General features: G+C 37.8%; 4 protein-coding genes, 1 long non-coding RNA gene and 1 pseudogene across 5 annotated transcripts; 3 read left to right on the forward strand and 3 right to left on the reverse strand.

The window, feature by feature from the left end:
• The first annotated feature begins 8,182 nt into the window (after positions 1 to 8,182).
• Positions 8,183 to 10,805, forward strand: LOC140819287 (uncharacterized). The gene is made up of 5 exons (XM_073179294.1): positions 8,183 to 8,391; positions 8,528 to 8,798; positions 9,462 to 9,547; positions 9,634 to 9,857; positions 10,609 to 10,805. The coding sequence occupies exons 1-5, from the start codon at positions 8,183 to 8,185 to the stop codon at positions 10,656 to 10,658; spliced, it is 840 nt and encodes a 279-aa protein (XP_073035395.1). The 3' UTR covers positions 10,659 to 10,805.
• A 167-nt stretch (positions 10,806 to 10,972) lies between these two features.
• On the forward strand, positions 10,973 to 13,339 carry LOC140820073 (uncharacterized). Its single transcript, XM_073180384.1, has 3 exons — positions 10,973 to 11,104; positions 11,181 to 11,354; positions 12,803 to 13,339. Exons 1-3 carry the CDS (start codon positions 11,059 to 11,061, stop codon positions 13,117 to 13,119), a joined length of 537 nt encoding a protein of 178 aa, XP_073036485.1. The 5' UTR covers positions 10,973 to 11,058; the 3' UTR covers positions 13,120 to 13,339.
• Positions 13,340 to 14,899: 1,560 nt separating this feature from the next.
• On the forward strand, positions 14,900 to 15,658 carry LOC140819433 (PRA1 family protein F2-like). The gene has a single exon (XM_073179520.1). The coding sequence runs from the start codon at positions 14,975 to 14,977 to the stop codon at positions 15,542 to 15,544; it is 570 nt and encodes a 189-aa protein (XP_073035621.1). The 5' UTR covers positions 14,900 to 14,974; the 3' UTR covers positions 15,545 to 15,658.
• Positions 15,659 to 16,107: 449 nt separating this feature from the next.
• On the reverse strand, positions 16,108 to 37,581 carry LOC140819288 (inactive protein kinase SELMODRAFT_444075-like; annotated as a pseudogene).
• Positions 37,582 to 47,970: 10,389 nt separating this feature from the next.
• LOC140820178 (uncharacterized) lies at positions 47,971 to 49,179 on the reverse strand. The gene is made up of 2 exons (XR_012115367.1): positions 48,927 to 49,179; positions 47,971 to 48,440 (listed from the first exon to the last, which is right to left on the reverse strand). It is a non-coding gene; the product is annotated as an uncharacterized lncRNA (long non-coding RNA).
• Positions 49,180 to 63,059: 13,880 nt separating this feature from the next.
• Positions 63,060 to 64,467, reverse strand: LOC140819628 (protein BIG GRAIN 1-like B). Its single transcript, XM_073179797.1, has one exon. It carries the CDS (start codon positions 64,335 to 64,337, stop codon positions 63,213 to 63,215), a length of 1,125 nt encoding a protein of 374 aa, XP_073035898.1. The 5' UTR covers positions 64,338 to 64,467; the 3' UTR covers positions 63,060 to 63,212.
• Positions 64,468 to 72,089: the final 7,622 nt, after the last annotated feature.

Below are 72,089 nucleotides of genomic sequence, written 5' to 3' on the forward strand. Positions count from 1 at the left end.
TGGCATTCTCTAGATATAATACTTCTTGCATCTTCCTTCAACCTTCGACTGTAGCTCAATAAATGAGCATTAATGCAACAGTATTGTTGTTGCCGTCCTTTCCTGATTTATCGCACACTTTTATTAATGAGAAATTTGACATTTACCAAATTTGAAAGGAAAAGACCACTGACAATAAAAATTAACTAGCTCTATGCGTATACTTCTAAGGAGAACATATGATCTACTAATATTTTTTTTTGTAGTGCATGATCAGTCTACCAACTTTTCTGATAAAGTAGGTGAGATCCTTGTAAGTTGTGTGACTTGTATCTGAAGATAACTTTACTCGACCGTTTATTAATGTTCTTGGATAGAAGAAATGGTCGAGTAGTCCATGTTCCACAGATTGGTGCACATGAGCAGTCGAGTAGATCAAACATGCTATTGAATGAAGTGGTTGAATAACTTAGCATTACATGACCGATTAAATGGATTCTTCTAAAACGGTCGAGTAGTTATAATATAGAGCAAACTATATGTAATGCCCGAGATTTTATATCATGTTAATCTGAATTTATTGAGTATGAATTAATATGATTATAGTCGGGCCATTCCGAGATTAAATGGGACAAAATACATGAAAGAAATAGTGTAAGGGCCGAGAGATTGGCGCCCGGGTGGAAGTGTTTTACCGCCCGAGCGCCTATGTTCAAATACTAGGAACCCCAAACACCTCGCGCCCGGGCGGAAGTTTTTGACCGCCCGAGCGCGAGGGGATATAATGCGAGGGCCGTAAGTTCCGCGCCCGGGCGGAACTTTATGTCCGCCCGAGCGCGAGACGTGTTTGGCTAAGGAGAGGGCCACGTCGCTTAATGCATGCAAGGTATATATATATGTATATCATTGCTTCAGCAGCGGAAAAAGAAGAAAGAAACGAGAAACCGAAGCCAACCTTTTGGTTTTGATTTTTGAATTCGATTCGCGAGAAATCCGTCCGTCTGATTTGTAATCCGACTTCGGTACCGAGTTCCTAGCAACGTAGGCTACAACTGGACGTAAGTTTTACTACGTTTTGACATGTTTTAGAATTATGATATTGTCATAATTGAATGGAACTCATATATGTTGTTCTTGACATGTTAGACATCATAGAATCGAAGTCACATTAAGAAACGGACCGATTATGGAATTGTTATGAATTTTTAGGGTATATTGATTTATACCAGACAGATTTGAATTGTGATGGGATTACGGATTGTATTGGATATGTGTTATGGATTGTAACTGTGATATGAGGATATTGTATTGACGGGGATACTGGAATTGTACCGTTATGCCGTTGATTTTGAATTAAATCCAGATTGATCAGATTGTTATTGATTTGAAAGGTATACTGATATGAGATTATTGGTATTGTCATTGCCAGACAGACTGTGAACTCAGGACTTCGACTGAGCCAGAAACCGACGAAAGAAAGGTATAAGTCAATGTGGTATTGGGAGATCGACTTGAGTCGGATTAGACTTGAGTTTCCCTAAATCACATACTTTACTTTATTGCATTGATATTTGCATTTATTTGACTGATGTACTTGTTCTCTTGAATTATAGATAGCAGGTATCAGATGAGTTATCTTGTGACAGAAGTTCCTGATAGTGGTGGAATCGCCACGGGAACATTGCACGATGTCTCAAGATAATGATATTAGCGATAGAACTACAGTCCATGACGGATAGGTCAGGACGCCAGATGTTTGGTTATATCGAGTAATAGGAAATGGGAATTCTTCTATTACGGAATTCGATATAGGAACACCATATTTGGTTATATCGAGTAATAGGAACAGAGTTCCTTCTATTACGGAATTCGATATAGGAACACCACATTTGGAAACCGGGATCCCTAGACTAGGATTGAGTCTAGTCTGAGACGTGGAGTCACGTATATGTTTGACAGTTTATGATTGATTATGTTTCAGATGTTGATACATATTACTGTTACCTGATTACATGCTTTATATTTGTTTATATGATTGCATGTTTCGTTGATTTATACTGGGATTTATTCTCACCGGAGTTATCCGGCTGTTGTCTTGTCTGTATGTGTACATGACAACAGGTGGGGCAGGATCAGGGTCCAGGAGATGAGGAAAGATCGTGATTAGAGTGGAGGCTCCGGACTTGGATTAGAGATAGGGTTGGACACTTGACATTAGTTGTTAAACCTTAGTTTATTTTGAATGCATGCAGTACAGGACTTGTATTGTATTTTATACTGAGATGTATATGAGTTTGATTTCACTACGTTCCGCATTTTAAAAAAAAATTTAGACCCTGTTTTAATTGATTAATTAGTCCCAATTATGATTAAGAACATGATTAGCGTCCGGGTCCCCACACTATAGCTAGATCTAATACAATAATTTATTATTTATTATCACAAAAACTAAAGGATCTAACAATTTCTCTATTTTTTGTGATGATAGAACCTAAACCCTAGAGATAATACGTGATAAAAGAAAAAATGAATTTCATCAATGAAATTCATTGTTACAAAGAATAGGAAAACAGTAAAAACCTATTGCACCTACGTATAAAGAAATATCTAATCTACCTCCTAAACCAGGATCTTCCACCACCTCCGAATCCATTACCTCTCTTCTTAGCTGCTCCTCTTCTTCTAGCTTCGTCTATCCTCTGTATTGCATCTTCTAGCCTTCACTGTTCTTTTTACCCCTTTTTGTCATCACCTTTCTATAAATGATCTAGCAATTCTTACAGTCATGTCCCAAGAGTAGCCTGTAGACCGTCAATATGAGGCCCAAGTTTTTGTTTAGTTTGGGTTAACTGTCCAAACAAGGTGACTACGGCATCATTAGTGTGCTTCTCTGAACTTTTAAATTCGTCAATGCAACTTTTGATATCGGATTCGAGTTTTGATACATTTCTCATTATAGCTTGACGAAGATTAGAGATTCCGACGTAGGAGGCGAGCAGATGAGCATCAAAGTCAGCCATGAGCTTTCGAACCTTCTCAAGATGGAAGTTGACCTTAGCAATACAAAAACTCATCAATAATTTGTTTCTTAGTTCTAAGGGGAGCAGACGGGTTACCAATTACCAAACTATGTGGATAATTTCAAATGCACAAGTAATTCGGTACAAGATAATGTGAATTTTGTTGATCTTGTCGAAGTTCATAATCTTTCTCAATGATGACCCTTCTTCTCCACTTCTTGGATCACTCTCTTCGATCAGTTCCATGAGATCTAGATCTGGTCTGGTCGGATTGTTCTCTACGATCACCGGATCAATATGAACATCTTCATTGTGCTTCCTTAGCTCAATCTCTTGTCACTCTCATAGATAAGATTTATGTTTTCCAATTTTCGACTTAGCTCATTGACATTAACTTGTTCTTGAGCTTTACATACAGTCGATTCATAAAAAATAACATGAATAGTTTTTTCAACAGTTGGCGACTTGTTGTTAAAGATTCTGTAAGCTGTGATGATTGACGAGTAACCAATAGATTTTCTTTCATCAACTTTAGCATCGAAGGCAGTTAAGTTAGTTTTTCCATTGTTGTGAATGAAACACATGCATCCAAATATTTTGAAATAGGAAATATCCCGTTTCATGTTTGAAATGTCCACTACGTTTAAAATTTAAAATCCTTCTAATTTTTTTTAAACATAAAATTAAAAATTTGAAAAGCATAACTTAACATTTCCGCCATCCAAAATAATTTAACATTCGAAATCTCAAGTGCATAAAGATCCCTAACTCATTAATTAACCAAAAACTCTTCATCGACCTTTAACAAGATCAAACTAAACTCAAAATAAAACATGAAAATCTCTAATTAAATCATTAACAAAATCTATAAAACTTTAACTATCAACCTAATGCCGAAAATAATGTCCCTCGGGAGTGTACTGTCGGACTCGATCGACTCAAGCGTCAGCGTCTCCCTCAATTTCATCCTCACTTGCAACGTTCAAATCTAGTGAGTCTAATGACTTAGTACGTTTTAAAAATGAATAACAAATAATACATATACAAGCACATGCATTAAAATCATACTTTTATTCAAAATAAGCTTGCATAAATTTGTAAGGATAATTTAATTATAAATTGTCAAATCATAAAGCATTCCATCATTTATCGTTTTGGGTGAAGTTTGATATTTGAAACTGACTAGTTGTATCATGTGGTCGACTGATCAGTTTTAGCTCACCATTGCGCATGGGGACGGGCACTACCCATCGACGTAAAACAAAAATACGATCATTGGGCTTCATCTGGGGCCTTCTCTCGTAAACAAACTACCTTTGGGCCCTTCTCCCTCGCGATATTCCTAATAATCATATATCATTTTTTTTCGTCATAGTTAATTCACATCTTTCAAAATATTTTTCTTTTCTTTTTAACATAAAATATCGTGTCCTTTCCACATCCGAGAATAGCATTTTAACAGTAAAAATTGCACAGCTTTATCATAAATCATAAAATCTCATATTTTCATCATAAATTTTTTAAATATCATTTAGCATGTGTTATGATTCTTCGGGACACTGCCAACCCTTTTTGTACTACCTAGGTGTAAAATGATAGTTTTGCCCTTGAACTAAAAAATTATCGGACAAAAACTCACTTTTGCTGACTTGAGACTATCCCAAATAATTATTTAAATTTGACTTTCAATATTTTTATTTAACATAAACTCGGGTTTTTTGATTTAATTCCTTAATTACTAAACCGTGAAGCGTTTAATTTCCGAAATAATTCAAAACTGAATATTTTTTTTCCAAATTTTAAACATGAACTTTTCCTTCCTAAAACACCCCCGTGAGCCATGAGCCATTCTTGTGGACCCATAGTTCAAGCCCCTACCAATATAAACCCAAAAAGTCGAACCCTAAGCCTTACACAAAGCCACAGCCTTATTCCAGTCCCTTAAACAAGGCCTATTGGCAGTGTGTCCTTAGGAATCATAAAATTTTCAAACAAACGAAAAATCATCAAAACTTTGAAAATATTTGTTCTATCGTCAAAAAGTTCATGCTTAAATATTTTTCATGCAAAAATAATTAAAACAAGCATAATATGATTTGAATGGTATGTCAAAGAAGTTTAGAAGCGTGCCTTTGCGTTTTAGAATGCTCGAATATACAATCGTCGGCATGGGTTGCGAAGGGAGATGAACGGGCGATAAAGACTCTTTCCTCCTCAAATATTTCGAAAATATGGAGTGTGTTGTGTGTGTGTGTTTTCGGGTGAATGAGCTTAATGAAGACCCTATGTTTCTATTTTATAGATTTAAAATTTTTATGTTAATGGGCTTGGATTTTTGGCCTTTGAGTTTAGGAGCAATTGGGCCTAATAATCTTAGGTTAATTAGACCCAATAACACCTATTTAATTGGAAAATAAAATTTATAAAAATTAATTTTCAAAAATAATAATTTTGGTCTTTTAAAAGTCCCTCGTTTGCTCAAAACCGGCTACCTGAATAAAATCGTGCTTGTAAAATAATTTGGACTCTACTATTTTTACCAAAAAAATAATCATATTAATAAGCCTTGAAAATATTTAATAAAAAAAAATATTTTATCTTGGTCGTCTCTGATCTCTTTTCCCAAGCCTATTATCGAATATTCAGATAAAATCTTCAACTCTCATGAAATCATGCAATCTAATTATTTAATCATGCAATTAGACCTTCAAACATATAATATACCTCAAGTAAGCATTTAAAATCAATTAAATAAAAAATTAAGCAATTTAGCACATTTGCATGCATGTGGTTTACGTGAATGAATTTTCGGACATTAAAATGTCATTCCAGGTCTCATATGGATTTTTGTCATGTCTTTTACTAATCATAGATATATATTTTTTTTAATTTTAACAAGCTGTGTTGACAGCTTTTGCCCAAAGCCTTTGAGAAACGTTTGAATTAGCAATCATTGTTCTAATAGCCTCTTTTAGTGTACATTTCTTTCTCTCAGCAACACCATTCTGTTGAGGAGACTAGACAGCTGAGAACTCATCTTTGATTTCTTGATCATCTAGATAAGATCCAAGGTTTTTTTTTGGAAACTCGGGACATCTGTCACTTCTTATCTTATATATCATAGTAGATTTCTCATTTCGCAACTGTTTTAAAACTTTGATCAAATTTAAAGCATTTTGATCTTTGGATGATAGAAAGATTACCCAAGTGTATCGAAAGTATTCATTCACTATTACTAGAGCATACCTCATTCCCCCTGTGCTCTTTACCAGTATAGAACCAAATAGATCCATATGCAATAAATCCAAGCATTTGGTGGAAGAGTTACGCCATTTGCTTTTAAAAGTATATTTTACTTGCTTTCTCAACTGACATGCGGTGCAAACCTTATTTTTGATAAAAAAATAATTTAGGCAAACTTATCACCAACTCTTGTTTACTAATATTTGCAACAGATTTGAAATTAAGATGATTCAGCAGCTTGTGCCACAACCAATGCGTGCCACTATTCCGAGCAACAAAACATGTAGGGGAAATGAGTTGATTATCTTTCCAACTTATCCTATAGGTGTTTTGTTCTCTTAGTTCAGTTAGCATGATACCACAATTGCTAGATTTCATAGTGCAAGTGTATTGGTGAAATTAAATTGAGTAGCATTGTCACACAACTGACTTGTGTTAATTAAATTATAACATAAATTTTCAACTAGTAAGACATCTTTAACAATGACTCTACCATGGATAATCTTACCTTTACCCATGGTTCTATATTTTGAGTTATCACCAATGTGATTCTTGGTCATTTGCATTCTATAGCTTCTTGTTTCCGATCATGTGTCTTGAGCATCCACTATCAAGATATCAGGTTGACTCTCCGACTGTTTTTTCCTTTTGTACCTGTCAATAGCAAAAACATTTTTTGTATCCACATCTAGTTGGGTTCAGATCATATTAATCATTTCGAGATCCACACTTGAATTATCCTAACGGGTTTACCAGTGTGTGTGTCCAGAAATTCAATCGATTGAATAGAGTTGTGTGCAGTGCTATATTGTGTTCTAGATTTAACCATATATTGTTTAGGATGTTTGGCCTTGCTATCCAGAATATACATCTTTTAAAGTGGCATGCAATTAAAGTATTGTCTTGGTTTCTCTTTTTGGACACTTTGTCTAGATTGAATTGGCTTCTTCCAAGATCGGTTGTAACTTGACTAGTTACCATGTTTAGTTCCATTTGATCTTGGCTTTTTCCATGTCTTTCCAGACTTAGAGTCTTGAGGTTCAACGTGTCCCAGTCCTTTGTGCGTATCTCTGTTATCATAATGAACTTTCTGGTCTGCTTGGATTTCATGCTTATCATGTTCATATATCAAACTAGACCAGACAAAGTTTATCATATTAGATTTGTCTTTGTCCAGATGCAATTGAGCATTTGTTTCAATATGATTGCAATAATCAGTACCAAAGCCTAGACCCATTTATCACCATCTTGCTTTTGCTTTTCATGCATCTTACTTAATAAAAATGAATATTGGTTTCACGTATTGATTACTTTAAGCACCTTTTGGTTTTCAGTCAATGTGGCTTCGACATTCTTATAATTTTATCATTCTCAGTGGCTAACAGACTTAGTTTTACCTTAAGACCGTCGAGTTCCTTTCGCTGCAAGTAGCTGGATTCACTTGATTTGTCTTTCAGGCTTACATTTTCTGCCTTCACTTCGTCAAGTGATTGAGAGATAATCTTGTACTCTTTTACCATATCATGAAGTTCAGTAACAAGATATTCTTGCATAAATTCACTAGAACTGAAATCAAATACCCCATCATCATCTTCCTCTGGTTCTGAGTTTGCCATCAAACACTAGACCGGCTCATCATCACTGTCACTTGAGCTAGCTTTCGGTCCAGAAGACTCACTTCTAGGGTCTGCCCACTTGCTATTGTTCAACTCAGCAACAAGAACCTTATGATCTTTCTTTTTCTTGAAGGATTTTTCTCGTCCTTCGACCGTATTCTCAAACGGTTTATTTTCAACATTTTTGGCACATCAAAATGACCTTTCTTGCCATAGTTATAACAAGCTTGACCATCCTATGCCTGCTCTTTTTTACAATAAAGTATAATAAATTTAGATTGATTTTTGCGCATAAATTTAATGAAATTCCTTGCAAATAGAGACATGGCCTGGTTGCTTAGTTGCTCATCTTGCTTGAAGTTTCTTCGACCGGAGGAACATCAACGGTTGCAGCTAGAGCCTTTGTTGGTTGAGAGTAGATGGCTCGTCTTTAGTCCGGATTCTGAGTTCAAAGCTTGTTTAGATCCATGGATTCCCTTATTGATGCCATCTTTACATCCCATTCTCTGGGCAATGCTCACATTACTTTCAAGGCAATTTCACGATTAGAATGTCCTTAACTAGAGATGCAAGTTCAATAATGATACTGATAAACCATTCATCAAACTCATTTAGAGTTTCTCCAAGCTTCATTTTGACATTATCGAGTTATATGTTAGATGAGGGGTGACTAAACTCCTTTAAAATTTTCTCTAAAACAGTATCAAATAATGCAACCGGTCTTCATAGTGCTAGCTATAGATCTAATTATGATTTACGAAGCCCAACATCATTTCCCGATCATACCATATTCACTCAACTTTCAAATGATGTAAGAACTTTGGAGTGTTCTCTCTCCTTCATCGAGCAAAATTTGAGCGATGATGCAGTTGATGGGATTCCTGAGCAATTCAAAGTTAAGCTAGTGGAGGAACAGACCAAAATCCTTACCAAGAATGAGGTATCTAGTACTCCTACACATTCCCATGCACGTATAACTGCTGTAGTGAATCAACCTTAGCCCACATCTTCACTGCCTTCTGTAAGAGCTTTTCCTGCAGCAGAAGAAGTGATCAATTCCATTGCACAAGAAGCCTCTGCCCAAATAACTGTTGTTGTTCTTGCTCCTATAGTGATTGAAAGTCTAGATTCCATTGTTCCATCCTCTGTCATTACTGCAAAAGAGAATATTTTTGTTGCTGCTCCCATTCAGATTGAAAATCTGAATTTAAACTCTTAATCATTGGGCTTGTTGATCTTTGCACTATGTATATGTTAATTATTTGCGAATTGTGTTTATGGGTGGAATTGCTGATTCAGCAAAATTTAGAAAGTTTTTTTTTTTATCTTAGCTTGGAAAGGATAAACAGGTGTTTAGTAAAATTTGAACCAAGTAGAGTTTCCTCATTCTCCCTCAATTAGGAAACAGTTAATGCGTTTTGTGCTAATTACTAATAGTAATTACACAAGAGAGAAGCTATTTTCATCGTCAGGACAAATAAAAGAATAGGATTTTCTACCTTTTGCACGGCCTCACCGTGAAGGAAACAAGGAAAAAATATTCCAAATCGGAGATAGCTCTTGTTTCACACTCATTTATCTCTGGTTTATGTTTTTCGGACAGGTGATTATTGGCTCGCCAGATCTGAAAGCCAACCATGCTATTCACCAGCATGTGGAAATTATGTCTGAGAACCAGAAATACAATAAGTATGGTTCAAATTTTACTTTTTACATCGTGTTATGTTCTCATGTTTGTGTATGTTTATTGAATAGTAAATGAACGATGGATTCAGATTGGTGAAGTTGCTGGAGGATATTATGGACGGTAGCCGAATTTTGATTTTTATGGATATTAAAAAAGGGTGTGATCAGATAACCAGGCAGCTGAGAATGGATGGTTGGCTGCTTTGTCTATTCATGGAGACAAAAGTCAAGCAGAAAGAGATTGTGTCCTATCTGAATTTAGGGCTGGCAAGACCCATAATGACAGCTACAGATGTTGCAGCTCGGGGTCTAGGTATGTCTGGAAAGGAAACGAACGACAATATTCTTTCTTTCTTTGCCATAATTCGTGTAAAGCATGTAAATCATAGGAGATGTAGAAATGTTGCTTGTTTTCGTTAGGTCGTCCTAGATTCTAGTTTCTCATATTGCAGTAAATCATCAATGTGTCTCTCCTCTCACCCACTGGAAAACCTACTGCACGGGATTTTTCTCAGTTTATCTTCTTTTTTGGTTGTTTTTTGGGGTTGGATTCTCTTTTCCTGAATGCTATAAGGCCTCGTTGTTTTGCACGGCTAGACCGTCTGTGTGCCCTGTGTTTTCTATTTGTCTTCATTCACTTAGGATTTGACTTGTTATCTTTCTTGATTGACACCAAACACAGAATCTACGACCTCTGGTTCACGGTATTCGATATGCATGTAAATTACCCACGATTAATTAAGCCTTCCTCATATAGCAGTCTCATTTCTGAGATGATGAGACCAGCAGCCACAGTAGCTTAGTATTTGTTGAATTGATAGTGTATGGCGATTTGTTAAGTTGGCTTCATTTTGTTAGAAGGAATGTGTTAAGTTGGCTTCATTTTGTTAGACGGAATATCGTTCAGATTGGGACTATCATTTTCATTATGAAGTCTTGTGCATTACATTCACCTGGAAGCAATAAGAATTTTTTTGTCAGAAATTGATATTGTAAATTTAGTTATTGACTACGTGGAATTTAATAACATGGCTAAAGTAACTACTTGTGTTTGTATCTGCCAGATGTGAAGTATGTGATCAATTACGACTTTCCGGGATCTCTTGAGGATTAAGTCCATTGCTTAGGCAGAACAGGAAGGGCCGGAGCCAAAGGCACCGCCTACACTTTCTTCACGGCTGCTAATGCGAGATCTGCCAAGGATCTTATTAAAGTTCTGTAGGATGCTGGACAAAAGGTCAGTCCTGAGCTTGTATCAATGAGACGGTGGTGGTTCTTGGAATGAATATTATTTGTGTTCAAAAACTTATGTGAGACGGTGTCACATACTGTATTTTATGAGATATATATTTTATTTGAGCCATATATAAAAAAATATTATTTTTTATTGTTTCATCTCACACATAAATATTCGCGAGACGGTATTTAATACCAACTAATATTTTGGTGTGAAAACATAAAGCAAAACCCCAAACGCGTAGAAATCAATTGAGGGAATTTGGAACCGAGCAATAATGACCGAAGAAGGCCTCAAACTCTTCACCAACAAGCCCAAAAGATGTAATCAAACGCCAATCTTTGCTCTTCTTTTTGATTAATTTCTGATGATTTTTATTTTATTTTTTGGTTTTGGTAGCGAAGCTGAAGCCTGTTACACCATCGACCATAGCTGCCTCTTCGTCAACGGGGACTGCCTCTGTTGTTCCTCCACCCACGCCGCCGCCTCCTCCTCTTCCTCCCAAGGAATCGTTTGCTCGCCGTTATAAGTTCACGTGGCCACTTCTATTGGCTGTCAATTTCGTCGTCGGAGGTTTTTATCCTTACATTTCTATTTTCACACGTGTGTATTTCTTCGATTGTCTTCTCCCATTTGTTTAGAAACGATCACTTAGACAGATTGAGATCAAATGGCTAGTTTGAAATAATTTTATCTAGAAACATGAAGACTATCTTCATCAACTTTCATTTCTGGCAGTATTTTTCGAAAAAGTTTAATTTTGATGGGTTGCCTGACTGATTAGTTTTCCCAGAGACAAGAAATTGAGAAGTGTATCCTCAACTACTAAAATTAGTATGAGCTACCGATGCTTGGGTTATGCCGCCAGCTTCCTTGAGGTTTATAAGCTAAAAGTAATCGATCAACTTTACTATGATCTCTGATGGACATCAATGAATTTGAGATTTAACTATAGAATTTGCCAGATTTCATTTCAGGTATTTTTGAAATGATATCAAGGATCTTTAGTTCAGGTCCTTCTGTTACTTTTCTGGTATCTTGAGAAATGCTGAAACGGAAACTTTGTCGATTTTGTCTTTGAACTTGATAACATCAATTGTTTTAGGAACTTCACTTACCAGATTTGTTCCTTTAGAAGAATATTTAAACTTATTTATCCAAGAAAAGTACATAATCAATCGAATAGGCATCGAATTGATGAATTGACTCTGTGTATGTGTCGTTAAGAATGGAACATCGGGATAACCTCTAAAGTGAATGCCACCCTATTTATTTACCTCTTTGTATCTATTGTCTCCAGTTGTGATCCTGTAAAAGTTTAATCTTTTCTCTGCTTCCAAGAATTAAACAAAATGCTGTGGTGTTCCTCTTCCAAATCCGTTATTTTCATGTACTTTTACCATCACGAACATGAACCATCTGTAGCTCAAGGAACAGAGATATCCTCTTCCACACTCTATCTTCATTAATCATGGTTGTGATGTAACTGAAATAAAAGAGATTTCTCAACACTTGGGAAAATAATTTCTTCTTACTTCTGCAACTCTTTGTTTAAAGTTTTAGTTTGGACTGAATTTGGGAAACCATTACAAAATGGTGGCACGTTTAATAGAAATGTGTTCTAGTTATCTCATAGGTTTCTCAGAAATTTGATGGATAGAGTGCATAATTCTACCATCATTGAATTCTTTCTCTAATTTTGTTCGCATTATTTAAAAGATCTTTCGATTCGAGTGGAGTAGCTGGTCTGTCATTGATTGAAGCAAGAGTTTACCAATTATGCACCTTTCAACCTCCTTTTCTACTAATGCCCGACCGTGCTAAGAATCGGCTTATTTGTTTTCTTGGTCATTGTTTTATGACTTGTATCGTTGGTGCTTTGACACTGCATAAATATGATCACCTTTAGTTTTTTTTAACTGTTCCCTGTGTGAACTTGTATCAATCCTTTCGTGAGATTTTGTTTTGAACAAAATGTACTCATTCACCGATGAATTTCTCGTTGTTGCAATTCTTCATAGCCTATCTTTTTACAAGAACTGGGAAAAAAGATGTGGGACCTGAAGAAGCAGAAAAACCAGATGCTCCTGTCACATCTACGTCTACATCACCTCCTGCTGATCCGGTTACCATCTCTGAAAATTCAGTTACTCGACCCACTGTTGAGCCTGTACAACGTGCACCAATCCCGGAGGATCAGCAACGCGAATTGTATAAATGGCTGTTACAAGAAAAGAGGAAAATAATGCCCAAAGATGGTGAAGAGAAGAAGCGGATTGATGAAGAAAAAGCCATTCTCAAACAGTTTATTCGAGCCAAGTTCATCCCAAATTTGTGATTCTTGACTTGGAAAATCGATTCGAACAGCACTTGTAAAAACATCAGTCACCGTGAACTGTTCATATTAGACATCTGGAAGATATGGTTGTTGCTAGTGCAGAACTATTGAGTTCTTTGATGGAATTTGGAAGACTAACAAAGGATTCTTTTTCTTTAATAGAATCTAGGGTATGAAGAAATGGGCAAGTTTGTGAAAATAATGACAAGATTTTCTTTCAGGTTGAAGTCTCGGAATTTTCGCACGCACAAAGGAGACAAAGTTCCGATCAAGAACGACATAATATATGGTGGGGAGTGTTAGTATCTTAGAGAGTTTGACGGAATGACGGCATTATGCACTTGAGCTAACATTTAATTAGTATTTCTGCCAATTCAAACGAAAGGTTGAGGTATGGGGTTTATTATAAAATTTGCACCAATGATACCACGGATATGCAAAAGTATGTCGTGGAATCCATAGATAAATGGTGCGAAGATTCACCTGTGTTTATTGAAGATGAAGCTAAACTGGTAAATTGTATTTCTACTCTTTTTTTCACAGGTAAATTGTATTTCTACTTATACGAGGAATAAAATCGAGTACAAGCTAGCCATCTTCGTGACAAAGATTTGATAAGACAAGAACATGTTTCTTGATTACCAATTACTCCTATTATTGATAATTCAAGCTAAAATAGGACGTCAGCTAGCTTCATTCATCAAGAAAGCAATATATAGGTGGTGAGAATTGCTTAAATGCAAACCCCCTTCACCTAATGCTAAATTCAATTCTACAACAAACCTAGCTAGCTGCCTAAACTTTAAGTTACATTAATATAACTTATCGGCCAGCAAATCAACAATAATTATATTTGTAGGGTTTCAGCTAATTATTTATCTTGTTGTTTACATTATTTTTTTCCCCAAATTTTATAGCAAGTCGAAGATGATTGATTACATTTGTCAACTTCCGAATGAAGAGAAGAATGCCAATTTGGGTCAAAAGGAGAAGAGATTGGATCATAAAAGAGAACTATGTCGTTTATGTTTTTGTGAACTCATCTATCTTCCTTCCAATATTCACTATAAAGTAGTAATCTATTATAGGTCAACGAAGAATGCAAACATAATGGACAACTTTTTGCCTTCCACTTATTAATAATTTAATATATTTCAAATTGTCTTCCAATTTAGTTGGGCAGTTATAAAAATGTTACCGATCCCAAATACACCAAATATTTATTTATTTATTTGGAATTATATTATTTAAAGGTGGGTGTCTAATTGGTAATGCCAGCAAATGGTTCAACTGCAGACAGTCTTTGTCTTCTGAAAAGTGTAAAAGCCCAACTGCCTACCGCGGAATGAATCGAATTTTAACTGAGCTTTTCAGAATACAACTAGTAATGGGTACTGAGTTAAATCTTAGAAATCTCAATGGCACGATGTTTTTCAAAGCTTCCTATAGATGAAATTCCAAAAAAAGCGCAAAGAGTCGCTGTTCTATGTCGAAATTGAGTGTAAAAATAACTATTATAGTCATAATTCAATAGGCCAAACTCCTTTACATTTTCCTTCTTTATACGTAGAGCTTTAAAAAAAAACGTTTAATCGTTTCCAGAATGTTTCGTGACTTAGCTTGTGATCGAACTCGAGTTCGACTCGCTAAATTCATTGGTTGAATTAAATAAAAAAATGCCTCATTTTGATGATGGTGTTTGGAACATATTTTTGCCAGCAGATTGGATTGGAGGACCACTAACTATCTAATTCCCATTTATTTTATTTTATTATATTGTAAAATTAAAGACTGATTTTCTGGTACTCTTCATTTCCTCCGCCCTCTACTTTCTTCCAAAAACCCCCACCACGAAATGACGAATTACGGCACAATCCCCACCTCCTCTTCACCCTCCGGCGGCCACATCGAGTACATCTCACGGGCCAAGGAACACATCAAATCCGGACTCGGCACGCGCCGCCCCTGGCGTGAGATGTTCTCCTTTCACTGCCTCAACCTCCCCAAATCCTTCCGAGACTCCATGTCCCGCGTCAAGACCAATGCCGGCTACTTCCGCATGAACTACGCCATAATAGTTCTGGTTATCATCTTCCTCAGCCTCCTGTGGTACCCGATCTCGCTCATCGTCTTCATCGTCATGATGGCGGTTTGGTTGTTCCTCTACTTCCTCCGAGACGACCCGCTCGCGATCTTCGGCCGCACGATCTCCGATAAGGCGGTGCTGCTAATTCTCTCCGTCGTGACGCTTGTTGTTCTGCTGCTGACGCACGCGACCACGAATATTCTGGTGGCGCTGTCGATCGCGGTGGTGGTGGTTCTGATCCACGCCATCGTGAGGAAGACCGACGATTTATACTTCGACGAGGAGGCGGGAGGCTTGTTGAGATCTGCGGGTGCCGGAGCTTCATCGTCCTCCTCTTGATTTTCTTGGTGTGCTTGACTTTTGTGGGATTTGTATTGTATTGTATTGTATTATTTGGAAGGAAATCAATCGGTGAATTGAATGTATCATAATATTATTCCTTTTTTGGATGAAGTATTATTCAGTTAGTTCGAATTCAAGAAAAAAGTGTAGAAGGATACATTTGATGATTTTTCCGAGTTAAAAAAAAAAAAGATAGCCCCGTTTAAAAAATTATCAACGCATCGGAATCTGGACTTTTAGCAAGTATCATTCGTTACAATGCATAAAATGTATGTATACCTACGCATATAATACCAAAATCTTACACAACGTAAGCCCACTAGTTCTATACAGAAACCAAAATCTTTGATGGATTCGAACAAAAATAAAGACCACAGACAGGTACTCATTTACCAGATCATCTTTACCCGAGTCGAGAGAAAGCTTCGAAACAAAACATCTTGATGTCTCGTCTATGGAGTTAGTTTGCTGTTCATGCAGTAGCTCGTGATGTGATAAAATCCTGCCGCTCCTGCTGCCCACGTCAAATCCTGGTGTGGTTAATTGACAACTTGGATCCATCACATGGCCTTCAAGTATCCGAGCACCTACTTAAGGAATGTGATTATTTCAGTCTGAAGATACTGACAAATAAATGACATTCTGATTGAGCATAAGGGTACTGATGCATAAAAAATGGCAGGATATCGGGAATTGTTCGTTACTAACTGGTACAACTTACCTGAAACATGTGAGGCCGAGCCCTCGGAATCACACGAATGCATAAAGATGCAGCGTGCAACATACAGTAAACACATGCTCTATATAGCAGCTTCCTAGCCGTGGATCAACCAGTTCATCAGTGGCATATGCATCCAATAATGGATGTGCCTGACAAGCATCACATTACAAGAAAATTAAACAAGGATATATAATTACTCAGCCACACAGAGCTTGAGAAAATATAACGTTTCAGGAGGTTAGACATACCCATACGGCAAGGCACTGCAGTCCTTTGGGCCTGTTAAGATCCACAGCCTTACGCCCCCTGGTGACAAGTTCCACCAGTACCACACCAAATGAGTAAACATTAGCCTTTTTTGTGATCTGACCGCTTTGAGCATACCCAGGTGCCAAGTACCTAAATAAATATCATGGTTTATTGAACCTGATATTTTGAGAGAGGCCATAGGAACTTGAAACTCACCCAAATGTTCCAATTACTCTCGTTTCAACTCTCATCTCTCCATCTGAACCTTCCGGAAGATCAGACAAAAATCATGTTCTGATACATGCACAAATTGTTTGCTAGGTGTCAGTACACAGACTGGATGGTCCATGATATGCCTCATAATAAGACATGTAAAGAACATGGAATCAGTGTAATAACGGAAATGCAAGAAGAAGACAATTAGAAGTGGACGTTATAAGCTGGGATACTACTAAAACCAGGTTCGATTTGCATAACTTTATAGACAATACGATTTTTCGAAAAACTTACCGTTCAGATATTCTATTTGTAAATCTAATATGTGAGTTAAATCATTGAAGGATTGTAAGAAATTTTGAAATTGTTGCACCCTATTTTGCACCAAGATTAATAGAATGGTGACGAAGCACAGGAACACCGTGACGGAGGTCTGGAACAAAATGTTATTAAAACAACAGGTTAATATTTTTTCCAAGGGATCAAAATCATGGGTAATGAGAATGTTATTAGGTAACAAATCTCGATGCACTATGCAGCCAACCCTACTTTCTTCGTGAAGATATCGCGAGCCTTGTGCAGCTCCAACTGCTATTTTTTTACACGCATTCCATGCAAGTGAACCTTGTTCGTGTCCTGAAAAATTCCACATACATCTGCGAATCTCAGAAACCAGAATTGTCCATTATCAAAGAGCCACTAAAAAGCATGAAAATCATTTCGTAAAGGTGAGAATCTAGCGATCCGTTGCAGATGTATTCATATACTAGTAATCTTCTGCCATCTTTGATGCATAAACCAATCAACATAATAACATTGCGTGCTAAGCACAACTTAAAACTTCAACTTCTGAACAAAATTCTTGATACCCTTGAGAACTTGCCAATTTATGCTGCTTGACAGCCACTAAAAGGCCATCAAGAAAGTACCCCTTTGTGAACTGATTCAAACCCCACCTTCTGCTTAAAATTAACTTGTGAAAACCCTCCATTTGCAAGCTCTAGTTCAGGATACGTGAACCTCCTAGGAGGCTTTCCAAATACAGGGGCCTTGTGCTGACACACAGAGCACGAGGCGACCCAGAGGGCATTGTTCTTAGCGACATAACTTCTCTAGAACTTTCATTTAAGTCAAGATTAGGGCGATAGCTTGGCGATTGAAATCCAGATTCTAAATTAATATTTGAAAGCTTTTCTAACTGGGATTTGGTTGAAAGATTTTGAATCTGATTACTAAATCGTCCTGAACTTTCCCCTGGACGTTCAAAAAATTGACAATGTGCAGTAACAATTTCTGCCATCCATGGTTGAAACCTTGAAGAGGAAGACAACTTTCACTATCAGTTTCTGAACTAGATTCATTAATTTCCCTTTCCTGTTTTGTGGCTAACCATTCTTCTTGCTTCAGGCCATCTTCTTCAGTCACGAAGAACGGTGAATTTCCAGGATCAGAAATTGAAACTGATGACGTTGCAGCTTCAGTGGCAGTAAATGTCTCAGGACTACTCGATGGGGTGACGAGCGGACCACAATGTTGGATTCAAAGAATTACTCATATTTTCTATTTTTCATATAAATATGTTCTCATTTTTCATTATGTGATTTCTAACGGTTGGAGTAATCCTCCATATCATTGATGCTCGGTCTTGATGTGCTGACACACTTGGCATTTAGAGACAAATTCTGCTTCATCCATCTTCATTCCGTTCCACAAAAATTCTTCTCGAGGTCTCTGTACATTTTTGTACTACCAAGATGCATCGAGAACTTTGACTTGTGCGCTTCGGTCATCACCTCCTGGCGAAGGTTATCGGTGTTGGGTACGCACATGCGTCGTTTCATCCATAGTACTCATTTGTCGTCGATCTGAAGATCTTGAAACTTCCCTTCTTTGACTTGTTCTTTAACCTTTGCCGACACTTGGTCTCGATCCTGATTTAACTTGACGGTCTCTAGTAGACATGGCTGAGCAGAGAGTGAAGCTACGGTCATTTTACTCGTGCTCTTCTGACTTCATGCAATAACCACTTTGTTTGGTTCACCTGGATGGTAGTTTATGATCAAATCATAGTCTTTTAGAAGTTCAATACATAGCCTTTGCCTCATATTTAATTCTTTTTGGGGTGACAAATACTTGAGGCTTTAGTGGTCTGTAAAGATTTCACATTTTGCACCGTAGAGATAGTGCCTCTAAATTTCTAAAGAAAAGACCACATGCCGCTAGCTCGAGATCATGAGTAGGGTAGTTCTGCTCATGCGACTTCAGTTGCCTTGATCCATAGGCAATAACCCTACTTTCTTTCATGAGTACGCATCCAAGATCTTCCTTTGATGCGTTACAATCGATGGTAAAAGCATTATCCTTTGTAGGTAATACTAACACTAGCATGGATGCAAGCTTTTCTTTCAACGACTGAAAACTTCTCTTGCATTCTTCGCTCCAGAAAAATTTAGAGTTCTTCTGTGTGAGTTTTGTCAGTGGCATGGCCATCGAAGAGAAACTTTTGACGAACATTCGGTAACAGCCTGTTAATCCAAGGGAGCTCCAAATGCCGGTTGCATTCTTAGGTATTGGACAATCTAAAATTGCCTCTAATTCTTTAGGTCCACTGACACTCCCGATTCCGAGATCACATGACCTAAGAAAGACGCATTCCTTAACCAGAATTCACATTTTTTGAAGTTGGCATAGAGTTTCTTCTCCATTAGTGTATGTAGGGTGAGGCGGAGTTGGTGTTTGTGGTTTTCATCGCTGGGATAATAGACAAGGATGTCATCAATGAATAACACTATAAATTTGTCAAGGAATATCTTGAACATTATGTTCATAGGGTCCATGAATACTGTTGGAGCACTTGTCAATCCCAATGGCATTACCGTGAATTCATAATTTTCGTACTTTGTTCTGAAGGCTGTCCTTGGGTTGTCTTCTACTCAGACCTTTAAATGATGACAGCCTGTCTTCATGTCGAGTTTGGAGAAGACTATAGCTTCTTTAAGTTGATCGAAAAGACTATCAATAATTGGAAGAAGATATTTATAGGTAATGTGGTGAAAATATTACCATCATTTGGTGGAATTTCTTCCGAAATTTTGAGCTAATTCTTCCATAATTCGAGATGTTTCTTCCGTACATAATATCATACTATACTTGGTTCATAATGTACCTAGACAACGCTGAAATTTGCTAACTTTCTTGTCGAAAAAAACTGTTTTGTATGTAATATTTTTTTCCAATTTGATTGATATCTCAGCCTTAATTTTTGAAATTAATATATTTTTTGTACTGGATTTCAAATTTCATGAATTTATTGTATTGGAATTTCAAATAACATGTATTATTTAATATTTTCGAATTTATTATTTTTACAATAATAACACAACTCGAAAATAAATTCTGATAAATAAATGTCTATATTTAAATAAATAATTACATGCCCAAAACTTTGTGTTCTAACATCCTTCCGTCTATATTGGAAGTTTCGTTCTTGAAACTCGAGTTGGCTCGGTCTTCAAACAAGTAGGAATATTGTTTATTTTCTCTTCAAACTCCAAAGTTACCTTCGATAATGAGTTGTTCCACTTCCAACACATGGCTCGGGTCCTGGATGTATTTTCTTAGTTAGGACACGTGGAATACATTATGGATTATAGACATATCCGGTGGTAGTGCTAGCATGTAAACCAAAATGCCAACTCTCTTTAAAATTTCAAATGGTCCTACGTACCGGGGATTCACTCTTCCAGTTTTACTGAATCGAATGACTTCATTCATCGGCAAGACCCTTATACAAGCCTTTTCACCAACTTTGAATTCCACCGACCTCCTTTTAAGATTCGCCCAACTTTTTTGCCGACCTTTTGCAGCCTTGAGTCCGTCTTTGATGATGGCCACTTTGTCTATTGTCCCTTGGATTAGTTCTGTTCCAATTACGGCTATCTCCTCAATTTTTTTCCAGTACAATGGTGATCGACACTTCCGTCCATAAAAGGTTTCACATATAGTCATTTCAATACTCTCGTGATAACTATTATTGTAAGTGAACTCTATCAGGGGTAGATGTTCACTCCAATTACAACTGAAGTGCAGGGAACAAGCCCTTAGTTTGTCCTTTAGAGTTTGAATAGTTCTCTCTGTTTGACCACCAGTTTGAGTAAATTTCTTTCTCATGGCTTCTCGAAAGATCTACCTAAACGTGACACAAATCTTGGATCTCTATCCGACAAGATGTTTGCTGGCATTCCATGTAGTCGTGCAATGTTATCCATGCATAAAGTAGCCATTTTGTCAAGATTGCAATTCACATGGACGAGAAAGACGTGCACGGATTTTGTGAGTCTGTATATGATTACCCGTATCTCGTCATGATTCTATCTTGACTTTCAAAAACCTACTACGAAATCTATGGAAATATATTCTTATTTCCATTCTGCGATTTCTAATGGTTGCAGTAATCCTCCAGGTCGTTGATGCTCGTTTTGACCTACTGCCACACTTGGCATTTAGAGACAAATTCTACTACATCCCTCTTCATTCTGTTCCACCAAAACTCTTCTCGAGGTCTATGTACATTTTTGTACTACCAGGATGATCGAGAACTTTGACTTGTGCGCTTCGGTCATCACCTCCCGGCGATGGTTATTGGTGTTGGGTATTGAGAGGCGTCCTTTCATCCATGGGACTCCTTTTTCGTCGATCTGAAGATATTGTGACTTCCCTTGTTTGACTTGTTCTTTAACCCTTTGTCCACACATGATCTTGATCCTGATTTAACTTGATGGTCTAGTAGATATGGCTGAGCAAAGAGTGAAGCTAGGGTCATTTTACTCGCGCTCTTCTGACTTATCGCATCAACCACTTTGTTTGCTTTACCTGGATGGTAGTTTATGGTGAAGTCGTAGTCCTTCAGAAGTTCAATCTGTCGCCTTTGCCTCGTATTTAATTTTTTTCGGTGAACAAATACTTGAGACTTTGGTGGTCTGTAAAGATTTCACACTTGGCACCGTAGAGGTAGTGCTCTATATTTTTAAAGGAAAGACCCCTACCGCTAGTTCGAGATCATGAGTTGGGTAGCTCTGTTGCCTTGATGCATAGGCAATGACCCTACCTTCTTGCCTGAGTACGCATTTTAGACTTTCTTTGATGCATCACTATATAGGGTAAAACCCTTATCCTCAGTAGGTAATACTATCACTGGCGTGGACGCGAGCTTTTCTTTCAATGTCAGAAAACTTCTCTCACATTCTTCGCTCCAAAAGAATTTGGAGTTCTTCTGTGTGAGTTTTGTTAGTGGCATGACCATCGAAGAGAAACTTTCGACGAACTTTCGGTAATATCTTGCTAATCCCAGGAAGATCCTAATGTCGGTTGCATTCTTAGGTTTTGGCCCAATCTAGAATTGCCTCTACTTCTTTGGGTCCACTTATACTTCTGATTCCGAGATCACATGACCTAAAAAAGACACATTCCTAAACCAGAATCCACAAGTTTTGAACTTGACATAAGAAAAGACACATTCCTTAACCAGAATCCACAAGTTTTGAACTTGACATAGAGTTTCTTCTCGTTCAGTGTCTGTGGGGTGAGGTGGAGTTTCTCTTCGCGGTCTTCCTCGCTAGGAGAATAGCCAAGGATGTCATAGATGAATACCACTATAAATTTGTCAATGAACATCTTGAACATTATGTTCATAAGGTCCATGAAAACTGTTGGAGCATTTGTCAATCCAAATGGCATTACCGTGAACTCGTAATTCTCGTACTTTGTTCTGAAAACTGTCTTTGGGATGTCTTCTGCTCTCACATCCCACCCTCTTTATTGGAAGTTTCGTTCTCGAAACTTGAGTTGCCTGGGTCTTCAAACAGGTAGGGATATTGTTTGCACATTTTCTCTTCAAACTCCCAAATAACCTTACGTTCCGTGTGATTGGACCATTGTATCTTGACGTAGGGAATGGTACGTCGTCTCAGTACTTGGTCTTTCGTATCCACAATCCGAATAGAGACTTCTTCATATTTCAGCTATTCTCCCAAGTTACCTTCGTTCATCAGTGGTTCCACTTCCAACACATGGCTTGGGTCTGGGATGTATTTACTTAGTTGGGACACGTGGAATACGTTGTTCATTCTAGACATATCCGGTGGCAATACTAGCATGTAAGCCAAAGTGGCCACCCTCTCTAAAATTTCGAATGGTCCAATGTAGCGGGGATTCACTGAGTTTGTCTTTGATGATGGACACTTTGTCCATTGTCCTTTGGATTAATTATGGACCAGTTATGGTGATTGACACTTCCATCCGTAAGGGCTTCACATAACGTCATTTCAATACTCTTGTGTTAGTTGTTATTGTAAGTGAACTTTATCAGGGGGTAAATGTTCATTCCAATTACTACTGAAGTGCAGGGAACATGCACTCAACATATCCGCTAGGGTTTGAATCGTTCTCTCATGTCACACAAATCTTGGATCTCTATCCGACAAGATGTTTGCTGACACTCCATGTAGTCATACAATGTCATCCATGCATAAAGTAGCCAACTTGTCAAGACTGCAATTAACATGGACGAGAAGGACGTGCACTGATTTTGTGAGTCTATCTACGGTTATCTATATCCTGTCATGACTTTGTCTTGACTATTAAAAACCAACTACGAAACCCCTGGAAATATGTTCTCATTTCTATTCTGTGATTTCTAACGATTACAGTGATCCTCCAAGTCTTTGATGCTCGTTTTGACCTGCTGACATACTTGGCATTTAGAGAAATTCTGCTACATCCCTCTTCGTTCCGTTCCACAAAAAATTCTTCTTGAGGTCTATGAACATTTTTGTACTACTAGGATAGATCGAGAACTTTGACTTGAACGCTTCGGTCATCACCTCGTGGCGAAGTTTATCGGTGTTGGGTACACAGAGTGAAGCTAGGGTCACTTAACTCGCGCTCTTCTGACTTATCACATCAACCACTTTGTTTGCTTTTCCAGGATGGTAGTTTATGGTCAAGCCGTAGTCTTTCAGAAGTTCAATATGTTGTCTTTGCCTCATATTTAATGTTTTTGGGTAAACAAATGCTTGAGGCTGTGGTGGTCTGTAAAGAATCCGCACTTGGCACTATAGAGGTAGTGTCTCTAAATTTTTAAAGCAAAGACCGGTGCTGCTAGTTCAAGATCATGAGTCTGGTAGCTCTGTTGATGTCACTTCAGTTGCCTCGATGCATAGACAATGACCCTACCTTCTTGCATGAGTACGCATCTTAGACCTTCTTTTGATGCGTCACTATAGATGGTAAAACCATTATCCTCTGTAGGTAATACTACCACTGACGTGGATGCGAGCTTTTCTTTTAATGTCTGAAAACTTCTCTCACATTCTTCTCTCCAGAGGAATTTGGAGTTCTTCTGTGTGAGTTTTGTTAGTGGCATGACCATCGAAGATAAACTTTCGACGAACTTTCAGTAATAGCCTGCTAATCCTAGGAAGTTCGTAACGTTGGTTGCATTCTTAGGTTTTTTCCCAATCTAGAAATGCCTCTATTCTTTGGGTCCACTGACACTCCTAATTCCGAGATCACATGACCTAAGAAAGACACATTACTTAACCCACATTTTTTGAACTTGACGTAGAAGGGTGAGGCGGAGTTGCTCTTTGTGGTCTTCCTCGCTGGGAGAATAGACAAAGATGTTATCGATGTATACTACTATAAATTTGTCAAGGAACATCTTGAACATTATGTTCATAAGGTCAATGAAAACTGTTGGATCATTTGTCAATCCAATGGCATTACCGTGAACCGTAATTCTCCTACTTTGTTCTGAAGGCTATCTTTGGGATGTCTTCTACTCTCACTTCCCACTTTTCTAATTGGAAGTTTCGTTCTCGAAACTTTAGTTTGCGGGGTCTTGAAACAGGTAGGGATATTGTTTGCGCATTTTCTCTTCAAACTCCCAAATAACTTGACTTTCTGTGTGATTGGACCATTGCACTTTGACGTAGGGAAAGGTACGTAGTCTCAGTATTTGGTCCTTGGTATCCACAATCCGAATAAAGAACTCTTTATATTTTAGCTCTTCATCCAAGTTACCTTCGTTCATGAGTGGTTCCAGTTCCAACACATGACTTGGGTCCGGGATGTAATTCTTTAGTTGGGACACGTGGAATATATTGTGGATTCTAGACCTATCCGTTGGCAATGCTAGCATGTAAGCCAAAGTGGTCACTCTATCTAAAATTTCGAATGATTCTACGTACTGGGAATCACTTTTCCAGTTTTACAGAATCGGACGATTCATTTCATTGGCGAGACCCTTAAATAAGCATTTTCACCAACTTTGAATTCCATTGGCCTCCTTTTAAGATCGGCCCAACTTTTTGTCGACCTTGTGCAGCCTTGATTCTGTATTTGATGATGGCCACTTTGTCCATTGTCGTTTGGATTAGTTCTGTCCCAGTTACGGCTATCTCTTCAATTTTGTTCTAGTACAATGGTGATCGACACTTCTGTTCGTAAAGGCTTCACATAGAGTCATTTCAATATTTTTTTATAACTGTTATCGTAAATGAACTCTATCAGGGGTAGATGTTCACTCCAACTACTATTGAAGTGTAGCATATCCTCTAGGGTTTCAATCGTTATCTCTGTTTGACCATCAGTTTGATAATGATTAGTCGTACTAAGAGTAAATTTCCCTCTCAAGTCTTCTTGAAAGCTCTACCAAAAACGTGACATAAATCTTGGATCTCTATACAACAAGATGTTTGTTGGCACTACTTGTAGTCGTACAATGTTATTCATGCATACAGTAGCCAACTTGTCAAGATTGCAATTCACGTAGACAAGAAGGATGTGCACAGATTTTGCGAATTTATCTACGATTATCCAAATCCTGTCATGACTCTGTCCTGACTTTGAAAAACCAACTACGAAACCCATAGAAATATGTTCTCATTTGCATTCTGTGATTTCTAACGGTTGCAGTAATCCTCTAGGTCGTTTATGCTCGGTCTTGACCTGCTGACACGCTTGACATTTAGAGACAAATTCTGCTACATCCATCTTCATTCCGTTCCAATAAAAATTCTTCTTGAGGTTTTTGTACATTTTCGTACTGCCAGGATGGATCCAGAACTTTGATTTGTGTGCTCCGGTCGGTGAAGCTTATCGGTGTTGGGTAAGCAGAGGTGTCCTTTCATCCATAGGACTCCTTTGTCGTCGATCTGAAGATCTTGAGACTTCTCTTCTTTGACTTGTTATTTAACCTTTGTCGCACTTGGTCTAGATCTTGATTTAACTTGAGGTCTCTAGTAGACATGGCTGAGCAGAGACTGAAGCTAGGGTCACTTTACTTGCGCTCTTCTAACTTAATGCATCAACCACTTTGTTTGATTTACCTAGATGGTAGTTTATGGTCAAGTCGAAGTTCTTGAGAAGTTCAATACGTCATCTTTGCCTCGTATCTTTTTGTATGAACAAATACTTGAAGTTTTGGTGGTCTATAAAGATTATACACTTGACACCGTAGAGGTAGTGCTTCTAAATTTTTAAAGCAAAGACCGGTGCCGCTAGTTCGAGATCATGAGTCTGGTAGCTCTGCTCATGCGACTTCAGTTGCCTCGATGCACAGACAAAGACCCTACCTTCTTGCATGAGTACGCATCCTAGACCTTCTTTTGATGCGTCACTATAGATGGTAAAACCCTTATCCTCTGTAGGTACTACTACCAATGAAGTGGATGCGAGCTTTTCTTTCAACGTCTGAAAACTTCTATCACATTCTTTGTTCCAAAGAAATTTGGAGTTCTTCTTTGTGAGTTTTGTCAGTGGCATGACCTCCGAAGAGAAACTTTCGGCGAACTTTCATAATAGCCTACTAATCAAAGTAAGCTCCTAACGTCGGTTGCATTCTTTGGTTTTGGTCAATATTAGAATTGTCTCTACTTCTTTGGGTCGATTGACACTCCTGATTCCAAGATCTTCTTGCATGAGTACCCATGTTAGACCTTCCCTTTGACGCGTCACTATAGATGGTAAAACACTTATCATCTGTAGGTAATACTACCACTTGCGTGGATGCGAGATTTTCTATCAACTTCAGAAAACTTCTCTTAGGTTCTTCGCTCCAGAGGAATTTGGAGTTCTTCTGTGTGAGTTTTGTCAGTGGCATGACCAACGAAGAGAAACTTTCGACGAACTTTCGGCAATAGCCTGCTAATCCCAAGAAGCTCTTATTGTCGGTTGCATTCTTAGGTTTTGGCCCAATCTAGAATTGCCTCTATTTCTTTGGGTCCACTGACACTCTTGATTCCGAGATCACATGACCTAAGAAAGACAAATTCCTTAACCAAAATTCACGTTTTTTGAACTTGGCATAGAGTTTCTTTTCCTTTAGTGTCTGTGGGGGTGAGGCGGAGTTGCTCTTCGTAGTCTTCTTTGCTGGGAGAATAGACAAGGATGTAATCGACGAAAACCAATATAAATTTGTCAAGGAACATTTTGAACAATATGTTCATAAGGTTCATGAAAACTGCTGGAGCATTTTTCAATCCAAATGGCATTACCGTGAACTCGTAATTCTTGTACTTTGTTCTTAAGGCATTACAGTGAACTCGTAATTATCGTACTTTGTTCTGAAGGCTGTCTTTGGGATGCCTTCTCCTCTCACATCCCACCTTCCTTATTGAAAGTTTCGTTCTCGAACTTGAGTTTGCGGGGTCTTCAAACAAATAGGGATATTGTTTGCGCATTTTCTCTTCAAACTCCCAAATGACTTCATGTTCTGTGCGTTTGGACCATTGCACTTTGACGTAGGGAATGGTATATCGTCTCGGTACTTGGTCCTTGGTATCCATAACCGAACAGAGACCTCTTTATGTTTCAGCTCCTCCCCAAGTTACCTTCGATCATGAGCAGTTCCTCTTCCAACACATGACTTGGGTCCGGGATGTAATTCCTTAGTTGGGACACGTGGAATACATTGTGGATTCTAGACATATCCGGTGGCAATACTAGCATGTAAGCCAAAGTGGCCACTCTCTCTAAAATTTTGAATAATCCTACGTACCAGGGATTCACTCTTCTAGTTTTATAGAATTGGACGACTTATTTCATCGGTGAGACCCTTATATAAGTTCTTAACCAACTTTGAATTCCACTGGCCTTCTTTTAAGATCGACCTAACTTTTTTGTCCACCTTGAGTCTATCAATGATGATGGCCACTTTGTCCATTGTCGCTTAGATTAGTTCAGTCCCAGTTGCTGTTGTCTCTTTTATTTTGTCCTAGAACAGTGGTGATCAACATTTCTGTCCATAATGGGCTTCACATAGAGTCATTTCAATACTCTTGTGATAACTGTTATTGTAAGTGAACTCTATCAGGGGTAGATGTTCACTCCAACTACTAGTAAAGTGTAGGCAACAGACCCTCAGCATATTCTCTAGGGTCTGAATCGTTCTCTCTGTTTGACCATCAGTTTGAGAGTGATATGTCGTATTAGGAGTAAATTTCATTCTCATGGCTTCTTGAAAACTCTACCAAATACGTGACACAAATTTTGGATCTCAATCCGACAAGATGTTTGTTGGCACTCCTTGTAGTCGTACAATGTTATCCATGTATAGAGTAGCCAACTTGTCAATATTGCAATTCACGTGGACGAGAAGGACGTGCACATATTTTGTGAGTCTATCTACGATTATCTATATCCCGTCATGACTTTGTCTTGACTTTGAAAAACCTACTATCAAAAATCCATGAAAATATATTCTCATTTCCATTCTGTTATTTCTAAAGGTTGCAATAATCCTCCAAGTCGTTGATGATCATCTTGACATACTGACATACTTCATATTTAAAGACACATTCTGCTACATCCTTTTTCATTCCGTTACACCAAAAATTCTTCTCAAGGTCTCTGTATATTTTTTGTACTATCAGGATGGATCGAGAACCTTGACTTGTGTGCTTCGGTCATCATCTCCTGGCTAAGGTTATCGGTGTTGGGTACGTAAAGGCTTCCTTTCATCCATGAGACTCCTTTGTCGTCAATCTGAAGATTGTTAGACTTCTCTTCTTTGACTTGTTCTTTAACCTTTGTCGACACTTAGTCTTGCTCCTGATTTAACTTGATGGTCTCTAGTAGACATGGCTGAGCAGAGAGCGAAGCTAGGGTCATTTTACTCGCGCTCTTCTGTTTTATCGCATCAATCACTTTGTTTGCTTTACCTGGATGACAGTTTATGGTCAAGTCGAAGCCCTTCATAAGTTCAATACGTCGCCTTTGCTTCAAATTTAATTCTTTTTGGGTGAACAAATACTTGAGGCTGTGGTAGTTTGTAAAGATTTCACACTTGGCACTGTACAAGTAGTGCCTCCAAATTTTTAAAGCAAAGACCGTTGCCGCTTGTTCGAGATCACTGCTCATGCGACTTTAGTTGCCTCGATGCATAGACAATGACCCTACCTCCTTGCATGAGTATGCATCCTAGACCTTCCTTTGATGCGTCACTATAGATGGTAAAACCCTTATCCTCTGTAGGTAAAACTACCACTGGCGTAGATGCGAGCTTTTTTTTTAACGTCCTGAAAACTTTTCTTACATTCTTCGTTCGAGAAGAATTTGGAGTTCTTCTATGTGACTTTTGTCAGTGGCATGACCTTCGAAGAGAAACTTTCGGTACCTGCTAATCCAAGGAAGCTCCTAATGTTGGTTGCATTATTTGGTTTTGGTCCATCCTAGAATTGCTTCTACTTCTTTGGTTCCACTGACACTCCTGATTCCGAGATCACATGACCTAAGAAAGACACATTCCATAACCCGAATTCACATTTTTTGAACTTGGCATAAAGTTTCTTTTCTTTTAGTGTATGTGGGGGTGAGGCGGAGTTGCTTTTAATGGTCTTCCTTGCTGGAAGAATAGACAAGGATGTCATCGATGAATACCACTATAAATTTGTCAAGGAACATCTTGCGCATTAGATTCATAAGGTCCATGAAGACTGTTGGAGCATTTGTCAATCCAAATGGCATTACCGCGAACTCCTAATTCTCGTACTTTGTTCTGAAGGTTGTCTTTTCAATTCTCACATCCCACCCTACTTATTGGAAGTTTCGTTCTCGAAACTTGAGTTTGCTGGGTCTTCAAACAGACTCTTTTCATCGGCGAGACCCTTATATAAGCTTTATCACCAACTTTGAATTCCACTAGCCTTTTTGTAAGATCGGCCAAACTTTTTTGCCGACCTTTTGCAGCTTTGAGTCTGCTTTGATAATGGCTACTTTGTCCATTGTCATTTGGATTAGTTCTGTCCAAGTTACAGTTGTCTTCTCTATTTTGTCACAGTACAGTGGTGATTGACACTTCCGTCCGTAAAGGGCTTTACATAGAGTCCTATGATAACTGTTATCGTAAGCGAACTCTATCAGGGTAGATGTTAACTCCAATTACTACTGAAGTGTAGAGAACAGGCCCTCAGCATATCCTCTAGGGTTTGAATCGTTCTGTCTGTTTAACCGTCAGTTTGAGGGTGATTAGTCGTACACTAAGAGTAAATTTCATTCTCATGGCTTCTTGAAAGCTCTACAAAAAACGTTACATAAATTTTGGATCTCTATCCGACAAGATGTTTTCGGGCACTCCATGTATTCGCACAATGTTATCCATGTATAGAGTAGCCAACTTGTCAAGATCGTAATTCACGTGGACGAGAAGGAAGTGCATAGATTTTGTGAGTTTATCTACGACTATCCATATCCCGTCATGATTTTGTCTTGACTTTGAAAAACCTACTACGAAATCCATGGAAATATGCTCTCATTTCCATTCAGTGATTTCTAATGGTTACAGTAATCCTCTAGGTCATTGATGCTCGATCTTGACCTGCTGACGTCTAGAGACAAATTCTGCTACATCCCTCTTCATTCCGTTCCACCAAAACTTCTTCTTGAGGTCACTGTACATTTAAGCACTACCAGGATGTATCGAGAACTTTGACTTTGTTCTTCGGTCATCACCTCCTAGCGAAGGTTGTCGGTGTTGGGCACGCAGAGGCATCTTTTCATCAAGATGGAGAACTCCTTTGTCGTACATCTGAAGATCTTGAGACTTCTCTTCTTTGACTTGTTCTTTAACCTTTGTCGACAATTGGTCTCGATCCTGATTTAACTTGACGGTCTTTAGTAGACATGGTTGAGTAGAGAGGGAAGCTAGAGTCACTTTACTCGCGCTCTTCTGACTTAACGCATCAACCACTTTGTTTACTTTACAGGATGGTAGTTTATGGTCAAGTCGTAGTCCTTCAGAAGTTCAATACGTCTTCTTTGCCTCATATTTAATTTTCTTTGGGTGAACAAATACTTGAAGTTTTGGTGGTCGGTAAAGATTTTACACTTGGCACCGTAGAGGTGGTAGTGCATCTAAATTTTTAAAGCAAAGACTACTGCCGCTTGTTCGAGATCATGAGCCCGGTAGTTCTACTCATGCGACTTCAGCTGCCTCGATGCATAGGCAATGATCTTACCTTCTTGAATGAGTACGCATCCTATACCTTCATTTGATGCGTCTCTGTAGATGATAAAACCCTTATCCTCTCTAGGTAATACTAACACTGGCGTGGATGAGAGGACCATTGCACCTTGATGTAGGGAACGATACATTGTCTCAATACTTGGTCCTTGGTATCCACAATCCGAATAGAGACTTCTTCATATTTCAGTTTTCCCCCAAGTTACCTTCGATCATGAGTAGTTCCACTTCAAACACATGGCTTGGGTTGGGATGTATTTCCTTAGTTGGGACACGTGGAATACATTGTGGATTCTAGACATATCCGGTGGCAATGCTAGCATGTAAGCCAAAGTGCCCATTCAGTCTAAAATTTCGAACGGCTCTTTTTATCAGGGATTGACTCTTCTAGTTTTACTGAATCGAACGACTTCATTCATAGACGAGACCCTTATATAAGCTTTTTCGCCAACTTTGAATTCCATCGGCCCAACTTTTTTGCCAACCTTGTGCAGCCTTGAGTCTGTCTCTGTTGATGACCACTTTATCCATTGTCCCTTGGATTAGTTCTGACCCAGTTATGTCTGTCTCCTCCATTCCGTCCCAGTACAATAGTGATTGACACTACCGAATGCAAAAGGCCTCACATGGAGTCATTTCAATACTCTTGTGATAACTATTATTGTAGTGAACTTTGTAAGTGGTAGATTTTCACTCCAATTACTACTGAAGTCTAGGGAACAAGCCCTCAGCATATCCTTTAGGGTTTGAATCGTTCTCTCTGTTTGGCCATCACGAATAAAAATAAATTTTATTTTCATGGCTTCTTGAAAGCTCTACAAAAAATGTGACACAAATCTTGGATCTTTATCCGACAAGATATTTGTTGGCACTCCATGTAGTCGCACAATGTTATCCATGTATAGAGTAGCCAACTTGTCAAGATTCTAATTCACGCAGACGAGAAGTAAGTGCACAGATTTTGTGAGTCTATTTAGGATTATCTATGTCCCGTCATGTTTAAAAACCTATTATGAAATCCATGGAAATATGTTCTTATTTCCATTCTGTGATTTCTAACGGTTGCAATAATCCTCTAGATCGTTGATGCTCGATATGACATGCTGATAGACTTGAAATTTAGAGACAAATTTTGCTACATCCCTCTTCATTCCGTTGCACAAAAACTTCTTCTTGAGTTCTCTTCTTGAGTTCTCTGTACATTTTAGTCCTACCAGGATGTATCGAGAACTTTGACTTTTGTGCTTCGGTCATCACCTCCTAGCGTAGGTTATTGGTGTTGGGTACGCAAAAGCATCATTTCATCAAGAGGGGAAACTTCTTTGTCGTCGATCTGAATATCTTGAGACTTCCCTTCTTTAACTTGTTTTTTAACCTTTGTCGACACTTGGTCTTGATCCTGATTTAACTTGACAGTCTCTAGTAGACATAGCTGAGCAGAGAGTGAAGCTAGGGGTACTTTAATCGTGATCTTCTGACTTAATGTATCAACCACTTTGTTTGCTTTACCTGGATGGTACTTTATGGTCAAGTCATAGTCCTTCAATAGTTCAGTACGTCGCCTTTGCCTCTTATTTAATTCTTTTGGGTGAACGAATACTTGAGCCTTTGGTGGTCTTTAACGGTAGTGCCTATAAATTTTTAAAGCAAAGACCCATGCTGCTTCAGTTGCCTCGATGCATAGGCAATAATCCTATCTTCTTGCATGAGTACGTATCCTAGACCTTCCTTTGATGCATCACTATATATGGTAAAACCTTCGAACCATCTCTAGGCCGAGTCGACTAGGGTAGTCAGGAACACTTTACATTTAATCTGGTCCCCATAACAATGTAGCAGTTCTCGAATCTGGCGAGATGTTCTTCAGGGTCAGAACTCCCGTCGTAGTCTTTAATCCTTGCTGACTTGAAGTGCCCGGGAAGTGGTTCCCGGACGATGACATCAGAGAATGGGACACCTTTGACGACAATTCGAGCACTGCTCCTAGAGCCGACTTGCCCCTCCAACACTTTCACCTTCTTCCTCAATTCTTCTAATTCTTCTGCCACAGTAAGAGATTTAGAACCAGTACTTGACTCCCTCTCTTCTTCCCTTACCTCTTCCTCTTGATCCTCCTGCAGCTGCTCACGCTCCTGCTCTGGATGGGTAGAATGATGGGTAGGTGCTCTCTTCTCCATGGCTGCCTTCACAGCATCAGCTAAAATCTTGATCAACTCTTCAGGTGTTAAATTGATGGTAGGCTGGGGATCAATAGGTGGCAGAAAGACGTGTGTTATTCTCTTCCTGGATCCGAGAAATGTCTTGGTTCGTCCTCCTGGTAGGAGCCATATCAACGTCTTATAACTCTGTTTCCAACAAACGGCGCCAATGATATAATCCGGGAGAAAAAGGTGGAATGGGTGAGATATATGGATCAAAACCTTTTCTCCTCGGACCAGCTGAAAAACCACGTGAATAGGCGCCGGAGGGATGTCTGACGTGGCCACTCCGATGCGTAAGTTAATGAAGGGCTCAAGCAATAAACCAATGTAACCAGATAATAGTTGTGAGATTGGTGTAGAGGGTGAGTAGTAAATGAGCAATAAATGTGTTTATTCAATATCTGAATGAAGAGTAAATGCAAAGAGAAAACCTGGTATTTATAGAAGGGGATTTTTGGAAATCTTCAAAAAATTGGATACTTTGAGGCGTCAATCCTTCGAACCATCTCTAGGCCGAGTCGACAAGGGTGGTCAGGAATACTTTATATTTAATCTGGTCCCCATAACAATGAAGCATGGCCATGTTCTCGAATCTGGCGAGATGTTCTTCAGGGTCAGAACTCCCGTTGTAGTCTTTAATCCTTGCTGACTTGAAGTGCCCGGGAAGTGGTTCCCGAACGATGACAATAGAGAATGGGAAACCTTTGACGACAATTCGAGCACTGGTCCTAGAGCCGACTTGCCCCTCCAACACTTTCACCTTCTTCCTCAATTCTTCTACCACAGTAGGAGATTTAGAACCAGTACTTGACTCTGTCTCTTCTTCTTTACCTCTTTCTCTTGATCCTCCCACAGCTGCTCACGCTCCTGCTCTGGATGGGTATAATGATGGGTAGGGGCTCTCTTCTGCATGGCTGCCTTCACAGCATCAGCTACAATCTTGATCAACTCTTCAGGTGTTAAATTGATGGTAGGCTGGGGATCAATAGGTGGCAGATCACCTGCACCAGAAAGACGAGTGTTATTCTCTTCCTGGATCCGAGAAGTGTCTTGGTTCGTCCTCCTGGTAGGAGCCATATCAACATCTTATAACTCTGTTTCCCACAGACGGCGCCAATGTTGCGATCCGGGTGAAAAGCTGAGCCGGGTTTGATGCTTCCCCGGATTTGCTATGGATCAAAAGCTTTTCTCCTCAGACCAGCTGAAAAGATCTGCAACCAAGAAAACCACGTGAATGGGCGCCGGAGAGATGTCCGACGTGACCACTTGATGCTTAAGTTAGTGAAGGGCTCAAGCAATAAACCAATGTAACCAGATAATAGTTGTGAGATTGGTCTGGAGGGTGAGTAGTAAATGAGCAATAAATGTGTGTATTCAATATCTGAATGGAGAATAAATGCAAAGAGAAAACCTGGTATTTATAGCAGGGGATTTTTGGAAATCTTCAAAAGATTGGATACTTTGAGGCGTCAATCTCTCGAACCATCTCTAGGCCGAGTCGACTAGGGTGGTCAGGAACACTATACATTTAATCTGGTCCCCATAACAATGTAGCATGGCCATGTTCTCGAATCTGGCGAGATGTTCTTCAGGGTCAGAACTCCCCTCGTAGTCTTTAATCCTTGCTGACTTGAAGTGCCCGGGAAGTGGTTCCCGAAAGATGACATCAGAGAATGGGAAACCTTTGACGACAATTCGAGCAAACTCCTAGAGCCGACTTGCCCCTCCAACACTTTCACCTTCTTCCTCAATTCTTCTGCCACAGTACCAGTAGTTGACTTCCTCTCTTCTTCTTTATCTCTTCCTCTTGATCCTCCTGCAGCTGCTCACGCTCCTACTCTGGATGGGTATAATGATGGTTAGGGGCTCTCTTCTCCATGACTGCCTTCACAGCATCAGCTACAATCTTAGTCAACTCTTCAGGTGTTAAATTGATGGTAGGCTGGAGTTCAATAGGTGGCAGACCACCTGCACCAGAAATACGAGTGTTATTCTCTTCCAGGATCCGAGAAGTGTCTTGGTTCGTCCTCCTTGCAGGAGCCATATCAACGTCTTATAACTTTGTTTCCCACAGACGGCGCAAATGTTGTTATCCGGGTGAAAAGGGTGAGCCGGGTTGGATGCTTCACCGGATTTGCTATCGATAGGACGGGGAATGAGTGAGATATATGGATCAAAAGCTTTTCTCCTCGGACCAGCTGAAAAGATCTACAACCAAGAAAACCACGTGAATGGGTGCCTGAGGGATGTCAGGCGTGACCACTCGAAGCTTAAGTTAGTGAAGGGCTCAAAATGTAACCAGATAATAGTTGTGAGATTGGTGTGGAGGGTGAGTAGTAAATGAGCAATAAATATGTTTATTCAATATCTGAATGAAGAGTAAATGCAAAGAGAAAACCTGGTATTTATAGCAGGGCATTTTTGGAAATCTTCAAAATATTGGATACTTTGAGGCGTCAATCCTTCGACCCATCTCTAGGCCGAGTCGACTAGGGTGGTGAGGAACACTTTATATTTAATCTGGTCCCCAATACAATGTAGCATGGCCATGTTCTCGAATCTGGCGAGATGTTCTTCAGGGTCAGAACTCCCGTCGTAGTCTTTAATCCTTGCCGACTTGAAGCGTCCGGGAATTGGTTTCCGAACGATGACATCAGAGAATGGGAAATCTTTGACGACAATTCGAGCACTGCTCCTAGAGCCGACTTGCCCCTCCAACACTTTCACCTTCTTCCTCAGTTCTTCGGCCGCAGTAGGAGATTTAGAACCATTACTTGACCCCCTCTCTTCTTCTTTACCTCTTCCTCTTGATCCTCCCGCAGCTGCTCACGCTCCTGCTCTAGATGGGTATAATGATGGGTAGGGGCTCTCTTCTCCATGGCTGCCTTCACAGCATCAGCTACAATCTTGGTCAACTCTTCAGGTGTTAAATTAATGGTAGGCAGGGGATCAATAGGTGGCAGACCACCTGCACCAGAAAGACGAGTGTTATTCTCTTCCTGGATCCGAGAAGTGTCTTGGTTCGTCCTCTTTATAGAAGCCATATCACCGTCTTATAACTGTGTTTCCCACAGACGTCGCCAATGTTGCGATCCGGGTAAAAAGGGTGAGCCGAGTTGGATGCCTCACCGGATTTGCTATCGATAGGACGGGGAATGAGTTAGATATATAGATCAAAAGCTTTTCTCCTCGGACCAGCTGAAAAGATCTGCAACCAAGAAAACCACGTGAATGGGCGTCTGAGATATGTCCGGCGTGACCACTCGATGCTTAAGTTAGTGAAGGGCTCAAGCAATAAACCAATGTAATCAGATAATAGTTGTGAGATTGGTGCGGAGGATGAGTAGTAAATGAGCAATAAATGTGTATTCAATATCTGAATGGAAAGTAAATGCAAAGAGAAAACCTGGTATTTATAGCAGGGGATTTTTGGAAATCTTCAAAAGATTGGATCCTTTGAGGCGTCAATCCTTAGAACCATCTCTAGGCCGAGTCGACTAGGGTGGTCAGCAACACTTTACATTTAATCTGGTCCCCATAACAATGTAGCATGGCCATGTTCTCGAATCTGGCGAGATGTTCTTTAGGGTCAGAACTCCCGTCGTAGTCTTTAATCCTTGCTGACTTGAAGTGCCCGGGAAGTGGTTCCCTAACGATGACATCAGAGAATGGGAAACCTTTGACGAAAATTCGAGCACTGCTCCTAGAGCCGACTTGCCCCTCCAACACTTTCACCTTCTTCCTCAATTCTTCTGCCACAGTAGGAGATTACTTGACTCCCTTTCTTCTTCTTTACCTCTTCCTCTTGATCCTCCTGCAGCTGCTCACGCTCTTGCTCTGGATGGGTATAATGACGGGTAGGGGCTCTCTTCTCCATGACTGCCTTCACAGCATCAGCTACAATCTTGGTCAACTCTTCAGGTGGTAAATTGATGGTAGGCTGGGGTTCAATAGGTGGCAGACCACCTGCACCAGAAAGACGAGTGTTATTCTCTTCGTGGATCCGAGAAGTGTCTTGGTTCGTCCTCCTGGTAGGAGCCACATCAACGTCTTATAACTTTGTTTCCCACAGACGGCGCCAATGTTGCAATCCGGGTGAAAAGGGTGAGCCGGGTTGGATGCTTCACCGGATTTGCTATCGATAGGACGTGGGATGAGTGAGATATATGGATCAAAAGCCTTTTTCCTAGGACCAGCTGAAAAGATCTGCAACCAAGAAACCACGTGAATGGGCGCCTGAGGGATGTCCGGCGTGACCACTCGATGCTTAAGTTAGTGAAGGACTCAAGCAATAAACCAATGTAATCAGATAATAGTTGTGAGATTGGTGTGGAGAATGAGTAGTAAATGAGCAATAAATGTGTATTCAATATCTGAATGGAAAGTAAATGCAAAGAGAAAACCTGGTATTTATAGCAGGGGATTTTTGGAAATCTTCAAAAGATTGGATCCTTTGAGGCGTCAATCCTTAGAACCATCTCTAGGCCGAGTCGACTAGGGTGGTCAGCAACACTTTACATTTAATCTGGTCCCCATAACAATGTAGCATGGCCATGTTCTCGAATCTGGCGAGATGTTCTTTAGGGTCAGAACTCCCGTCGTAGTCTTTAATCCTTGCTGACTTGAAGTGCTCGGGAAGTGGTTCCCTAACGATGACATCAGAGAATGGGAAACCTTTGACGAAAATTCGAGCACTGCTCCTAGAGCCGACTTGCCCCTCTAACACTTTCACCTTCTTCCTCAATTCTTCTGCCACAGTAGGAGATTACTTGACTCCCTTTCTTCTTCTTTACCTCTTCCTCTTGATCTTCCTGCAGCTGCTCACGCTCTTGCTCTGGATGGGTATAATGACGGGTAGGGGCTCTCTTCTCCATGACTGCCTTCACAGCATCAGCTACAATCTTGGTCAATTCTTCAGGTGTTAAATTGATGGTAGGCTGGGGTTCAATAGGTGGCAGACCACATGCACCAGAAAGACGAGTGTTATTCTCTTCGTGGATCCGAGAAGTGTCTTGGTTCGTCCTCCTGGTAGGAGCCATATCAACGTCTTATAACTTTGTTTCCCACAGACGGCGCCAATGTTGCAATCCGGGTGAAAAGGGTGAGCCGGGTTGGATGCTTCACCGGATTTGCTATCGATAGGACGGGGGATGAGTGAGATATATGGATCAAAAGCCTTTTTCCTAGGACCAGCTGAAAAGATCTGCAACCAAGAAACCACGTGAATGGGCGCCTGAGGGATGTCCGGCGTGACCACTCGATGCTTAAGTTAGTGAAGGGCTCAAGCAATAAACCAATGTAATCAGATAATAGTTGTGAGATTGGTGCGGAGGATGAGTAGTAAATGAGCAATAAATGTGTATTCAATATCTGAATGGAAAGTAAATGCAAAGAGAAAACTTGGTATTTATAGCAGGGGATTTTTGGAAATCTTCAAAAGATTGGATCCTTTGAGGCGTCAATCCTTAGAACCATCTCTAGGCCGAGTCGACTAGGGTGGTCAGCAACACTTTACATTTAATCTGGTCCCCATAACAATGTAGCATGGCCATGTTCTCGAATCTGGCGAGATGTTCTTTAGGGTCAGAACTCCCGTCGTAGTCTTTAATCCTTGCTGACTTGAAGTGCCCAGGAAGTGGTTCCCTAACGATGACATCAGAGAATGGGAAACCTTTGACGAAAATTCGAGCACTGCTCCTAGAGCCGACTTGCCCCTCCAACACTTTCACCTTCTTCCTCAATTCTTCTGCCACAGTAGGAGATTACTTGACTCCCTTTCTTCTTCTTTACCTCTTCCTCTTGATCTTCCTGCAGCTGCTCACGCTCTTGCTCTGGATGGGTATAATGACGGGTAGGGGCTCTCTTCTCCATGACTGCCTTCACAGCATCAGATACAATCTTGGTCAACTCTTCAGGTGTTAAATTGATGGTAGGCTGGGGTTCAATAGGTGGCAGACCACCTGCACCAGGAAGACGAGTGTTATTCTCTTCGTGGATCCGAGAAGTGTCTTGGTTCGTCCTCCTGGTAGGAGCCATATCAACGTCTTATAACTTTGTTTCCCACAGACGGCGCCAATGTTGCAATCCGGGTGAAAAGGGTGAGCCGGGTTGGATGCTTCACCGGATTTGCTATCGATAGGACGGGGGATGAGTGAGATATATGGATCAAAAGCCTTTTTCCTAGGACCAGCTGAAAAGATCTGCAACCAAGAAACCACGTGAATGGGCGCCTGAGGGATGTCCGGCGTGACCACTCGATGCTTAAGTTAGTGAAGGGCTCAAGCAATAAACCAATGTAATCAGATAATAGTTGTGAGATTGGTGCGGAGGATGAGTAGTAAATGAGCAATAAATGTGTATTCAATATCTGAATGGAAAGTAAATGGAAAGAGAAAACCTGGTATTTATAGCAGGGGATTTTTGGAAATCTTCAAAAGATTGGATCCTTTGAGGCGTCAATCCTTAGAACCATCTCTAGGCCGAGTCGACTAGGGTGGTCAGCAACACTTTACATTTAATCTGGTACCCATAACAATGTAGCATGGCCATGTTCTCGAATCTGGCGAGATGTTCTTTAGGGTCAGAACTCCCGTCGTAGTCTTTAATCCTTGCTGACTTGAAGTGCCCGAGAAGTGGTTCCCTAACGATGACATCAGAGAATGGGAAACCTTTGACGAAAATTCGAGCACTGCTCCTAGAGCCGACTTGCCCCTCCAACACTTTCACCTTCTTCCTCAATTCTTCTGCCACAGTAGGAGATTACTTGACTCCCTTTCTTCTTCTTTACCTCTTCCTCTTGATCTTCCTGCAGCTGCTCACGCTCTTGCTCTGGATGGGTATAATGACGGGTAGGGGCTCTCTTCTCCATGACTGCCTTCACAGCATCAGCTACAATCTTGGTCAACTCTTCAGGTGTTAAATTGATGGTAGGCTGGGGTTCAATAGGTGGCAGACCACCTGCACCAGAAAGACGAGTGTTATTCTCTTCGTGGATCCGAGAAGTGTCTTGGTTCGTCCTCCTGGTAGGAGCCATATCAACGTCTTATAACTTTGTTTCCCACAGACGGCGCCAATGTTGCAATCCGGGTGAAAAGGGTGAGCCGGGTTGGATGCTTCACCGGATTTGCAATCGATAGGACGGGGGATGAGTGAGATATATGGATCAAAAGCCTTTTTCCTAGGACCAGCTGAAAAGATCTGCAACCAAGAAACCACGTGAATGGGCGCCTGAGGGATGTCCGGCGTGACCACTCGATGCTTAAGTTAGTGAAGGGCTCAAGCAATAAACCAATGTAATCAGATAATAGTTGTGAGATTGGTGCGGAGGATGAGTAGTAAATGAGCAATAAATGTGTATTCAATATCTGAATGGAAAGTAAATGCAAAGAGAAAACCTGGTATTTATAGCAGGGGATTTTTGGAAATCTTCAAAAGATTGGATCCTTTGAGGCGTCAATCCTTAGAACCATCTATAGGCCGAGTCGACTAGGGTGGTCAGCAACACTTTACATTTAATCTGGTCCCCATAACAATGTAGCATGGCCATGTTCTCGAATCTGGCGAGATGTTCTTTAGGGTCAGAACTCCCGTCGTAGTCTTTAATCCTTGCTGACTTGAAGTGCCCGGGAAGTGGTTCCCTAACGATGACATCAGAGAATGGGAAACCTTTGACGAAAATTCGAGCACTGCTCCTAGAGCCGACTTGCCCCTCCAACACTTTCACCTTCTTCCTCAATTCTTCTGCCACAGTAGGAGATTACTTGACTCCCTTTCTTCTTCTTTACCTCTTCCTCTTGATCCTCCTGCAGCTGCTCACGCTCTTGCTCTGGATGGGTATAATGACGAGTAGGGGCTCTCTTCTCCATGACTGCCTTCACAGCATCAGCTACAATCTTGGTCAACTCTTCAGGTGGTAAATTGATGGTAGGCTGGGGTTCAATAGGTGGCAGACCACCTGCACCAGAAAGACGAGTGTTATTCTCTTCGTGGATCCGATAAGTGTCTTGGTTCGTCCTCCTGGTAGGAGCCATATCAACGTCTTATAACTTTGTTTCCCACAGACGGCGCCAATGTTGCAATCCGGGTGAAAAGGGTGAGCCGGGTTGGATGCTTCAACGGATTTGCTATCGATAGGACGGGGGATGAGTGAGATATATGGATCAAAAGCCTTTTTCCTAGGACCAGCTGAAAAGATCTGCAACCAAGAAACCACGTGAATGGGCGCCTGAGGGATGTCCGGCGTGACCACTCGATGCTTAAGTTAGTGAAGGGCTCAAGCAATAAACCAATGTAATCAGATAATAGTTGTGAGATTGGTGTGGAGGATGAATAGTAAATGAGCAATAAATGTGTATTCAATATCTGAATGGAAAGTAAATGCAGAGAGAAAACCTGGTATTTATAGCAGGGGATTTTTGGAAATCTTCAAAAGATTGGATCCTTTGAGGCGTCAATCCTTAGAACCATCTCTAGGCCGAGTCGACTAGGGTGGTCAGCAACACTTTACATTTAATCTGGTCCCCATAACAATGTAGCATGGCCATGTTCTCGAATCTGGCGAGATGTTCTTTAGGGTCAGAACTCCCGTCGTAGTCTTTAATCCTTGCTGACTTGAAGTGCCTGGGAAGTGGTTCCCTAACGATGACATCAGAGAATGAGAAACCTTTGACGAAAATTCGAGCACTGCTCCTAGAGCCGACTTGCCCCTCCAACACTTTCACCTACTTCCTCAATTCTTCTGCCACAGTAGGAGATTACTTGACTCACTTTCTTCTTCTTTACCTCTTCCTCTTGATCCTCCTGTAGCTGCTCACGCTCTTGCTCTGGATGGGTATAATGACGGGTAGGGGCTCTCTTCTCCATGACTGCCTTCACAGCATCAGCTACAATCTTGGCCAACTCTTCAGGTGTTAAATTGATGGTAGGCTGGGGTTCAATAGGTGGCAGACCACCTGCACCAGAAAGACGAGTGTTATTCTCTTCGTGGATCCGAGAAGTGTCTTGGTTCGTCCTCCTGGTAGGAGCCATATCAACGTCTTATAACTTTGTTTCCCACAGACGGCGCCAATGTTGCAATCGGGGTGAAAAGGGTGAGCCGGGTTGGATGCTTCACCGGATTTGCTATCGATAGGACGGGGGAAGAGTGAGATATATGGATAAAAAGCTTTCCCCCTCGGACCAGCTGAAAAGATCTGCAACCAAGAAACCACGTGAATGGGCGCCAGAGGGATGTCCGGCATGACCACTCGATGCTTAAGTTAGTGAAGGGCTCAAAATGTAACCAGATAATAGTTGTGAGATTGGTGTGGAGGACAATTCGAGCACTGCTCCTAGAGCCGACTTGCCCCTCCAATAGTTTCACCTTCTTCCTCAATTCTTCTAATTCTTCTGCCACAGTAGGAGATTTAGAATCAGTACTTGACGCCCTCTCTTCTTCTTTACCTCTTCCTCTTGATCCTCCCGCAGCTGCTCACGCTCCTGCTCTGGATGGGTATAATGATGAGTAGGGGCTCTCTTCTCCATGGCTGCCTTCACAGCATCAGCTACAATCTTGGTCAACTCTTCAGGTGTTAAATTGATGGTAGACTGGTGTTCAATATGTGGCAGACCACCTGCACCAGAAAGATGAGTGTTATTCTCTTCTTGGATCCGAGAAGTGTCTTGGTCCGTCATCCTGGTAAGAGCCATATCAACGTCTTATAACTTTGTTTCCCACAGACGGCGCCAATGTTGCAATCCGGGTGAAAAGGGTGAGCCGGGTTGGATGCTTCTTTCTCCTCGGACCAGCTGAAAAGATCTGCAACCAAGAAAACCACGTGAATGGGTGCCGGAGGGATGTCCGGCGTGACCACTCAATGCTTAAGTTAGTGAAGGGCTGAAAATGTAACCAGATAATAGTTGTGAGATTGGTGTGGAGGGTGAGTAGTAAATGAGCAATAAATGTGTGTATTCAATATCTGAATGGAGAGTAAATGCAAAGAGAAAACCTGGTATTTATAGCTGGGGATTTTTTGAAATCTTCAAAAGATTGGATACTTTGAGGCGTCAATCCTTCGAACCATCTCTAGGCCGAGTCGACTAGGGTGGTAGAGAACACTTTACATTTAATCCGGTCCCCAATACAATGTAGCATGGCCATGTTCTCGAATCTGGCGAGATGTTCTTCAGGGTCATAACTCCCGTCGTAGTCTTTAATCCTTGCTGACTTGAAGTGCCCGAGAAGTGGTTCCCGGACGATGACATCAGAGAATGGGAAATCTTTGACGACAATTCGAGCACTGCTCCTAGAGCCGACTTGCCCCTCCAATAGTTTCACCTTCTTCCTCAATTCTTCTAATTCTTCTGCTACAGTAGGAGATTTAGAATCAGTACTTGACGCCCTCTCTTCTTCTTTACCTCTTCCTCTTGATCCTCCCGCAGCTGCTCACGCTCCTGCTCTGGATGGGTATAATGATGGGTAGGGGCTCTCTTCTCCATGGCTGCCTTCACAGCATCAGCTACAATCTTGGTCAACTCTTCAGGTGTTAAATTGATGGTAGGCTGGGGTTCAATATGTGGCAGACCACCTGCACCAGAAAGACGAGTGTTATTCTCTTCTTGGATCCGAGAAGTGTCTTGGTCCGTCATCCTGGTAGGAGCCATATCAACGTCTTATAACTTTGTTTCCCACAGACGGCGCCAATGTTGCATCCGGGTGAAAAGGGTGAGCCGGGTTGGATGCTTCACCGGATTTGCTATCGATAGGACGGGGAATGAGTGAGATATATGGATCAAAAGCTTTTCTCCTCGGACCTGCTGAAAAGATCTGCAACCAAGAAAACCACGTGAATGGGCGCCAGAGGGATGTCCGTCGTGACCACTCGATGCTTAAGTTAGTGAAGGGCTCAAAATGTAACTAGATAATAGTTGTGAGATTGGTGTGGAGGGTGAGTAGTAAATGAGCAATAAATGTGTGGGCGCCAGAGGGATGTCCGTCGTGACCACTCGATGCTTAAGTTAGTGAAGGGCTCAAAATGTAACTAGATAATAGTTGTGAGATTGGTGTGGAGGGTGAGTAGTAAATGAGCAATAAATGTGTGTATTCAATATCTGAATGGAGAGTAAAATGCAAAGAGAAAACCTGGTATTTATAGCAGGGGATTTTTGGAAATCTTCAAAAGATTGGATACTTTGAGGCGTCAATCCTTCGAACCATCTCTAGGCCGAGTCGACTAGGGTGGTAGAGAACACTTTACATTTAATCCGGTCCCCAATACAATGTAGCATGGCCATGTTCTCGAATCTGGCGAGATGTTCTTCAGGGTCAGAACTCCCGTCGTAGTCTTTAATCCTTGCTGACTTGAAGTGCCCGGGAAGTGGTTCTCGGATGATGACATCAGAGAATGGGAAACCTTTGACGACAATTCGAGCACTGCTCCTAGAGCTGACTTGCCCCTTTAACACTTTCACCTTCTTCCTCAATTCTTCTAATTCTTCTGCCACAGTAGGAGATTTAGAACCAGTACTTGACTCCCTCTCATCTTCCCTTTCCTCTTCCTCTTGATCCTCCCGCAGCTGCTCATGCTCCTGCTCTGGATGGGTAGAATGATGGGTATGGGCTCTCCTCTCCATGGTTGCCTTCAAAGCATCAGCTACAATCTTGGTCAACTCTTCAGGTATTAAATTGATGGTAGGCTGGGGATCAATAGGTGGCAGACCACCTGCACCAAAAAGACGAGTGTTATTCTCTTCCTGGATCCGAGAAGTATCTTGGTTCGTCCTCCTGGTAGGAGCCATATCAACATCTTATAACTCTGTTTCTTATAAACGGCGCCAATGATGCGATCCGGGTGAAATGGGTGAGCCGGGTTAGATGCTTCACCGGATCTGCTATCGATAGGATGGGGAATGAGTGAGATATATGGATCAAAAGCTTTTCTCCTCGGACCAGCTGAAAAGATCTGTAACCAAGAAAACCACGTGAATGGGCGTCGGAGGGATGTCCTGGCGTGACCACTCTGATGCTTAAGTTAGTGAAGGGCTCAAGCAATAAACCAATGTAACCAGATAATAGTTGTGAGATTGGTGTGGAGGGTGAGTAGTAAATGAGCAATAAATGTGTGTATTCAATATCTGAATGGAGAGTAAATGCAAAGAGAAAACCTGGTATTTATAGCAGGGGATTTAATGATGACCTCGTTCTTTGTGCTGTTCATTAATTATAGTAGGGTGTCTGATTATACCCTATTATTCTGACATGTCAAATCTTCATATTATTCACATCCAGCATACCTGATTTTGTCAACCACTTGGATTGGTGTCAGAGATAGGTCGGTCGCCCACATCCTATTTTGTCGGTACAATTAAATGAGGCACTTATATCGAAGTGGCCTGGGAAGAAAGCCATCCGAGAACTTGCATGAGAGCCCGATAGCCCGATGATAAGACATCTCGGGCATTTAATGGCCCGGCCTCTAATGAGCTTCTCTGTAGATTCTCCCTGACCATCTGTCCGTCCCATGTCCCGGGTTGTACGGGATCCGAACTCCCTTGCCGGCCTGTCCTGCTGTCTTGGGTCATCCATGACCCGGGGATAATTCAGGTCCCTGATCCGGGCACTACTCATGTCCCTGTCCAGGGCACTATCCATGGCCCAGGATATCACGGGGCATCAAATACTATCACTGGCGTGGACGCGAGCTTTTCATTTAAAGTCAGAAAACTTCTCTCACATTCTTCATTCCAGAGGAATTTGGAGTTCTTCTATCTGAGTTTCGTCAGTGGCATGACCATCGAAGAGAAACTTCCGACGAACTTTCGGCAATAGCCAGCTAATCCAAAGAAGCTCCTAATGTTGGTTGCATTATTAGGTTGTAGCCCAATCTAGAATTGCCTCTACTTCTTTGGGTCCACTGACTCCTGATTCCGAGATCACATGACCTAAGAAAGACACATTCCTTAACCACAATCACACTTTTTTGAACTTGGCATAGAATTTCTTCTACTTTAGTGTCTGTAGGGTGAGGAGGAGTTGCTCTTCGTTGTCTTCCTCGTTGGGAGATTAGACAAGGATATCATCAATGAATACCACTATAAATTTGTCAAAAAACATCTTGAACATTATGTTCATAAGGTCCATGAAGACTGTTGGAGCATTTGTCAATCCAAATGGCATTATCGTGAACTCGTAATTCTCGTACTTTGTTCTGAAGGCTGTCTTTGGGATGTCTTCTACTCTCACATCCCACCCTCTTTATTAGAAGTTTCACTCTCGAAACTTGAGTTGGTTGGGTCTTCAAACAAGTAGGGATATTGTTTGTGCATATTATATTCAAACTCCCAAATAGCTTCACGTTCTGTGTGATTGGACCATTGCATCTTCACGTAGGAAATGGTACGTCGTCTCAGTACTTGGTAATTGGTATCACAATCTGAATAGACCTCTTCATGTTTTAGCCCTTCCCCCAAGTTTCCTTCGATCATGAGTGGTTCCACTTCCAACACATGGCTTGGGTCTGAGATGTATTTTCTTAGTTGCTAGCATTTAAGCCAAATTGCCCACACAAATTAAGTATTAAAATTACTAATTAGTTGAGACTCTTGCTAAACAAAATAGTTCCTCTAACATTAAAAAAATCCCTTGGGATAAAAACTGTCAGAAGAATTATTTGCAAAAATCAAGTTCTCATGTCAAAGTTTAGGTGACTTTGTTTTAGGATGTTTAATTAATTAACTTTTTTCACCACCAATTTTGAAACGATAAAAATAAAGAAGAGAAAATAACTTATCTTCGTTTGAAATGTCGGAGAGTAATTGCACCCATAAACAAGTCATTAAAACCCAACAACATAGGGCAGAGAAAGGAGTGAATTGCATTGTTCAATCAGACTTGTAAAACTTCAACCTCCGATTCTCTAAAATCAGTAAGAAGGTTGTCAACATAAATCATGCGAGATTGTCGTCCACTCGTTCTTGGTCCTTGTTAAAGACATCAAATCAAATATTGCAAGTAAAAATTAATAATAAAGATGAGCTCCAAAAAAATTAAACTATTTTAATATGAGTTTTACAACAAATTATTACTTATTAAAATTACTAACCGGTTGAGAATCTTGACAAAGAAAATAGTTCTTCTAACATAAAAAAATCTCTTAGGATGAAAACTGTTAGGAGAACTGTTTTTCAACCTTTTTTGCAGAGAAGTTGTTTTATTTAAGAATCTAACACATAATTTACAAGAAACTCAAAAAAAATACCCCAAAAAATTGATATTTTTGAAGCAAAATTGTAATGGTAATTATATTCAAATTACAGAAACTTCAATATCATTTATGTTTTATTTTCATTAAAAAAATTTAAAAAGATTATTAATCATCAAAGTTTTGTCATCGAAGATCTATAGAAAAAACTGAAAGAGCTTAACATTTTATTATGAAATAACTTTTCACAAAAACTATTTTCTGCATAGAAATGAAAGATTTTTTACAACAATAATATTAAATGATTTTTAGTTTTAAATATTTTTTCAAAAAAATGAAAAAAAATAATTAATCCTCAAATTTTTGTCAGATCTACATAAAAGTACAACATTGTGAAATGAAACAAAATTGCAATAAAATAACTATTTGTAAGGATTAAAAAAAAACAAAAAACCCACTGATTATCCTGCAATACATATCAAATTTTCTCGAGAATACATTAAAAAACCAAACCAATTTATGATATAGTTTTTTATATTAATCATCAATAATAATAGCGAACTGAAATATTTTCTAGTACTAGAATATAAATATGATGATAAATGAAACTTTTCATACTTTATAAACATCACATGGATTTCCAATTTATGATTATGATTTTCTATAAATCATGAATAACTATTGCAAACTATAATACTTTCTTGCACTACATTATAAATTTAATGATATATGAATTTTTATACCTTAGCAGATAACGCCTCATCAAGACCAGCGCCAAACCTCTCAAGAAACATGATTTCCCAAATAACTTCAAAATTGAAAACCATAACGTTAGCGACACAAGTTTACAACAACAACATTCCACTTACAGAATATTCAATTTTAAATATGTTTTACAAATTTTCTGAAGAAAAATGAAAAAATATATCAATCATCAATATTTTTCCAGCGAAGATCATTAAATAACCAAAAAAATCAACATAAACAAGCAACATCAAACATAACAAGGTCAAAACATCTCCAAGAAAGCAATTCACTGGTGTTTCATCAGTATTTCATGTATGTCATCGATAAATTTGAGAAAAAAAATCATCTAATTACAGAACTCCATCGCTAATGGTCAAACAAAAATTTCAACACAATGCTGAATACCAGAAACAAAATTAAAAGTTCAAAACTCGGTGTAATGATCAGCTTCAAAAGTTTTGAAACACGATGAACAGAATAATATTCGAACACTGAAGTTTAATATATTGCTTCGAAATTTATTGTGATAGGAAGAGAAGACGCGAACCTAATCAAGAATCGTTGATTCTTGAATGCCAAGAAATCTGTCCAACTCGATGCGAGAAGTAGGAAGAGAGGAGTGGAGACGGATAATCGATAAGAACGTTAGGTTTGAAAATTGGGCTGAATTTGGGGGAAGCATCAAATGGGTCTTCTCGCCTTTTCAAGCACTCGATTCTTGAACGCCGGAGAAATCAGCGCGAATTTGGGGGAGAGGAGCGGAGAGGGATAATGGATCAATGGGCTTTGAAGTGTTACCGTGTGGCTTTGGCCATTTGACCGTTGTGAGAGTATTTTTGGAAATAAAATCCAATGAGATTTGAGATACCGAAACAATTCATTTTTGTAAAATATTATATTTATTTAAAAATTATATTATAAGACATAAATAACTGACTCTGCATATTAAAACATTAGTATCTATAATAAACGTTTCTTGCAATAAAAAAATAAGAAGATAATTTTTTATAATAAGAAAAAGGTTAAGGAAATTTTAACGACACAATAATATCACCAAAATTTCAGTTTAACCGAAATGGCTGAAAAATTGATTTAACTCAAAAATAGAAATCATACCAAATACAAATGGACTATTTTGGTTTGTATTAAAATTAACCAAGGTTAAGGAAAAAAATAAAATTTTTGAAGCTTCGGTTATCTTATTTTAATCTCTTATATAAAATAACTGAAACCAACTTTCAGAATTTTAACAAACTAAAATTTTCAATTTAGTCGATTCGATCAGTTATTTCTATTTAACTGGAGTTTTTTATCCCAAAATTTGAAAATATCATTTTTTAATGAGTGAGTCTTACGTGAGATCGTCTCACGGATTTTAATCTGTGATACGGGTCAACCCTACCCATATTCACAATAAAAAATAATACTCTTAGCATAAAAAATAATATTTTTTCATGGATGACCCAAATAAGAGATATGTCTCACAAATTAGACCTGTGAGACCGTCTCACACAAGTTTTTGCATTTTTTAATTAATGTTATTAATTTATCTGTTATATCATTTTAATTATTTCTACCATCCATCATATTTATTAAAATTTCGAGCATTAGGCCATAAGTTCCTAGTTATAGTAAGCTAAAAATAATAATAATATATCATTTAAATTCAATTTTAGTAATAATAATCCAAAGACTATCGATTTAATTAGATATTAAAATTCATACTAAATTTTTTATTATTAAATAAAAGGAGGAGAAGAAATCTTGGAGCTTAAAACATTTTTTAATTACAAGTTTTCCTAAACACTACTTCGATAGTTTTTGGAAACATAAATATTTTGGTATTGGGAAAAATTTGTGTGAGATAGTCTCACGGGTCGTATTTGTGAGACGAATTTCTTATTTGTGTTACCTATGAAAAAGTATTACTTTTTATGCTAAGAGTATTAAATTTTATTGTGAATATAGATAGGTAGGGTTGATCTGTCTCACGGATCACATAAGGCCCACTCTTTGTTATTTTGAAAGAATTTTGTTGTGACGATAATATTCAATATACGAAAACTTTAATAAAAATTAATTCGTATCTTTTGACAACAAAAAAATATTTTTAAGAATTTAAAATAAATAAAGAAAACCAGGTAATTATCTTGTAAATATCAATCAAATTTTCTCAAAAACACTTCAAGAAATCCATTTATAATTTTCTCAACTAGGTTTTTTTATTTATTTTAAATCTTTACAAATAATTTATATAAATTTATTTCTTTTTAATGATTAATAATGATATATTACAAATTTAATATCTTATAAACATCTCATGGACTAAAAATAAAAATGTTGGAATAAACCATATGCACACCATCCCAAAATTTCCATGATATATAGTAGTGAGATCTATTAGAATTTAGAGATGGTGAATAAAATCTTTTAAAAATTGTTCTTGCAATAAAAAAATATTTTTATAACGAATAAAAAAGTCTTTTTACAAGGCAGAATGTATAGCATTTTTGTGTAATAAAGATTAATTAATTGTATTGAAATTGATGATCCATAATTGTATTGATAATGATGTTAAGATCAGAGATAAATTTAGAGGGGTGAATAAATTATCTCAGTAATTATAAAAATATTTCAGCCGAGTTAGCAAAACTAAAATGTAATTATTGTCAATTGAGTATCCAATAAGCATACAGAGAGTTGATATGCGGAAAAATGCTCATATAATATGTCGAACACTGAAAATGGTTTGAATATAATCGGCAATGCTATCAAATGGATAATTAAAGATAGACTAACTTAAATATAAACGACACATATTTTTTTCTCGATGTTCGGAGAATTTAACACATACGTCACATCTTCTTTCCTGCGGAAGAATTGCACTAAAAGAATTTGACACTTACAAATTTTATAGCTGCCCAATTGAATAGGTCTTATCAGACAACTTAACTGAAACTTTTAGTAACTTCTTCTAACAAAACTGAACAATATACTAACTTTTAGATTACAATTATTACAGAAGTGAAAAGCTAAGCACAAATAAGATCCACGTGGTTCTTTTATCATTTGGGCTCTGAAAAGATTGAAAATTATTTTCGCACAAATATATGGGAATATTGGAAATGTAAGCAATCAAGAGATCTATATAGAAGACTGATATATTCCTCTATTTATAGGCTATAATTCAACGGTCGATAAAATCAAATTTGATATCCATTTCAGATGAAGTAGCCATTCACGTCACTATCCACTCTGACAATAGTAAACTAATTATGCTCACGGATTTCTGACACTCTGTTGGAAATAAGAGACTATTAGTATGTAAAACTTTATCCAAAATTTCAGTTATACTCTGATTAATCTAAGAGATGGCAGAGAATTGTTGTTTTTGTTGATGATTGACTGATTTTTGGATGCAAGATGCTCCATCAGTTGTTATGTTATCAGCTAGAATTTTATAGCAGTATTCCTTTGCCATCAATTATTTTTCAGTTCAGCAAAAGTCAGGCTCTATCTAAGAGTTTTGCTTGATAAACATATATACGCATGAATCATTAGTTTTCTTCTTTGAATTCAGTTTGCTTAGGCTTTGTGTTTATCTTATTGAATCAGTAGCCTTGTTAAATCAACAAAACATAAGTGTCATAATAATTTCTCCTTTTTTGTGTTTGGCAAAGTTGAGTATTTGAATCATCGTATGAAGATATGAAGAATTTACATTTAGAGAAAATTTGTTAACAAAAATAAGGTTTATCTCAATTTGTATTTTCTTATGTATGTCATTAGGAAAATACAATTTTGAGAAACAGAAATTTCTGCCCATTTCGTCTTTTTAGATAATAATAAGAAAAGAAAAATCTTATGGATCATTGTACATTTCAATTTGAATTAGGGATTTCGTGGAGAACTCTAAGTGGCCCTTAACTACATATGCATCTGATATATATGCATTATCTTTATTTTATGTATTACAATAAATAAAAAAGGAGGTTTTTCCATGCGAGATCTAAAAACATATCTCTCCGTGGCCCCAGTACTAAGTACGCTATGGTTCGGGGCTTTAGCAGGTCTATTGATAGAGATTAATCGTTTTTTCCCGGATGCGTTGACATTCCCCTTTTTTTCATTCTAGTTATTGACCTCGGAAGGAGTGAAGAAGATTAGAGAAAAAATCAAATATCTATGACTAATCCTTACCCCTCCCTTTTTTCCATTTATTTCTTATTTTTAGAATAAGAGACGAAAGAGAAAGAATAAATGTGTATTCAACGTCTGCGAGACTCGGGTTTAGGTTCGAATTAAATAAATTAATAGAGGAAAACACTATTTCTTCTGATATTCTTTATGTCCAGAGTGTGAGTGCTTGCTACTAGGATCAGTTGGATTTCTTGAATGATCACTTTGCTTTGGAGCTTATCTTTTTTGACCTTTGATTGCTAGATTTAGCTCTCTTTTTACTGGTTACCATACCTTGACTGCTAGATTTAGTTTTCTTCTAACCTGCTACTTTCTTGTTTTTGTCAACACAACAATATTCTTTCGGGTATGTAAGCACTTTAAGTCAGTTGATTATTAATGCCACCAACCTTTTCGGAGAGAGATGATTCTACTACAATGATGGTTTTTGTAAGATCAAGATGAGCATTGTCAGACTTTAGAAACCATATGAAAGTGATTTGCAGATATTTTTCTAGCCAGATGACTTGCTGATGTAGCTTGGATCTTTTTTATACTCTCTAGCTGTTTGTACATGCCCATAAAATCTTTAGCTAGATCAGAGACATCTTTGAGCATTTTATTTCTGAATTCTTCCACATTTTCCATAGTATTCAATTGATTTCTTTTAAGAACGGGGAAGGCCAGGGCATCTCCTTGGCAATAGAAAGATTAAGATTTGTAGCCTTATTGTTCGAAGGCCCTACCAGTTCTATCATCATGATATTTGGACCGGTTTGACTGGATTTATCTTTAGGTGAACTATTAGAATTTTCCTGATTAATTTGTTCAGCAATCGAACCAAGTGAATCTACCTGATTGATTTGCTTTGAACCAGACATTATAGCAATATGAGAAGTCATTTCTTGGGGGATTGCTAGAATAACATCGGGTATTGCCTTATCATACTTACGCAATATCTCAACACTCTCTTGATTGAAAATTACCATCTCGACTATTTCTTTTGCAATAGATGTAGAAAAGATTGCTACATCTGTTTTTGTCATCATCACCTCCTATGGTAGGATGACTTCTTCAACTGGAATAACCACTTCTTTAGCAGCCTTTGATGCATTCAATTTGATCACCATAAGAGAAAAATAAAAGTACTGCTTAAGGGCATATCATATTCATTACCAACATCTTCTTATTGTTGTGAAATATATTGTAAGACTTCATTAACATTTGCCAAAGAAATCTACCTTAGCGGAAGGAAAAAGAAGTTTCAGATCCAGTGATTCTAGGAGCCTCTGGGATAGGTTTTTGTGCTGATGAGGAGGTTGAACTACTTCTTCGACTGGTGGAGAGCCTACTGCTCTGGTTGTTCAACATTATTTTCTACTTTCTTCTTAATTGGAAACACCATAACATGCTCATCCTCCCACAACTTCATTTTCATCTGCAAAGATAACAGATCCATGTCTAGCTGATTTATTATTTCAATATCATCAAAAGTCATGGTATGCAGGGGTTTGTAATTTTGTCTTCATTCAACACAAATTTGAGTCAAATTTTTAATCTTCATGGGGTCCATAAAGTAAGATCTCCTCTAGAGGGCTTCTCCAATATCTTGAGTCTTGATTAGTTTTAATATGTTTTTCTCGAGGTATACTGCCTTATACGAAGTCTTCTTCTTCTTCAGTTTTTCCAATTGTTTCACTGTTCTGATACTTACCCATTTATCAAATATGTGAATTTCCTCATTTTTATACTCATTGACTTCATCATCAAGTAGATCAATTTGAGTCTGAACTACAGAGATAGGATCGGATTAATATATCATCAGCTCTTTTCCTTTAACTGAGGTTGTTGAAAACGTGGAAGTCAGTGTTGAGCGAGTTGACTGGATGGGATCTCGGATCACAACTCCCTTGGTACGAGGAGACGGAGGAGGAACTGGTATAGGAATTACCCTTGAAGGTGATGGAATAATTGGTGCTTGGGCTTTGGAAGCCAATGGTTTTTTTAGCATATTTCATCATTGTCGTTTTGACCTCAGCAATTGTCACATCTTTTCCACTCTTCACTTGAGAAACCGGGACAACTGCAAAAGGTTTCGACATCAATAGACTTGCAATAGAAAGTCTTGGAAGTTCTTGGCATCTTTGTGATTAGTGACTGCCTCAGAGTCACTGGAGTAAAGATCCATTTTCCTTTTGGGATAGCTACTCAGCTTTGGTGACTGAGGTGGCAATAGATGCCTATTTCTTACTGAACCAATAAATCAATCGGTCTCCAAGGAACTGACAAGTCCCACTCGTACTCTTTCTATTTAATTTGCATCCTACGTAATATGTATCTGAATAACCAGCTAAATTGAAAAATGAGTCCTTGTGATACCAGATTCTTACACTCTAAGTTTCTTTCAAATATTTAAATATGTGTTTAATAGGTAAATAATGAGAATTTTTGGGACCAAATTGAAAACGAGCATATATACAAACTGCAAACATGATATCAGGCTGACTGATAGTTAGATACAACAATGACACTATTAAACCTCGATACATTATTATCTCGACCGATATTTCTCATTCGCTTTTTCAAAATTGACTGATGAGCTCAATGGGGTTTCAAAATCTGAGAAATTCTCCATTCCAAAACGCTTCAGCAACTCTTTAGTATATTTGACTTGATTGATAAAAACTGCAGAGTCTAGATGTTTCACTTGTAAGCCCAAAAAGAATGTCAGCTCGTCCATGATGCTCATTTCAAGCTTATCCTTCATCAGCTTGGCAAAGGCACGCCTTAATATTTCTTAAAACATTTTTCACACCATATTATGTATATTTAATTATTCTTGCATGAAAAATATGATGCACTACTTGTATTTTCGTTTTTATGTCTAAATATGCAAAAAACTAGAGTTTTCATATTTTAAAACTCTTGCTATTGATGCACAAAGGGGCTGCCATGGTAGAGGTACTTGAAGAAATGTTTTTCCACATGTTTAAGAGTCCATACAAGCACGATTCAAGGCTGGAACGTGGGAACCTAAGGGCTGCACGATTTGTGGGATTAAGGAGAGCTAGGGCTCGAATTTTGGGTGATTTAGGAAGGAGGTTGTGCATGGTGCTTTCCAGGCAAGAGCCTGGGCTCATGAGTGTCATATCATCCAGCCATGGTGGTCCATGCAAGGCTGGAGAGGCAGGATATGGAAGGCGCATGGCTAGGGTTCTTCCTAGCCATGGCTGAGCGATTTGGGATGCACCATGCACGTTTACGTTCATGACCCGTAAGGGCTAGTCTAAGTGGATCCTAAAGGGTTCAGTCGAGGTCCTAGGATGGTTGGTCATGGGATGGTCCAATCGGTTAGGGTTTAGGTTCGAAAGTTTTGAGGGTGATATGAGTTAAGGGCGGTCCAAATAGGAACAAAAATTCAGTAGCTGGTATAGGCTTGTTAGATGGTCTTAATTGGTTTGATTTGGTTGTATACAGTATAATTAGGTGTCATTAAGCTATGGTTGAAGTTTGGAAAAGTTTGGTTAAGTTTCGAGTCAATACGAGTCAAAACCGGGATGTACGTCTAAGTTTAAATACGAATTGGGAAATTAGTCAAGGAGCTAAATTTTACGTCTAAGAAATATTTATGGGTGTATTTTAAGGTGTCATTTTAAGTTTGGATGAATTTGGGTCGTCATTTTAAGGTCTAAGCATAAATTGAGAAAGTTAGGGTTTCGGGAGCAAAACGGTCATTTTACACATGAAAAATGTTAGACGTCCTGACAGTGCCATGAATGTTGTAATAAATGTTAAAATGATTATTTTAAATGTTTATGGAATTTTATGATGAAACGTTAATGCTAAAAGACATGTTGCATGCTTGGTTTAAAAGAAAAATGATTTATAGTGCATGGATTTTATAAGTGATGGAAATACGAAAAGTTGAAGGAGGTGAATTGATTGTGACTAATACGATGATACGATGATATATAAGCCCAAGGATCAGTTGACGGGTGAGAGTGTCGCTGATGTCCCCACCGTCCTGTACCGTGGTAATACGTAGATGGATCCATCGACCTACAACTAATATGAAAGTCACAATTGAGGATCTGAATTCAATAAAAAGATATACATATACATATATGATGAAAATGAAAAGTATATGATGAAAGGAAAATGTTTAAGTTATGCATGTTTATGAAAAACTATTTTCTTAAAAGTATTTTCATTATTGCTTCTGAATGTATTTGTAGTATTTGCTATCATGATTAAGGTTTGTTGAGTCAATAGACTCACTAGGTGTGATCGATGCATGAGAACTTGATATTGATGGAGGTCTTGATTGTTGAACTACTTGGGCTGAAGGTGCACACAACCAGAGGTCGCTAGTTTCCACATTATGATTTACGATTACTCTAATATTTTACGACCTATATGCTTTTGAGAGGTTTTGAGAGATTTAAGAGTTTATGATTTATTTTGGTAAAATGTTAATTTAAGTTTGGTTGACGATTTATGATTTTACTGTTTTGAATTGAGTTCCTTTGTATTTTAAAATAATAGTTGATTGGTTTATTTTAAATGGTGCATAAGTACTTTAAATATGTGTGTGTACCGCATCATTTCGGCCGAAGAGATGAAAAAAGTTCTAATAAATTTTAAAGAAAAACGAGTAATGAACATTTCAGTACTACAATCAGTGGAGTTGATATCATTGATGCTGAAGCCGATACCAGTTTTGTCTCATGAGTGCTTTTGCAACTCCTGCATTTTTAAAGACTTAATGACGACTTGTTCCAAATGCTAATCAGTTCAGCTAATTTCTTATTATAAAAAATAAGCTACTGATGCTCATTCAGTACTATTTCATTTTCAGTTTTCATCTTTGCAAATCCTGCCTTAGGACCTAAAACTTTACCTCATCATTCCCAGTTAGGCCTAACATCATTGTCAGTTAGGATTGGTTGCTTTGATTTCACTTCCTCGAATGATTGATAAAGTCTCTTGTACTCGATTACCATGTCATCGAGTGCAGTGATGAGATCATCTGGTGCAAAATCAGTTGATTTAAAGTAAAATATGTCATCCTAGGTAGATTCCACTCAAATCAACCATGAGGTACTGTACTACATCTTCATCACTTTCACTGGAGGAGCAATCTCACTCGGATGATTCAATATCAAAATAAGCCAAATTGGCTTTGTTATCTTCAGCCACCAACACTTCTTGTTTTTTCTCTTTATGAATGTCTTCCCGTCATCCTGAACTTCTTTTTGTTGTCATGATATCGGCTTTCTTGGTCAATTGGCCTCCTCCCATCCTGCTTTCGCTTTGGACAGTCGGCTATGAAATTCCCAACTTTCCCACAGTTGAAATACGCATTGTACTCATCAGTGGACTATTTCTTGTGGTGTTTGTGTTTGCTTGGGCTTTGGAAGTCATTCTAATTCTTCCTTAAGAACTTGCCAAATTTCTTACAAATAGTGACATTGCATCACTTCTCAACTGCTCGGGATAACTTTCTATTTTGAGAAAATTTATACATTAGTTGCAGTAGTCAAAGTCTTTGTCAGTTTGGTTGAAGATTCACCATCCATTCTAGTTTCCAGTTCGAATTCATATTCTTTGAGCTATGCAAACAGATCGTGCAATTAAACTTTGTTAAGGTCATTTGATTCTCGAATAGCTATTGTTTTGATATCTCATTCTCTTGGGAGTGCCCTCATAACCTTCAATGCTATTTCTCAATTGTTATTCTTTGCCAAGAGCATCCAGTTCAATAATGATGATGCACACTCTTTCACCGAAGTCTGACATAGATTTTCCAACATTCATCTTGATATGGTTAAATTATTAAATAACAACAGACAATTTGTTTTCTTTTGTTAGATCGTTAGCTTCACATAGTTGCATCAGTTTATCCTAGATGTCTTTGGCAGTGTAACACATTTGAATCGTTCTGAAGGTATCTTTTCCAATGTCTTATACAAGATATCCTTGACAAAATTTTCTAGTTTGCTTATTATCAAGAGTTGATTAACATACTATATTAATACTATGGGAATTAAATATAATGAAATTTAGAGTTTTAATATCACAAAGACTTCCAGTCCTTATGGGAGAGAGACTCCTAATTAGATTATGAGTCTCACTCTTTATATACACCATAAGGGGCTTAATGCATAGTAGTTGTTTTCTTGTACAAAATAAAACAAAATCCTTCCCAATTTCACAAAAAAGCTCACGGCCACCTTAAGGAAAGATGGAAGAAAATTTTGCCCAAAAAATAAATTAGATTTGCTTAATTATTGATTAAGAATCAATAATTATTTGGTTAATTATTGATTAAGAATCATTAAGCACAAAATTTTAAAAATATTCCTATCTTTTGAAAGAAAAGTCACGGCCACCTTGTTGTCAATCAAGGAAAATTTCGGCCAATTTCGTTTCTTCCACCACTGCGTCGCTTTTTCTTTGGATTTTGGAAATTCGGAGGCTACAATTTCAACGTATAAATCGTTTGGATTTCATAGTGCAAACCAAGCAAGGAAGATAGTCTTTGATCGCAGACCTGATTAGACGATCAAAGGAGAAGAGCTGTTCGTAGGGATATACAAGAAGGGCTATATTCGCCTAAACACCGGAATAATTAGGAGTCCAGCGTTGAGAATACAAATGTATAATTCTAAATATCCTATCAATATTCTGAACACACGACGCCCAAGAACAAAATTTTTAAACTTCCATTGTGTCTTCGGTGCGAGAATACGCTATCCCAACAGCGACTTCCAACCCCATTGCCCACACAGTAACCATCAAAACAATCATGCCACCTTGCTGAAGCTCAACCTAAATTGAGGGGTTAAAAAACTTTAGGTAGAAAAGATGGGGATGGCCCCAACACTCGGACAACCCAAAAAAGAAATTCTAATAAGAAAAGTAACATCAAACTTTAGTTGGCTAAACTAACCCTTAAACGACAATCATCAAAGTTATAGCCATATCTTCCCCTGATAGAATTTTCTGCATCCCAAGAATTCTCAAACTAAACATAGATAAAATAACAAGATCTCAAGTTTTATTCTTATCTAATGTTTCCAACTCTTCTTGTAATGCTATCATCCACAAGGATACATCTGAGCTTTGAGTAGTCTCATGGAAATTCGATGGCTCACCATCCTCTGATAATAGACAATATACAATATTGCTTTAAGTGACATAATATGAAAGCAAACTTGATTGTCTGATAAGAGTCTATGGTAGCAACCACTTGCGAATTAAATTTTTTGAAAGATTTGTCGTTGGCACTCGAGGTGTATCACCCGAATCCAATGAGACTATATTGTGATAGTCACACAACCCTACATATCGCTGCAAACCTAGTGTTCCATGAGCGGACCAAACATATTGAGATCGATTGTCACTCCGTTCATGTTGCGATTCATAATAAAATTGTGCAACCAACATATATCACAACCTATGAATGGTTGGCCGATATCTTCACCAAAGCTTTGTGGAAAAAACAGTTTGAACATTTACTTCGCAAGCTGGACATCCAGAATCTGCATAGTCTGAGTATTTACTTTGCTAGCTGCACATCCAGAATATGCATGCTCCAACTTAAGAGGGAGTATTGGGATATAATATTGGAATGTAAATATTGTAAAATATGGTATTATTGAGCGTGTCCTTTAAATTAGGAAAATTCTAGAGGGAATGATATTTTGGTCAATTATGTAGATGGTTCATTGTGAATAAGCTATCACTTTTCCATCTCAAAGTTCTTTTTCTTTACAATATCTTAAGAAAAAAGCACAATGTGGATGTATATCATGTATGTGAGAGAAAAAAAGTGAAGGAGATAGAGCTTTTCAAGATGAACATGTTGGTAAGGATTTCTCTATAACACCATCATATCTACAACTTGAAGATAACATGACTCATAAAATTATATTAGAAATTTTGAAGTAGAGTCAAAAGAGAACTTTTTGTCCTTCAAACAAATTTTCTCTGCACATGGTGCTCACGAGATATGACAATCGACTTTAAAGATACAATTACTTACAACTTATGATAGTAGAACTACAAATCATAAGTTACACAATCAGAAACTGTAGAACACTCTCTTTTATAAGAAATAAGAAGTGTAAATACAAGATGGTTGCAAATGTCTTCAGAAATTTGATTAGTATATCAAAAAAAAAAATGTTTGATCTTGTATATTTAATATTGTTAAACTAAAGAGAAGTGTTTTTCAATCATATAGGTGTCTGTTGATCAATAAAACTTACGAAAACCATCAAAGGATATCATTTGGATTAAATGATATTAGTAAAACTAAAAAACGCATGCACCCAAGCACTGGGCCGCCACTTTTCGGGCACCACAGTGCTTCCCAACACTACCCGGAAAATCTGGGTAGAAAATTGGTCGCTAGGGAGGCCAAAAAAGGCTTCATTAGTTCAGAATGTGCTGCCAGTTCTTGGGGGAGCCCTTTTTTGGTCATCCTAGCCCATCTCCTACTGCATGGGCACTTCCCAGGCAACTCAGACAACAATACATACACGATAACTTTCAATTCTTTTTTATTTAGTTTTATCGATTGTGTTCGTTTTGGCCATGGAACACGTCTTGTTTTCATAAGTATTTCTTTGAGACGGTTTGTCCTCACACACATAGGTGACCTCCCTTTAAGGAGTATCCTACCATACTCCATCTTTTTTTAGGTAAAAGAATAATTGAAAATACTATAAGATTTAACCCCGCTACATTTGTAAGAAACATTACTTATCATCCTAGAAATGAGTAGAGAACAATTCCCAAGTGCTAGTGCAAGTCCTCATAATTTAGTTTCCTCAAATATATACGTATTTATTCATAATCTATTATCATATATCTTTATATTGTATTTTATTTCCCAAAATTCGAAATTATATACCCAGAATTTCGAAATACATATGTACATAATTGTACATATACAATATCTCCTCATTTAACTTCTTAAATCTTAATTTTGAATATATATCAAAATCGAAAATTAGGTATATTTATCACTTGAAATTTGAACTCTTTGGAAGTCTTTGTACACAAAAAATTAATGATCACATATCACTTTAGATAATCTGGATAATTATTAAATACAATCTTTGATAATCTAGTACAAAATTTCGAGTACATAAATACTACATCAAATTTTAAATTTGTGGATTTTATACAATAGATTCTGATATACATTTCTTGTTATTTATATTTTCTGATATTTCGACATGAATTCTTGGTATATTGTGATATATGAATTCAATCATATGATTTATAATTTTTTTTTAAATCTCGGACACCCACGCCAAAAAAAAATCACTTATTTTATGCGTACATATATATATATATATATATATATATATATATATATATATATAATGTCGTGGAATAAGCCGAGCGAGGTCAACCTTTACGGCCGTAAAATGATTACAATTATCGATATATAAACACTTTCTTAAAACAAGAAAACTTGATAAATATACATTTTTTTTATTTTATTACTACTACCCTTTTGATAGTGCATAGATGCAATTCCCATTAAGTGCGACTGATTTTAATTATCGATGAGATTCGGGCAATGATTAGAGAGAGATACAAGTTAGGACATACTATATAATTAATAAATTCGATTACGTTCCCACTTCCCAATATGCCTAACTTCAAAAAAGACTATTCATTAGCTACTAGCTAGTTAGTCTATGCATGTATGAATATATATATGTCTTGCCTTGATGAATTTAGAAATTTCAAAATAACGTGTAACTTTTCAAATATATACTAATTATACTCAAGAGATATGTTTACTGGTTAGTAAAATGCAAAGTTGCACGCATGCACTTGGGATACTATGATTACTAGCTACAGCTATACGAGCGGGTGGCTTCATTAACTATATATATGATTAAACATCCTACTTTGATATATATAATACCAGTATAGGGGGATCGGACATATATATATATATATATATATACTTGTTTTTTGTAATTAGTTAAAACTTACAACTTCGTTTAAGCTTTTGGACTGATTTGGTCATCCAACAAAAAGATCTAACGACAGATTCATGTCCGAAGCTTTTGGGGACCAAAGTCTATCATTGATTTTCTTTTTTGGCTTATATAATCTTCATACATGTATATAAATATTCTGATAAGAACTGAATATATAGTAGCTCCAAATAATAAGAATATAATATAAATAAATAAATAATGATATATATATATATTAAGGAAAAGGGAAAGGCAATTGAGATGAGAAGAAGAGTTTATCATCCAGTATCTATCTTACCTCTTCTGTCACTCGATCATTTTTCAAATATACATATATCCACCCAACACGTGTAATATTGCATTTCTCTTGCACTTGCCCACTCGATCATTTTACCCAAAAAGTGGAAGACCATAAATTAATCAACAACTTCATTTTTTTAAAAAAAAAAATCTGAGATGGATGAAGATGCTAGAAAACAATACACATCCATTTGTTCAAACATGGAAGTTTGAATCATCACAAGTTTTAGCACCAACAAATAAAGAAAAAATTCATTTCTCTTAAGAAAAAAAAAAACAAACACCCCAACCAAATAATATATAACTTATTGATAGTAAAATGATTACAATTAGTCATCTTTGAATTACAGAATCAATCCACTTGAAATCGCTCGATTTGTATGGAGATGAGTTGTTTCATACACAGGCAATTCTTCTCTATACCTTTCCATTCCAATGGCCGAAAGATTATCCAATTCGAATAAATCAGAACTTGCATAACTTGCTGCGTCGTCGTCTTCGTCATCATATTCTTGATCCAAGTTGTGGGATTTTGTGCGATGATCAAAACGAAACTCATTTTTCTGATAGTTTCTCAGAAAATCTCGTACAGCTTCCTCCACTCTTCGATTATTCTCTTTTACATTTACCTGCACCATCATCTCTTCGTTGATGGCTTCCGAATTCTGTTTCTTGCAGTTGACGTTGATTTCTTCTTGCAGGGATTTGTGCCCGCATGATTGAAAATCCTCATTGACGATCACCGGGGAGAACCTGACGGATCTTTTCTCGCCGCCTGCCGATTTTCCTCTAGACGAAGGCGTTTTGCTGAGGCAGGATCTGGAGAAAGAAGAAGCTGATGAACAAGTTGAGGCGTTAGCCGATTTCAAGATTGGAGAATTGGTTTCGGAATTACTCATTTTGGGTTTCTTAGTGTTTCCAGCAGCGGTGAATAAGGAGTTCAAGAAACCAGCGAGACGGGCGCCGGGGGAAATCGGCTGCTTCACTTTCTTCAGTTCGGCGTATAATTTCAGTGCTCGAGATTTCGTCTTCATGAATCCATCCTTATTTTTGCTGGCCGATTTCTCCTTGTTAAGGCTCGAATCACAGACCCGGATGGACTTCGGCCTCTTCTCGTAGAAAGATTCAGATAAGAATCCAGCTCCACCTCCGCTGGAGTCCCAAGAACTCGACCTGAGAACCGACTCAGCCGCTGTTGATTTCCTCCGAGCGGCATCCTTTTCACGAACCTTCTTTTCCATCCATTTCTCGATCATACAAGCCCGCTGGAAATTTGCAATTTCTTCTTCACTTCGAAACATGGCAGCACTAGTCTGCTGCTTCTTCCTCATTATGACATTAATATTCTCGTCTTCCCCTTGATCGAATGAACGGTAAATTTCATCAAGAAGTGTGGAAGAAAAAGAAGGATGATTTGTGTTTGAATTGTCGCTTATCTCTCTTCTGTGATATCCACACTTATCCACCATGTCTTGTAATTTTATAGTCGAGAAAACCTTATTGTCTGTTGAAGGGGAATCAAGAACTGAACCAGTGTACTCCAGACTTTAATGGGCAGGAAATAAAATCATGTATTAATCGATAGGTAAAAAGAAACATAAAGAATATATATATATATATATATATATATATAATCACACAGTCACACAGAGCTGATGGCGTTGAGGAGCTAGCTAGGAACAAGAAATTAGCGAAGTGGTTAGACTAATGGGAATATTGGGATATCAACAGTTGAAATTTCAAGCTAGAGCACTATGTAATGAAAGCAGGCCTCATGAGAGGAATTTTTTGTGCTTTCATACATGATAGAAGAAGGAATTATATTTCAAAAATAAGATTAATATAATTCTTGTCGGGACACTATTTTCTTACACTCTAGATACATCAGAAGTTTAAATTATTTTTATTTTGACATTCGAAACAGTCATGGACGTTGTATATATATTAAACCATTCATAGGGTGTATGAGTTGTTATATCTGCGCGTTTAGAACGCTTGGACTCCAAACTATTATGGGTTTAAAGAGGAGATAGTCTTTTTTGTAAATCCTACGAACGAAACTCGTCTTTTGATCGTCTAATTGGGTTTACTATCGGAAACTGAATTTCATGTTTGGATTGCACTAGAAATCACAAGCGATTTATCTATTGAGACTAGGCAAAAACTTGTGTGAGACGGTCTACGGGTCGTATTTTGTGAGATGAATCTCTTATTTGGGTCATCCATGAAAAAATATTACTTTTTATGCTAAGAGTATTACTTTTTATTATGAATATCGGTAGGGTTGACCTGTAAGAGACTTACTCTTGAGACTATAACCTCCGAATTTCAAAAATCCGGACACAGTGCAATGATTGCGTAGCGGGCGGTGGAAGAAGTGTCAGGCCCAAATTTCTTGTTCAAAACAAGAGGTGGCTGAGAGCTTCTAATGTAAAAGGGAAGAGTTTTGTGATGAATTTTGTGTGCTAAAATTTCGGTTATGTATAATGGCCTCTCATAGTATATTTATAGAGCGTGGCTTCTGATCTCATCCGGAGTCCTTCTCCGACGAAGATTAGAAATCTTTGTCCCACTAAGACTTTATATTTCATTATATTAAAACTCTCATTTTATTAATATATCATGTATTATTGAAAATTGATAAATACATTACACATATAATAATATGAGAATTTTAATATAATGAATACATACGCACACACACACACACACACACATATATATATATATTAAATTAAATAATCATGATTTAATTTATATAATTAACTCATTAATTAATTTAATATAGACTTTTGTACCTGTTAGTAGTCACCACTATTAGTACTAACGTTTAATTAGTAAATTTCAAATTCATTAAATAAATGATTTCGAACTCATTTTAACCCCGATTAACAATCTGATAGCGCCGATTTATGAAGGATACAAGTCTTGTTCGTATATTGAAAAATCAAAATTTCGAAAATCAAAATTCACTTATCAAATTGAGCAGCTGCTAGTTTAGTGCACTCTTTAATCAAAATAGGCAGTTCCACTCTACTTCCTAATAGGGGTGGGCGTCGGTCGGTTCGGTCCGGTTTTTCTCTATAACGGTTCGGTTTTTCGTTTTTTCGGTTTTTAATATATATGGTCCAAAACCAAACCATTTTATTACGGTTCGGTTCGGTTTTTTGTAATACGGTTCGGTTATATGGTCGGTTATATACGGTTTTATAATATTTTGTTAAGAAATAAAATTATACATCACTTGATGCTTGATGGATGCAACATATAAAAAAGAAACAATGATAGTAGATGACTAGAACATATAAGATTACAATACACTTATGATTTAATAATCTAAGCTTCAATAACAATTTGAAATACAATTTCAAATAGTAGCACTTCAATAAAAGGATACAAAGTCATTAAATTCTAATTTTCAACTCCAAAATGCACATAGATTTTACATCTCAAATCTCAATACATTTAACAATATGAGTTTCAATAACAATTTGAAATTTCAATTGTCCATATTGGATTTGTCACATGAGTAAGACCCATTTATTAGCTCATTATACAAAAAATCCCTATAGTAATATGGTCGGTTCGGTTATTTCGGTTTTCAGGGGATTAAAACCATAAACCGAACCGAAAAATCGAATTTCTTTAATGTTGAAATCGTAACCGGCCGAAAAACCGATAAAACCAAACCATTTAAACCGAATTTTTCGGTTCGGTCGGTTATTTCGGTTTTAACTAAAATATGCCCACCCCTACTTCCTAATTAGCAATTAAGCTAACTTCCATGTCTTCAATCATATTAAATCAACTTATAAATTCCTTTGTAAGCATCATGTTTGATCCACATCAAACTAAAAAAACACAAATTCCGATACTTGTGTAACCCTCAATGGTTCAGGGATATAGCTAGCCGTGGGTTCACGTCTCAATGTGATTCAGAATAACATTTATTCTTATTCGGGCTTACCCTAGTTAGCCCAATTCTTTTCATCAACTCATTGATCAAGAATGTCATAACTCATTTCTAATTGCACCCATCGGATCATGGTGAGTGTCTAGTAGTATCCCCCATGATCCTCTATGTATCATGATAGTACCTGCAAGAATCTTAAGTCAGAGTTAGCGTACAGTACGGTCTTTTCAACTCATATAGCCCGATCGAATCGCAACCATTGGTATATTGAAATTTGCATAAGAATTCGATAACGATGTTATTTATCTTTGAGTACTAATACCAGCACAATATGTGCAACTAGGAAACCACCTTTCTCTAAAGCACATTTCTTGTTCTAGTCATAGACTTCTTGCACTTTTAAATCATCATATCACATAAAATATCTCCATCCATAGGCAAATGGTGAATTTTCCGACTACAATACATTTGCTCCTACGTATTTCGAAACTACACCTAACATTGCCATCTGATGACCTTCAATAGATTTGGTAAACGGATCAAAATGCATGTTAGTACGTATAGCTCCTATATTGTCCAGGGTCAAATGATTAATGGCATACAACCATAACCGCAGACTATTTCAGTCGGTAAGTGAGAACCATTTAAATAGTCCCTGGGAGGGTTATTCAGTATATCATCACATGATCACCCATCTGTATGAATGGACATCTCTGTGCCCTTGCCAAACATGATGTTTACATCACAGATGCTAGTGTCAAACTCAAGCGAACTTTATCTTTATTTTAGATTGCTGATTCGAATAGGAACGTTTAGAATATATTGTACACTTCCTAATTAGTTTCATGATCTTACGTTGAGAGACAGACCTCATGGTACCTATTATATATTCAAAGACTTTATCTATGCAGCTTGCATGTGTATATAGATAAAATATAATGTCATAAAATATTATTAAAATCAAGATTGTTTTACACTAGAGTCAATAAAAGTCTAATATACCAGTTGATTTGCTGGATAGCTACTCTAATAATTCTTTTATTTAAAGCTAATATTAATATAATTCACATGCTTACTCACGTGTACCAAGAAATGAGTGATTCTTTTGTATCTTAGTCGAAAATATCGGTCATCACATTTTATATAACCTAAAAATATGAGTAATTCTCCAATTTCTCGATCATATTAATTCAATATGCAGTATACATTGCGGTAACAATGTAAATTTGAGTGAAGACAATTGTTACGTATATATTAAATTCTTGTGTATATAGCTACTATAAAGATTTAATAATTACGGATGAGACCGTCCCAGATTCGACGATTATTCTCACTATATCAAGACAAGTTTTTCCAGCATGTTTATGTCATCACTCACACGCTCCCTAGGAAACTTCTTAAGCGGCCATTCATCTCAGAATTGTCACATGTCAAGCGCACTTAACTTTGAAGTTATTATATGACGAGCTTCCGAAAACAGGGTGCACATTTTTTATATGAGTAACACTTCTCAACTACACAGTCTCATACCTGAATACTTTTGGAATCCCTCTCATTCTGATGTGAGATTAGTTCATTTATGTTTCCTTCGCCTAGAAGCATGCCAATGCCACTATTTTTCCGTGCAACTTCTTGACACCAACGATCACCTACACATTCTTCGACTCCGGATGTCACAAGACAAGACAAAGGACATTATAGAATTATTAATTAAAATCAATAAGTATACCATTTATTTTATAATATTATTGAGCTGGTTGCAAAAAGGGTTTTCTCCATTAAGCACATTCAATGCCAACGATGGAATCGGGCAAATAGTTATAAATGCGATCGGATACCCCATTTATTAAATCAACATTTGAATTATGAAAATTCAATTTTGAGTCACAGGTGGATAAAAATTTAAAAACAATTAAAAATCTTTTTTTTTTTTTGAAACAATTAAAAATCTTGATTTTGAGGTAAAAAAATAAAGAGTGGTTTCCAATCACTTATTTATAAATAATAGAAATTTTAACCTTTTTTTGAAACACGATTTAACGCTTTCACGTTATAACTTACTTTTAGGTCACCAAATTAAAATTAAAAACATTTATCAACTACCAATGGTTTATCATTTTTTTTATATTAAGTGTAAATGTTTTGAGAAAATGCACATAATATTAAGTGTAAATGTTTTGAGAAAATGCACATAGAGATGTTAAATTGATTTGAAAGTTATAGATGTTAGATATAAATTATATATAGTACTCCATGGGCCAAATAAAATTGCTTTAATCTTTGTTTTATTCAACCATGTATGGAGAATATGGTGGAAAAATGCAAAGGAATGCCGACTTAAGTCAAAGCCAACCATGATTATATATTAGATATTATCTGTGAATTTTATGCCTTGCTAGCTAGTAACGTTTTTGTTGTGGAGAGTGGTACATATATATATATAATACACACACACTAACATTTTTTTATATAAAAAATATATTTACTGCTTAAGAAATTAATTATTTATTTCTTGCGGTAAAAATTTTGAGGATCACACCATATCAAAGGAATCATTTATAGCTTTTAGAGTTTAGTTAAGTCCAAGTTCCAATCATAATATGATATCAGAATCAGGTTCTATCATTGTGTGTTGGACTGTCCATAGTTAGGCCAACCGTTCTATCCATAGTTTGGTCATTTGTAAACTTCACGCTTCATATGTTCATTCTCATTCATGAGCGTGAAAGAGGTGTTTTAGTTGTCACATATTGGTTGAATAAAATAGAAGTTGCATATATAGGCTTCGACAATCTTTTCCCCTTGAGTTAGCTTTTGAGGTTGAGTTAAGTTCAAGTTCCAATGCATAACATGTATGTTTGGTGGATTTAATTAGAGTGTATTCTCCACTATGGCCTTTGACAAGAGACCATTTCGTTCCGTGGAGGCATTTAGGCAGAACTTGAAAGACCTTAATTTCATTATTTATATATATATATGTATGTATATATATATATAAATATATAAAACTATAAAATAGCTAGCAAGGGGACCTCCGAAACAATCCGCACGCATACAGAAATGGATTGCTTTAATTTGAGTTAAAGAGAAATGTGGTGATATAAAAAGGACATGGGAATCCAGAAAATATCACAAAAAAGAGGTGCATTTTGGCGATCCCAAGAAGCAACAACTGCATGCATCTTAAAGTGTAAAGAAGTGAGAATTATACAATAAAGAGGGATGCATGACGGGCTCTTTAGCTTTTCTCCTCTGACAAAACAATACGATCATTCACACACACACACACAACGGCTTTTTGTAGAATAAAGTGACGATCCACGAAAGCTACGTTAATAAGGGTCTAATCTCCAAAACAAATCAATCAGGTGGGAGTGATCCTATGCCCAGCCATCGGCAGCTTTCTTTATCTAAAGTTGGAAAAGCTCCACCAGTGTTATTCCCTGCCAATCCATGTCTTTGCTTTTTCTTGGCGATGTTTTTTGAGTGATGAAGAAATTAGTACCATATATTTTATGTTCCATTCTGTGAGAACCTATCACACGACATAGTGTCTTCAAGTTACAGGAGAATGAATTTTGAAGGTACTTAGCGGTACAAAAATTACTTGCTATAACATATGAGATTTCAACGTGCATTGCAAAATGGCCATAGAATAAAAGAGGGGGAGGGGAAAATGAAAGAAAAGACGAGTATAGGGATCACACATAACTTCATTGACATTCAGAATGAACTTGATCTTTTTTTTTTTTTTGGTGCTAACACCAAAGAGCCTAGAGATCAATATATTGGGTCTGCACATTTAGACATGTCAAAATAAATCAATACACCTATAGCTCATGTCTATCCTTGAGAGCCATGCGCTAGCACAAACTCTCTTCAGAAGTTACTGGACCCATTCAAATGACCCAATCGAGTTTTTGCTTATATATATATGTACCCACTTTTGCTCCAGGAGTTAAAGCAGTCACACTAACGCCAATGGCAGGGACCAAATGATGAGGACTCACTATATACAGAGCCGTACCTCCTGTTAGGCGAGCCCTGAGGGGCCCAAAAAAAATATTGGTCTCATGTTGTTGAGGCATGCACCTAAATAATATTTACATTAGACATTTAAAAAAATTAGACATTGATCTATTGAAAATATGATTAAATATGATGATTGTGTTCATTGGGATTTAATCAAATTATATAGAGCTCAAACAATAAAGCTACATGACTTATTAATTAATTTTTTAAAAATTTTGTATGCGTAAAATAGTAATGTTTGTCCAATATATTTATTATTTTATCTTGTGTCAATTCATATGTTAAATTTTTATATTTTACTTGTCGATTATTTGGCCTCTTTTCTTGAATTTTATGTAGTTGAACCCATTTCAAAAAATAAAATACAAAAAATTGTGATACTTACCTATATTACATGTCTTTATTTTATATTTTCTTGAATAAAATATTATATTTATTATTTAAAACAAATCATATATTTTTACAATATTGATTAATTATATTTATCATTTTGTTATTTGATAGTTTATATGGATAAATTTCAATTTTAGCAATATATCTTATAATTTTTGTCAATTTCAGTTTTTTTCCAATATAGGTGTTCATATGACACTGCATTACGTTATAGCCATGTTGATCTTGTAGTGCACGAAGAAAAAAATCACAAAGAGATAAATATATAACTCGTAAATTATATTTTCATTATATCTATTGTTTGGTTATTTTTAATTTACAAACTGAGCTTTACGGTTATTTATCACAACAAGATTTTTTTTTTAACATATCGCTTCAGGCCCTGTGAATCATAGGTACGGCTCTGACTATATATAATACATGCCAGGGAACTGCATAAGAGAAGATTAAATGCTGCTGTTTATGAAACATCAGAAATCCAGTAATACTGTTGGACATTCTTAGTCGCCACCAATTATGCAAACATATGATGGGAAGGAAAATACAACTATAAGTCTATAAGCTCGTGAAGCAGCCACTCCATTCTGGAACAAACATGGGAACTAAAAGGCTCGTAAAAAAGTTTTGTAAATCCAATATATTATTACCTACTTAGTTTATATTTTGTCTCCAATATTAGATTAACATATGAAAGACAAACATAATCTAGGAAACCACTGCTCCAAAATCATGATTTTCTATGGAAACACTTAATATTTGGAATGGTTTGGCTTATTAGATAGGATGATGAAAGATATATGTATGATATAGAAATTAATATATATAGATGACATACTTATTATGGCTCTAATCTTTAATAGAATTTGAGTCAAGCGTAATATGA

This window comes from Primulina eburnea, chromosome 18, assembly GCF_022965805.1.
Source record: "Primulina eburnea isolate SZY01 chromosome 18, ASM2296580v1, whole genome shotgun sequence".
Lineage (NCBI taxonomy): Eukaryota > Viridiplantae > Streptophyta > Magnoliopsida > Lamiales > Gesneriaceae > Primulina > Primulina eburnea.

Coding starts and splice junctions, on each gene's coding strand:
- LOC140819628 (XM_073179797.1), bottom strand. CDS start 64,337: ATGGTGGATAAGTGTGGATATCACAGAAGAGAGATAAGCGACAATTCA.
- LOC140819433 (XM_073179520.1), top strand. CDS start 14,975: ATGACGAATTACGGCACAATCCCCACCTCCTCTTCACCCTCCGGCGGC.
- LOC140819287 (XM_073179294.1), top strand. CDS start 8,183: ATGGCCTGGTTGCTTAGTTGCTCATCTTGCTTGAAGTTTCTTCGACCG. Junction 9,548..9,633: donor GAGAACCAGAAATACAATAA/GTATGGTTCAAA, acceptor CGATGGATTCAG/ATTGGTGAAGTTGCTGGAGG. Junction 9,858..10,608: donor TGTTGCAGCTCGGGGTCTAG/GTATGTCTGGAA, acceptor TGTATCTGCCAG/ATGTGAAGTATGTGATCAAT.
- LOC140820073 (XM_073180384.1), top strand. CDS start 11,059: ATGACCGAAGAAGGCCTCAAACTCTTCACCAACAAGCCCAAAAGAT. Junction 11,105..11,180: donor CACCAACAAGCCCAAAAGAT/GTAATCAAACGC, acceptor TGGTTTTGGTAG/CGAAGCTGAAGCCTGTTACA. Junction 11,355..12,802: donor TGTCAATTTCGTCGTCGGAG/GTTTTTATCCTT, acceptor AATTCTTCATAG/CCTATCTTTTTACAAGAACT.